We start from the raw sequence: 72089 nt of genomic DNA, 5'->3' as shown, positions 1-72089 counted from the left end.
GATTGGCTTAGTCAAAAATGTCTTCTGCTGGGTTTTAACATTTGAAAAACTATATTCCCCCAAACAACTGTAATCTGATAAGTCATTAGAAAATTTTCTAAATGTAGACTTGCAAACTATAGTCAGGAACAGCAGCTCTACAGTCTTTAATCCATCCATTTCTAAATATTGAAGTGATCTTCTATTCCTTCATACTACAATACATTCATTAAGAATGAAACAGAGTTTTGCACTGTATACCACAGAAGTTTTATAATTACTTTTTATTACTTAAAATGTTTTTAGAATGTTTACTTGCATGGGAAAACTTCAAACAAAGCTAACTAAAGATCTGTATGTGTGTGCTTGATCAAGCTTGGTTTATGAGAAGGTAACTGGAAAACAAGTAAGCTTTAACCAACATTATAAAATTAATTTTAAAAAAATTAAAACATTTAAAAATTAATTTCCTCTTGATATGCATTTTTGGAACATCCTCAGTAAACTAAGTACTAGATATTTTTTCCACTCTCTTGCATTAAAGAAGATGAAACATTAATAATAATATCTATCCTCTTGATATGCTATATTGTTCTGATATGCTATATTGTTATACATCAGTTCTTCTCAGTCTGATTAGTAGAATCTGAACAGAAATCTATTTAAACTTATTTCAATATCGTGTTGGACTTGGCTTTTTAAAAATTTTGTATGGATCCAAATGTGTCCCCTGACTGCTCTGTTTAGCGACTCCACCCACAGCAGGCTAAATACAAGCAGTGTTCCCTCACGCAGCCTCACTGCTGTCTGCTCTGGAATGGACTTGTAGTCATGTCCAGTGGAGTATTTAGTCCAGTATTAAGGTTAAGTCCACGTACAGAAATAGATCTGTAAAGCAAAAAAGTCATTGTGCAAGGAGCTGATGGCCTCACTTCAAGCTTTTTAACAGATTTTATTCCTGGCCAGCCTCACTACGTAGAAAGGCTGCCTGGCACGGGCTGACATTTATAAGGTGCGCTTGTGGAGCACATCTTTTATTTTACTTCCATATGCCAAGAATACAGACTGTGCTCTCCAAGGCCACTCCTAGATATTTACCAAAGCACACTTAAGTGGATGTGACCGAGATACACTGTAAGAGTGCACCGTTAAACTGAACTAGAGCATTGGCAGAGACACATCTTGAACTAATACCACTGCCAGATGTTAAAATCAACTTGGACTCAGCAAATTTTTTCGGAAAGCAAGTATATCTCTGATCCAAATGCATCTTGACTTTCTGTTAATAGGCCTACCTTGCTCTCTGGCAGACTATATGGAGAATTGCATGGACTCCCCCCCTTCCAATGTAGTTTTTCCATAGAATTTCAGGATTTTTTAAAGATCTCTTCCTGAATTGAAGTCCTGAAGTCCTCCATGACATTTAATTTCTGTTCCCCAGCCAGATTTCCTCAATGCCACATTGCAATCCAGAGTTACAGGGATCAAACTCTTCCCTTCTATTCTGTAGGATGTGGCTATGTGCAAAGATCTTGAAATAAATATTAAATAGAATATTAAATCTTTCAGCACTATTTCATTGGAGTAAATACATGTTCATTATCCACATATTGGCTAATAATAAGCAGTATCTTAACAGATCCTGACTGATCTTAATTGGAACATACACATGTATCGCTAGCCATATTTCATTTGATATTCTTTTTCTTCTGTTTTCAGACAGTAATTAAGAACCATTAAATAAAAATTCATTCAATAGAACATTGATATATTTTAAATACAATGATCTGCACATAACATGGATAATTCAGATGGAAAAAAGCTGATATTCATCTGTCTCATCTTGGATTTACTTTGTTGATGATTATGGACACAACTCTACTGGCACAGTAAATATAGAGCACTGGGAAATCAGCCATGGAGAGGTCCAGAGAAGAGAATGATGTGATGAAGAATACTAGAATGCATCTTGTGCATGGATGATGTCTTAAAATGGCATACGAACAATTTGAACAGTCAGAGAGAAGCATGTTGCGGAGAGTACCTAGACATAGCTACCAAATGTGGTTGACAGGGAAGGGTTGTTTGTGAAAATTATTGCTATGATTAGTGGTGTCACTCTTTATCTTAAGTCTTTATTTAGCTTCCATGGGCACATTCATACTGATTGAGGGAAAAAAAAAAAACAACCCTGTGAGATAATCTCTAAGTTGTCCCAGTGTTTTAAGCATCATTTGACACATATACCAATTTGTGGGGAAGATTTTTAGGGTACTGGCATGATTATCTTAAAAGTTTTGATTGCAACTGGCAATTCAGATGACAGCAGCAGTTATCTACAGTCTCAGTATCCACTGCTTTACATCTCATTGCATATATTCCAACAGGATAACAAAAAGCTCAGTTCCCTCATCTGCCTGGTGGATTATTTCTGAAATGGGATAGGTACTGGAATACCAGACCTCTCTGAGCATCATATCCTAACCAGGCAGGAATGCAGGGAGCTTGTAGCTATAGTGTTTGCCTTACAAACACCTTCTTGGGATTCCCACTGACTAAACCACTAGCCGCTGCACCTGCTGCTTAACAATGACAGATTCAGATAACACAATATTAATCATATGTCTATTAAAGAAGAAGGTTAATTTCAGAGGGTTATTGCAAACTAAATCACATTAGTGTATATGCAATGCAGGTATCTGGCTTCTGTCTGCTTTTCTCTAGGAATACATACTAGACACATAATAGACTTCTAGTTTCAGCAACTATTCTTCCTTCAAAACATCCACACATCAACGTGCGTGTCTATCTTTACACGCATACGTACACACATACCACACACTTTTTTTCTTCTCCAATAGCACTAATATGACATCTTTATGTAACAAGAATTATCTATAGCCCTTCAGGTTCCTCTGAAAGGTTAAGAAGTAGGTTAACACCAGAAGTAAGGTTTTTTCCCTTGAAATTCACAAGAACTGGATAGTTGTCCCATGTAGCCAGAAATCTTGCAGTCTGCAGACCTTGACCCAAAGAACATATCATATAATCTTTTCGGTAACCAGTGAAATAAAGATAGCAAAAATTACCTCATGAGAACAACCTTCAGCAACACTACTACATACACATACTTAAAGCAGTCATCTGTACAAAAGAATAACTGTCAGTGACTTACAATAAGACCTTTCTTATGTTAATAAAAGGTAGTATATCAGAAGATTTTCTAATAAAGGCTCTTAGTTCAACTGAGTCAAATATAAGAGCTTTATGTACTTCGACAAACACTGAAACACAAGTATTTGAGCACTGGGATATAAATTTATGACCAGATAAAGGTTATTTTCCACTTTTGATATGAAAATATGATCTACTGTCTGTGCCAGATGCCCATGCAAGTGGTGCAGTCTATTCATTGTGAGCAACAGAGCTAGCTCCTTTCTCTCTCTCTGGATTGCAGATACAGACTCTTTTACTGAAGCATGTAGCTCTTGTACTACAATCTACACAGCTGCTTGCTTGAGCAGCCAGTTCAATTCAGCATGCGATTCTTGGACTGGCTCATTGATCTGATTAGCTCTTGATCAGCTCAAATCGAGATCCTTTCTCCAGTCTATAAACATAAGCGAGCTCTTTACTTTGTGATATCCACAAAGTAAATTTATTTCAAAAACTGTACTTCCTTCTCCAGACACTCCATTTTACTGCTTTTGCTGACTTCTCTGCTCTCTTCAACTGTGGAGACACAGCCCAAGTAGCTGCAGTCTAAATTGATCTTTTAAACAATTTCTCCAAACCCTTTATTTCCATTTTGAGTCTTGCACTATCACAGCTCTGCATTAGCATATATATTTCATATTCATTATAAAATTATTTTAATATTTTTTTTAAAAAAAAATTAATCAAGTCTCTAATATTACCATTGAAGGGATGAGGAAAAGTGGGTCATTAGGAGAATGAGTTATCTGGTACCATTACTTTTAAAGACATTGTCTCTCTAAAGTTTCTGAGGAACTTTTGAGAGCAACAGCTGTGTGACAAGACTGCCAGATTTCTTCATTACTGCAGATAATCCCCAATCCTACCTAATCTCTTTTTCTCTCTATTCACCTGTGACATATATAAAGCTCCAATCAACATCATATCTCAGTCCTAGTCCTAGCACTTCTTCTCTAAATATGTGATTCTCCACCTCTACTCCGCTCTAGGGAGACCCCACCTGGAGTACTGTGTCCAGCTCTGGGTTCCCCAGCACAAGACAGACATGGACTTGTTAGAGCAAGAGGGCAAGAAAATGGTCAGAGGTCTGGAGCACCCCTCCTGTGAAGAAAGGCTGAGAGAGGTGGGGTTGATCAGCCTGCAGAAGAGAAGGCTCCGGGGAGACCTTATTGCAGCCTTTCAATATATAAAGGGGACTTATAAGACAGACAGATTGAGACTTTTTACCAAGGCCTGTAGTGACAGGACAAGGAGCAACTGCTTTAAACTGAAAGAGGGTAGATTTAGATTGGATGCAAGAAAGACGTTTTTTATGATGAGCATGGTGAGATACAGGTGGAACAGGCTGCCCAGAAAAGTTGTGGATGCCCCATCATTGCAAGTGTTCAAGGTCAGGTTGGATGGGGCTTTGAGCAACCTGATCTGGTGAAAGATGTCCCTGTCCATGGCAGGGGGTTGAACTAGATGATCTTTAAAGGTCCCTTCCCACCCAAACCACTCTGTGATTGTATGATACATCCACACTCTAACAACGGCTGTTATAGGAGCACATTCAACCTTGAGGTGCCATGGCAAAGTCTTTGGCAAAAGGCAGTAAAAACAAATACCTTTTTCCCTTTCAGCGGTTGACTGTGTGCTCTGTTAGTTTATTCTAGATACACCTACCCATCCCTTAAAACATTATCAGAACAATTCACAAGAACTGCGACACAGGAGGACACTCATATTATTCAGTTCTAAATTCTGGGGTTTTTTGCTACCATTTAAAAATAATTCTTATTCTTCAGTGTTTTTTGTATAAACCAGATCTTGACTTGCGCTCAATAACTTGCTGTACAGTTTCCTGTAAAAAAATTGCTTATTAACGTTGATCTCTCATCAATTGCTCGAGCTGAGCGCCAAGCCTGTAAACAGAAGCAAAGTGTCTGTTCTGTTAATCTAGACAGCTTTTAACATGGATGTAGCTTCTGGTCATGAAATCATCTTTCAAGTAAAAGATGCTTTTTCCCAGATAAGTGACAAGGCTTTAATTAGAACACTAACTCAGTTTCTCTGCACTTTCCTTGTGCTAGAAAGTATTTTAACAAATTGAACCCAGGCTACCTAGTGACAAGAACACATTTTTTTCAGCCTTCGTTTGTTTGCTTTCAAAATCCATTTTAATCATTTTTCATAAGTAGTCTCTGTTGCTTCATCCAAGCAAGCACCATTTTGATTACCGAAACAGGCCATTTTCTTTTTCTGTCTCTCTGAGAAATCAGAGCTGAAAACACATTCCTACCATCAGTTTTTTCTCTTTGGAAAGTAGTAGCATTTCAAATAAATGAACTGTAAATTTAGCATTATTAAACAAACATACACAAAATAAATGAAAGCAAATTGCAAAAGGAAGACATTTTTCAAGTTTCCTTTTGTACCACAGCTGCAAAACAAGTAAACATTATATGGAAACATCTTATCTGCAGAATATTCACTCTCTTAGAACCATGATGGCTGGTAGATATGGGAAACACTGATTGCCATAACGTTTTTCAAGTAGAAATGCTGACAGAGAACAGTAATTTCTTCCTTACAAAACTATATTATCATTTGTCTATCTGGGAAACTTTCTATTTTAAAGTTAATGTTTCATTAGCTTCTTTCATCAGAAAAAGTATTGAAGCATAAGTGTACAAGTAACCTCTGGGCTTTAAGCAGCATATTTTTTGTGATGTGGTGCTTTCAATAATGTCTTAGACTACTGCTAGTAGAATCATGGCCAAGATTGGGAATAAAAAGCTGAGAGTGGAAAATGACAATTCACTCCATCTCAGGAAACCTATGGGACAAATTGGATTTAGCTCAAACAGGAGGAAGCAGACTAAGTAACCTTTCCCAATATTTTCTGCATACCATCAGAAAACCACGCCCATTCATCTTCAGAGACATTTATATGCAAGGCACATAAATAAATTAAAACAAAAACAAAAAAAAAGAAAGGGCAGACCATTCCTATAGATAAAACCAGCCACTGCACTGGAGCCTGGTACATAGTATGCATAAGGAAATTGTGGAAGATGCAGCCTAGGTGAATCCTAACACTGTTAAGCAATACCTTAGTTCCCCAAACTAACCTCACTGTTATTGGGTAATATTGAACAGTCATCTCTGCTCAACAGGTCAAGTTTATGTTTAAACTGCAAACAAAAAAACCTAAGGTTAATAACAGCAGTTTTGGTGGGCTCCAAAGAGTTGGCGACTATTGCATTATTGAGTGGAAGTAATCGTTCTTCCTAGGAGAGTAACTGCAGGGCACTTGTATCTGAATATGTGTTTTTGCAGAGAAGAGAACCAATAAGTAAAAGTAATGCACATCAAATGGCATATTGTTTGTGGAAAGTCAACTAGAAAGCAACACAAACTACTTGGACCTCAAACGCCAAAATACCTAATTGAACACTGGAGCTGGTGTACAAGGGATCCTGTTACAAGACGATATTATTTTCATAGTGTTTACTTAAAGTGCTTTCTGCTACTGGAATGACTGTGCTTTTAGAATATGACAGTACACTCAATATAGGGAAGGACAAACAATGCTTTGTTAAAATATTTTTGTACTGAATTTATCATTTTGAAGATCCAGCTAAATTTCAGTCTTTAAATAAATCTCTGCCTAAAAAACATATGACATTCTGCATATTTGCCTACCCAGATACTAAATCATCAAAACTTGTAAGCACCATCAACTCTTCACAGTGACTGTGATGCAAGCATGGATGGCTGCAGTTATTAACTTATGGCATAAATTCATCCAGCTGAGGAGTCTTGAAAGAACAATAAAGTCCTGTGTGTTTTGTTGGGAAATTGCAATGGGGCCTGAACAGCTGTTTACTGTTAGCTGGATTTCCAAAACAAGACCATCCGTACCAGCTCACAGACAAATTCCGATCTATTAGTGAGCACAGTAATCTACTAAGAATAACAATTTTCTTGCAACTGAATGGTGATTAAATCACACCAGGTTCACATAATTCAGCTGTCCAATTCTTTCTGCCATGCTCTATGGCAAATTCTATGTACACAGATCCTGTTTCACAAGGTCCTAAAATACATAGCCAACTTTAATCACTCAGATGTGCTACAGCAGTAATATTTTGGCCTTCACAAATTAGGCTGCGTAGACTCTGAAGATGTTGTTTTCCAATGGAAATTTTATGTAGAAGTAGTATCAAAAGCATCATAGAGAATTAAGGAAAAAACCCTGAGAAAATACCACTAATAAACGACAAAACAATGCCTATCAAACCACTGTAATAATGACTACAGCATATTGTTTACACCATATCATGTATACCACGGGTACTAAAACGTTAACAGTATTAAAACTTTAATAGCTCTGCAATTAAAGTCTTAAGAAAGGAAAAATTGGCACAATTTTTAAATGCTTATTATTTTTTTTAACCCAGAAGAGGGGTTTCCTTGCATGTTTTTTACCCGGATGAGGAGTGCTGTATGTGAATTGTGGGGAAGGTACCCCACACTCAACCTCTCCCCCCGCCCCCAGTCCTTACTTCCAGTATAACCAAAGTATTTTCTTTGTGCTTTACAATAAAGATATATAAAATACAAACAAGGAAATTGGTAATTGTCCTGAAGTTTGTGGACCTGGGCTATTCGCGCTAAGCTAACACACACAATTTCAGCACGTAATTGTTCAGTTCAGTTGAACTGAAGACCATCGATAGCTCTTTGTAGGCATACATGCTTGCAGAAAGTTGGTCAGACTATGTAGTACGTAATACCATTTCTCACCTTTCTGTATCAGTGAAAAATGTTCTTCCCTCACCCATATGTGATCAAATAACAGGCACAAATACAGCACAAACTACCTAAAGAAATTTGTTCTATTGGTAGAAAGATGTCCACGGCAAGGCTAACAAGCAAATCTTGCCCAGATTTGCCTGTATTCCAGATAGGTTGGTATCTTCTATTTCCCTGGGACTGATCCCATGTTTTACTACTTTTCAGGAGTATCTCCACCACACCAAGACAACAATACAGAGGACCTGCCTAACCAGGCAGGGCTGCTCAGATTTACACTAATTTATCCCAAGGGGAATACTTAGTTTATTCGGTAAGTTCCCATTAAAGAAAAGACTGCATAGCTATGCTAAAGACCTTAAGTATTCTATATATTTGATGTTACTAGCTGGCATGATATGAAACCGACTACCAAATAAATGGGAAATATCTTGATACAAAGAACACAGTTTTTTTTCTTGATATAGCAATTTAGGTCCTTTGTTAGTTGTCTTAAAAAATATTTCCTGATATTTAAAATAAATTTGCATATTTTTTACTGTTAACCAATTTTATTTCATATACTTCATTATTCCTTCATAATATCACTGTAAAAGTTATTTTGAAGTCAGCATTTCTAAGTATTTCTTATAATAAGGGATTTACCGTTATCCGTTAAGTATTTGACTTGTACTTAAACTCTGCATCCAACTCAAATAATTAATTTCTTCATCTAAAAGAACAAAACCCATATAATATGAGATGGAACGCTGTTAACTCATATTTAAGCAGAGCAGAATATATATAAACAAACATACTTAAATAAACATATTTCATTTATTAGCTTCCAGGTTCTCTTTGTATTAGTTCATTAAATAAAGCAATTAAAAATTGTATCATATAACTCCCACATCTTGAATTTAGCAGCATTAGCTAAGTTGCTTTTCTATTGACTTTAAACCACCACTTCCTTGCAAAACACTATTCATTATAAATCTGACCCACTGCAGATCAAATTGAAGGGGAATGGCCTTATTACTTTCCTAATTTAGTTTCATTGCATGGATTATAACCATACAACAAAAGATAGTGGCACAAATATGTTTGAAAGTGATAAAAGGATAAGATCATAAATGCCACTTTAGAGATATTATCTTTGCAATCAATTTAATCCTTTGATACAGGGAAATATATTTTCTTTGGTTCAAACTCGCATAGAAAAACTGCAATCTCTCATGTATGATATTCAAATTCAAAACAAATGCTGTGTCTTACATGAGCAGGCTGCATGATTCAGCCTCATGCATCCAAGCCATCTTAAACAAGAGCAAACACAAAATTACATTTTATAAATATTCCAGAAATATATTAAGAGAAATACAATAAATGGAACATTCACATAATTCTTAACAGAAATTAAAATACCACCAAGCACCCAGAAGCTCAGAATTAGAACCAGCTCTTCCAAACGCTTATAAACACCACCATAGACCATATTATCATAGTCTAAACTTGCAAAAAGTGTTTTGTACATTCTCAGCGAACATTGCCAGCCTTTAGCATTATTTCAATATGGCTACATTAGCCTAGCGATGCTTTCAACTAACTCATTTGCCTCTCTACTTAGATGTAAGAAGAAATAATAATGGTATTTTAAGTATCTCCCTAATTTTAAAGATAGATTTACAGTATGTCCTTTTAGTACCTGGCCAACAGAAAGTCCATCAAGCCATTATTTTTGAGATGAACAAACAGCAATGGCACAACATAGTGCAGTTGTTCAAAAAAATTGGAAGAAGGTAGGACACTCTAAGGGGAGAGGAAAGAAAAGAAACTAAGAACTTTCATATTTGAAAAGAAAACTTAAGCTAAACGTGTCTGTTCTATTCTTGTTATTAGTGTATTCAATAAAAGAACACCCTGGGAAGTAGGACAGTAGATTATATAGAGTATGTAGAGACATCGTTGGGGAAAAGGCTAGATATGCCATTCTCTTGAAATACTGTCAGTCGAAAAATATTTTACCTCACGGATGAACGAAAATGTTGAAAAGTCCACCAATCCTTCTTGAACAATAGTGTTTAATAAGAATGTTTCTTGTTTTCAGTTATATTTCGCTCAAAGTTAAAAGAGATGACAAAAATTTATATGTATAGCCAAAACCAGAATTCCCTTTTTAAATTCTTAGATTAAGAGAAATGGCTGTATTTGAGATTAGCATGATCTCTAATTATGAGAGCTTCATAATTATTTATAATTTTTTAGAAAGAGTTTTCATAATGTTAAAGTCAGGGCTACATTGTACTGCTTAGAAAGTAACAGATCTACAGTTCCCCTGAGAAAACTGGGAACCGCACAGCTCCTCTCCAGGCATCCAAATAGGTGCCAGAAGTAAGCAAATGATGCATCCAATTCCTCCACAGCATGCCTGGCATTTGATATCATGGCTCATGGAGCCCATCTCTCTAATGTCCTTGGAGCAATATGCTAGTATAAGGGAGGAAAGTGAGAAGTATCTGTACCTTCGATTGTAACTTTTGTTATCATGCAAGAAAGAAAGAAAGAAAGAAAGAAAGAAAGAAAAACTCGTGTTGTCCTTCCAGATCTTTATATCATGGAAAGACCGTGCTTCGGTTTATATTCATTGTTCACCATAAGGTCAGCTACTGCTGCTGTCTGGTATGCAGCAATAACTGGCAAACGCTGACTTTGCAATGACTTCTGCTATAGCTTCGTAGTTGAGCCCATAGTGTGTGCTCAATAAGCTGAACGTTCCCTTCTGTTTTCACTAGATATGCCCCTAATTTTGCTATTTGTGCAGAAAATACTTTTAACATGCAGCCGCACTAAGTCTAATAGAGATTGTCACCTCTAAAAGCATCTCGCCAAGAACAACGGGACCCAGAGTGAGACATGCCAGAGCTTCGACAGGAGAACCCCGGTGAGGAGAGCCCCGACCTCACGGAAAAGAAAATAAACCTTAAAGTAACTTCTGGTGTGAAACTACTATGAACTCATTTCATTTAAGAGGCTAAACCCTGGATATGATAAAGATAACCACAAACCATTTTGCAGATCACCATCAAAGGGGAAAAATACAAAACGAGTCATGAAAGCATCCCTTGAACTAAACTATTTTGTTGGACACACCGAGAAACATGAAATGTAAAAAATAACAAAAGGTAATAGTACTTTCAAGGATCAATTACAAGGCTCAATAAGAGAATGGTGAACTTATTTTCTGTTCTAAGAGTAATTGTGAGACTTAAATTTTAATACAATTCTACCAAAAACATTTTTAAAGGGAAAAATGCCAAAGAGTAATTTTTTTTTTTTAATGAAATAAAATGCTCAAAATATTTTGATTATTCAAAGTATCTCATTTTGGTAAAGATATTTCATACCAGCTTCAGTTTTTATATCTACAAACAATGGAATCATATACATACCACATAAAGTTTAAAAAATTGCAAAAAGGTGGGGTTTTTTTGAAATGGAAAATTCTACTACTCCTTTCTGAAAAGTGAAAATAGAGCATTCTCATTTTTTTAATGAAATTTTCTTCAGATTGTCATGTTTCCACAAAACATTTCAGTTTAAATGAATCAGCATTTTCTAACTGAGAAATACTCCATCAGAAAAATTCTGGCCAGCTCTACTCAAAATGACAAGTGAGAAAATCTTCTAACTATTTAACGGGGATTGACATCAAATCAAATCACTGCAGTGTGCTACATCAAGCAGCCAGCAGTACTGCAGCTGAGCCAGGCTTCCCATCCACTGTCTGTCTTCCACTCATCATCTGTCTTTTCAGTGCCCTTCCTCCCCCCACCCTCTTTGTCACCAAAAAACAAGGCACTGGAAAAGTCTTAAGATGAACAGTACCAAACTGAGGCAGTCAGAAGAGGGGTTGGCAGGGAGAAGCATCTCTGCCTTTGCAAAGAAGATTCAATGCCACTAAAAAGCCTTCCCCAGAATGGGACTTGTCCTACTGAGGTGCTGGCTGTCCTACCAACTGAGCTGTCGAGTGTGGAGGAACTTTCCACACGGACCACTATCAAAAAGCAAATATAAATCAGAGACAACAGTAAATTAGTAATATCTGATAAAAATAAGGAGAAACACTACAGAAACACTTAGAACAGGTACCAAATGGCAGGCTGTGATGTCCCAGAAGAGACTACAATCCTGCAGCTTCTAAAGTAGAGGTAAGTAGAAGAAAGAAGTCTGCTCAATTTCACACTCATGAAATCATAGGACTACATTTAAATCTGTTGTAAAACAATATAAACGCATTGATTTGGTCTGACGTCATACCGAGTGTGAGGATTGCACCGTTACCACGACAGAATGCTTGCAGGTCTGCAGTAGTCTACAAACATCCAAAAGCTGCTTCCCAGTTTTACTCAGCAAACATGCAGCAATGCATTCCTTTACAATTCTTTCTTTAAAATACACCCTGCAAAGAGTATCTTCATCCAGCTTTCGTAACTTTTGGTGGTATTTCTTCTTTCTCTGCCTGCACTACACATTACAGCAGCATTAAAGGCAAAGGGCCTTTAAATGAAACATAGTTAAGTGTTGTTAAGATCTAGACTGTTGTCTCATTCAACCATTGCTCTGGAAAGAACTTTGAAATATCTTAAAGCTAGAAGCTCAAAGTCTGTTTTATATCCAAGTACATTTAAACTAGAAATCACATAAAACACTCATTAGCAGCAGTTTCAAGCCTATGCTAACCCCACCTTATGACAGATCATCCCCTTGTTATTAAAACTAATCATATAACAATTCAGCAGCCCAGCTTCCATGTCTCTCTATGATGTATTTGTTGACTTACTGGTTTTCATGTTTCTTACAAATTCAAGCACTTCAGTGCCCCTAGTGCAAAGTCTTACAGCAGGGAAGCTTTCATCTTTCTTACGCAGTCATTAAGGCAGTAAAGGAAAATTTCTCCCAACCCTTTTTATCTATTTCTCTCCTGTGCATTGTAATAAACTCATCCAAATTTTCTGAATTAATCCTTTGCCTGGGAAAGGGGGAACGAACCAAAAAACCCCCCAAGCCCTAACACCTACCAGTGACCTGAGATAAGCTGCCTTCAGCAGAATCCGAATCCCGGTTCACTAATGGATCTCCGCCTGCCTAATTAAACTGCGGACAGTGAACTCTAGGCTATAACTCTGCTTCTCACAGAGCACCAATTCATCATTTTGCCATGCAGCTCGTGTTGTCGGGCAAGCTTTTGTCATATGTAACATGCCAGTTTTTGTTTTGATAGGTGACTTTTAATTGAACCATAATGCCATCGCTGCCAGAGTATGAGAGCACTGAAGTTATAAATCATAAATCCAGATCTATAGCACTTACGCTCTTGGAAGTGTGTGAATGTTAAAGGAGCCTGATGCTATTAGGTTTTCCAAGAGAAATGAGCTGCTATGAAATGGTACATGCCACGGTATAAAGACACAATAATTATTTATGTAGATTTATAAAAGCAGAATAAATGTAACAGGTGGTGCAGTAAGCCACCTGATGAGCAAGTTATGATGAAAGCTATTGGACTGGTTATAACTTCTTTAAAGTATTTGAGTTTATATCCTTGCAGATCTCATAAATTGAGAAATGCTTCAGTAATTTCAAACAACTGAGTACAATGATAGGTAATTTGCAGTTAGTAAGAGCTTTTTATGGCTACTGCAATTAGTAAGTGAGCGCAAGCAGAAGTCTTGAATAATAGCTCAACTCAGATATAAAAAAACTGTAAAATTAGGGAATATATGTAACATTGCCAGAGAAAGAAGTGATGGCAAAAAAGCCAGATGAACAGTCAAAAGCCTTGAAAATATTCCATTTAACAATACAGAGACTTTCCTAGCCCTCATATTACAGCAAAGCAGTACAGTATTACACTCAAGACCCCACCCTACCATGAGCATGGCTAGGTACAGTAAAACCCCTACAGATGTATGGAAGTTGAGCAAGAGGAGAAATGTTCCTCTCCTTTATTGCACAAAAGATCCCCTTTTTTTCACTGTTAATAAGCAATTTTGCACATGAGCATATTACATATTATAAAATAATGCATAGGCTTGTCAAGTTCATAAGCTTCTCAGTGACTTCTAAAGAAAGTAAAGCTATGTTGGTAGTAAGTTGCTTTTACCAATAAGGGTTTCATCCATTTTTCTCTTCTATCTGTTCCAAGGCACCAGAATTTTGAAAACAGCAGCTCAGACAAAATCGTTGCAAGGTATATACCAATTAATCTTTAAAAACCAGACTCCTGATCGAACTTAGAATGATATCCAAAAATAGGTCTTCCTGATATTCAAGGAGGAGACTCCTCCTTGCCAGCTTTCTTTTTTCTCAAACACTGGGATTTAAATCATGCTTTAATCCTCTAAGTAGCCCCCCAGATCTCAAAGGCACAGGGGCACTTTGCTCCCCTTCCCAGCCAGGTCTAGGTTTTGTATCCCATTTTCATTTTCCCTACTGAATTCCCCCTACTGCTTACATGGGGGCTTAGGCTTAATTTGCTATGCTATAATTCAAATTACATTGACTTCTGCCATGGTTCCTAAAGACAGTGATTTACCTCCTGAACAACGAGTCATCATGAACCCTTCATGTGTAAGCCCCATTTAATCACTGGGCTGGCCTTGATTAGGCCACCAGACCAAAGCAATACCTAACTCACAATATGCAAGGCAATTATAGAACTAATTCCTCTGGCATTTTCCTTTTTTTAAGACACCAGGTATGTCAGCTGTGAGAGGTCAGTCTTTTCCTCATTTTTGCCTGACCATACCTTTATTTTCAGTATTATGGGATTTTTCACTTGAACAATTTTTATTGGTATTGTACAATGATTATAGTTCTAGAGAAGTATTTAACACGTGTTATGAAGCCACGGTATCTTTCTGCATCTTAGGTTAGATCTCTCCGGCCTATCCCTCTCCATACTGCAAAACTGTTTTTTCATACAGCCACAGAATTTAAAATTCAGTTATTCAGTTATTCCAGCTAAACATTATGGAAATGATTTGGAATTAGGAATCACTGTAGAGAACAGTAGTTTCATTGTATTGTTTTTAATTTGAATTGAAAGAGAGGCATAAAAGCAACAGGGCTTTGACTTTAAAGATCAGTTCTACCTTGAACTATTTCAGTGGAAAATTGGTTAAAAATAAATTATCTGAAATTAGCCTCAACTAAAGTAGCTGTCATCTAATTGCTTGTCTTTTGCATGCCTTCTTATTTAAAGAAGGCAGTATCTGAAATTACTTTGCATTTCAGTTTTGCAGGCTTCAGGTCACAAAGTCATCCTGCACATAGCTTATGTTATAATTGATAACTGATGGAGTATTGCTATGTTTTTAATCTTCCTGAAACTGTAGTTTTGAAATTAGAGACTTTTATCACTCCATTTAACCAGCTACGAAGATGTGAAAAAAATGTTTAGTCAGTATTTCCAGAATTCAATCACACAATCACAACATGTTCTTTCCAAGCATTAACAGATAGCTTACTAGCTCTGTCACTTAATGGCTGAAATGTAATTGACAGAATGACACATCTTTTTACGAGGAGTCTGAGTCACATCAAATTAGTCACACAGAGATGTTAGTAACATATAACCTGCAAAGATGTAATGTCTTTCTGATTTTATACTTTCCGTGTTGTTATTCAGTCACTGCTGCACAGATACAGATAGAATGTCTTTTTGATTTTAAACTACTCCTGCTACCACTTGTGCAGGGTTTTATAATTAGTTTTAAGCTAGGGCAAAGAATTCACATAATATCTGAAGTTGAAGATGTGAAAATGTATCTAGCAAAAACTAATTTACACAAATATTACGCTATTTATTATACACCAACTTTATTATACGCAGAATTTTCTTTAGCTTCAACCTACAAAATCAAACCTCAAAGGCAGGATCCTTGCAATATACGGTCCAGCTGGACTATTATATCTCGATTATATGAGAATCTTATTCAAACCTGGTCTCTCAGAGCTATTTGGTAGTCTCTGTTGGACTGATAATTTGACTTACAGTGCAGGTGGCATTGCTCCAGAACAAATCCATAAACCAACAAAAGCAAGCATAAAACCAACACTATGATCCATTTGCCCCACCAGCAGTTCTGAGATACACAGTTAAAACATAGTGTCAGTCTCAATGGTATTGCAGCTTACTGGGGAGTAAGTCTTTTTGGCTCCACTGCATGGCCAGGCTAGATTTTGACATAAAGATACCCACCTAAGGACTGAAAAGGAAAAAGGATTTTTGTTAGCTTGGTTTCAGAATAAAGGGAAGGAGTCTGCTTGAGGTTTCCCATTACTGAACACGAAGAAACCTCAGTTTTAAATACACAGGCAGCCACCATTAAACAGCAGGAAATGATAGAAAATGCTTAGAATCGAAAACGCAAAATTAGATTATTGTTTATTGTGATCATTATGATCTCAACAGTGACTTAAGTATCTTTAATTAACTCACAGTCATGCCAGTCATGCTTAGAGCACTGCTTTGAATACACAGCACTACCGAAAATAATACATTTCAAAAATAGTGTCTATTACATAAGTACTTACCCCAAGAACCGCTTCAGCAGGCATTGCTGTAAGTATGTGCATGGGCCCACACTGACTAGAGCAAGCATCCTGGAAGCTGCTGTCAAGACCAAATTTGTGGTTATCCAGGCTGGGCTGGACCATGCCCTCCAGAGCCACACGTGGGCTTTGTTCCCCGCAAAGCACCCTAATGGACACAGCTTGTCCACGGGCAGTCTGCAGGACATGGGCGCTGCAGCTGTCGGGCAGCAAATGGAGTTGAACCTCTCTGTCCTGCATTTGGAAGAATTGTGGAAATGGTCATTTCAGAACACTTGCAAATGTTTGTACAACATGCAATCCACCACAGTTCTTATTTCTTTCTTGCAAATACAAGTCTTGCCTTTGCTAAAGTGTTTGAGCTCCTATAAACTCGTTTTTAAGAACTCCAGTTTAAAGTCCCAGATACTGTGGTGCAATGTCAGAACGACAGAGAGCACTTTGGATCCTCACTCATGCCTACCACACTAGAGGTCTGGAATCTACCCTTCATAAAATCTCCTACACACCAACCTCTGTCATCTTGGTGATTTTGGGGCGGTTGTTTGGCAAACTCAAACTGCTTTTGTAAGACACTAATCCTGGTTTTTGCAGTAGTCTTTCTCTCTCCCTCACCTATTTGTTCCCATATCTCAATCATGCACTTTGGTCCACAGCATCAGAAAACGTCATTACCTTCAGCCTTGAATGATTGAATTTGAGCACTGATTTCTCATACGTGTCGTCTTTCTCACGTGGCAGCATTCCTCAATGTGCACTTGCTGTCTGGAGAACCAGTGCATCACATGGAAGAGAGAAACTTATCTTGCAGGCTTTTCCAGACTGTGGGCTCTCACTTCTATGTAGCTATTATTTCTCATGGAAACTGAAAGACCTGCACGTCTTTGAGATCTCTAACTCTCTGTTGAATTTGGCGGAGGACAACAGAGCACTTAAAAAATATAAAAGAGTATCTCATTGATTGACAGACTAGCTGACAGAGAAGTTGCTTTAATCTTATTATTTTGGAAATACGGCTCTGGTACCAAATTCTACGCAATAAGGAATATGAAGCTTGATACTGAAATATTAACAACATTCTCTTACTGCTTTTTTACACTAACTAACGTCAAAATTGACCCCAAGTTAATACATTGTCCCTTGAAGTATAAGGATCCAGAAGACTTGGTTATTCTTTCTCAGCCTGCCATTGACCTGTGCTTACTTCAATAAGACCTCTAAACTTTCCCTTACTCCACCCACTAAGTATTCGATTAAAAAAAAAACTTTACTTAAGGTGTTGATTTATTTTCCATTGCAGTATCCTGGGCCCTCCAAGTAGTGTGTTAAGTCTTGATGTCTGTTCTCGGACTCTTAAGCAATGCCTCTGAGATCTCAAGACAGTCATAACTCAACTTTGAGGCTTTAGCAAATCCACCCAAGTTGCAGGCAGAATGTGTTGCTGCCAATTCAAATTATTTTTCTGCTCCTATAATTCAAACTACAAATCGCAACATGACAGTATAAACAAATACTGGTATTTGTTCATGAAATATGGGTGCCTCAAAAGTTAATTTGTATTTGTACACAAATTTGATTTCTATTTGTATGTGGATTTTAGGGTAATGTTCTTGCTACTCTGCTTTTAAATTATTTATTAACTGTTTAGACAAGTAGTCTCATCTTTTCTTTATTCCCAGAGAGGTGAGATCAGGGATGAACAAAATGCATTTGCCAATAACTAGTATTTATTTTGGTCTAAATGAAAGTGCATGTTGTCATTTATCCTTCTATATGGCATTGTGAATTTACATAATGATGTATGATAACAGTTACAAAAAGGACACACTGTCATCTTAAAGAAATGAAGCCAATTGCAGAGACAACTGTAAATGACTTCAGCAGAGTTGAAGACAGCCTCTGCTACTTTAGTATTCTCTGTACCTCAATTTAACAGGTAAATTCCCAACACTAAGTTAAAGTAACATTGAAAAACATATTAGAATTTTTTATTCATAACATTTTGTATTTAAATATAACTTCAATATCTTTTTTAACTATCCATGAAACAGAAATGTATACTCAGAGCATAAGAGAATGATTGTTCTTTCTCTTTTTTTCACTTCATTATTCATAGAAGCAGCACAGTCCAAATATTTTGAATCAGATTTCTTTATCTCTGTGCAACGTTTATTTAATCTCACTGTTTCCTCCCTTATATCGGTGAAGATACCCTGGACTTACATAAGTGACAGAGACCCAAATAATGGCCACTGCTTCCCAAATCACCCCTTTCTAATTACTAATGTTGCTCTCGTCCACTCCTGGCCATCTCTCACTTCACATAACCATTCTTCTTCAACTGAAGTTGATCTATTTCTTTGCTGCAAAACACACTCTTCCAGTACTTTTGCTATATCAACACTTCAGTGAGCTCTTGCTTTATTTTCTCTTTTCTATCCACAACATCAAGTAAGTAATTTTCTCTTATGTTTTGCATGAAGTTTTGTTACATCTCATTTCTTCTTCCCACAATTCAAAAAATTCCTAAATTGAACAAATTTCTTGGGCGACCTTAGCTAATACCACCCTGCTGTGCTGGAACGACCTTCCTTGGCTAGAACTCAACCTTCTTTCCTGCACACGTTTATGGCTGGCCTTTTAACATTGCCGTCTGCCTCATATCGTTTCCTGTGCATTTATTCAGATTTTATTCAGTTCTTATTTTTTAAATGCAGCTAAAAACATAACAGGGTATTTTCAATATGCCAGCCTCTCATTAGACATCACATGGTGATAATCATTCTCCCTGAACAGCAAGTTATTTACCATTATTTGCTGTCCTATGTCTAAAAGCTTGTAAGTGCCTGAGGCTAGAGATCTGTCTTATATTTCAGTCACACATTATTTACACAAGTTATTATTGTTAATTATTTATGTAGTCTTCCCATTTCTTATGTTCATCTTCCTGTCCAACCCACACTCTGTAACTATGTTCATTTCCCTTGTCAGTCCCTTTGACTGCGACAACCTCCCCTTAAACCCTTGCTGTGACTTTCAATATTTTTCCTTATCCCATCTTATTGTCACAACAATAATAACCTTTTTCAGTAACAAGGTTTTGGAGAACGAAATTGCAATAAAGAAGAAAATAAGACTAATAATTTGAGAAAGTACGCTGTGTTGATCCTCAAGAGCTGCTTTGTCTCTTAGTAACTGGTAACAGGAATTAAGATGACAGGGCAAATCACTGGGAGCATAATAATATCAATGATAATGAAAGGTTTGTGTAATTCCTCAGAAAACAAAAGTCATCAAAACAAGATAATCTTTTTTCTTTTCACCAATTCTTTTTTTTTTTTTTGGCATAGCACTATTCATGTCATGCTTGCAAAGTGCTTATTGGGAAACAAACCCCAAATTTTAATTCAGAAACAGAATTTTTCAAACACCTACTCAAGAAAGAGGAGGAGGGAGCTCCAGAAGAAGGAAATCCACTTCAAAATAAAGCCTATCTTTGTGTGTGTTTAAATAAACATTAAGAAAAGAAAGAGAGAGAACATTCTACAGGGAGAAAAAACAAACAAAAAACAAAGTCGGAAAATAATCCTATGTTTTGAATTTTTATCATATTACTTCACAATGAGCCAGAAAAGACTCATATTCTTGCAATTTTTGTTAACGTTTAACTCCCATTTCTGCAATGCAATGCACATCATAAAGCACCAGAACATCTTTAAATAACAAAGAAATTCAGTGTGTATTGTATGTCGTACCACAGGACACAAATATGATATGACATACTACATTAACCTGCCAGGATACCATAATAACTATTACTATGTGTTTTCAACTTTTGATTTAAAGACCACAAAGAGTTACAATTCAAATCCTAACTGGATAAAAAATTACTTTTATATCAGTGCTATCTCCGGGGATATGCTTAGAATTGAAACGCTTGTTTTTTGAACACTTTGACATTATTTCTCATTGAAATGAGCATGAGAAATTGTTCATCAAAAGCAGAGAGGAAAAAAAAAGGATTAGCATTTTAAACCTATCCCAGGAGTTTGACTTAAAATTGAGGTAATTTCATAGCCAGCTAGAATTTAACTCCTTGTAAATGGTAGTTCTCATACTGCTCACACAATATGAAGAAAAAAACACTAAATATACTTATTCTGTAATGACCTGAACTTTAAATGAAAAGGCTTCTACTTTCATAAAACAGTAAGATTTTTTTCTTCCGATATTTTTATTTATTTATGCAAGAAAGTGATTCTGACAGGGCTTTACAATTACACTGCCATGCTACTACAGTTTATTCTGCTCTTGCTGTCCTTCCAGATTCTTTTCTGGTTTCCTCTCCTAGCTTGTTTCTTTTTCTTTCCATCCTTCCTTATTCCCTTATTTTCTCTCCCTTATCTCTTTTCCATATTTTTATAATTACAAGTAAAAGTCCTATAAAACTCAAGAAGCCTTCAGATAGATCATTACTAATGTAATTACAGTATGGAGAGCATAGTGATGTTTGAATGTAAATTAGAGTGAGTTTTTACAGTTCATTAGAAAGACTCAGGGATTGAATTTAGTTTAATCAAAGCTTGAGTGCTCCCAGTATACACAGCACATACCTAGTGAAAAAAAGCATTAATATAGACTGAGAGATTAAAGATGTGTGTCATGCTTTGCATCCATTTAAAGGAGTCCATGTAGGGTGCATCACAGACCCTACTACCTAATGGCCTAATGGAGTTAAACGAAAAATAATTGTATGTAATTCATTAATTTGCAAATTAATATACATTACTTCACTTTTCTGCCTTCTTTCTGCAAGCATTCCTCCCATAGACAAACACATGCTGGGGGAGATGCTTGTCCCCGGTCCTGCTGGCTTTTGCCACAGATGGCGACAAGCCCTCAGTACCTGCCCCTGCATCATTTTCCACTTTATCTGACCTAAGGATGTTTCAAATGCATTCGGCAGTTTAGCCGGCAGAAGAAAAGCTGCTTTGCACTGCTGATTCTGTCCTGGTTTACTTCCCCGTGGCGAGGGCTGGCACTACTTCTGGGCTTCAATGCGCCCTGGAGCTAGTGAGAATGGCTCTCAGACCCAGAGCTCCTGGGAGACCCAGCTCCCTGCACCCCCGTGTGTTGACAGTATATAGGAAATACATTTCTCACCCGCTCATTGGAAAAGCATATATCCTCAAGATAATAAACCAGAACACTGAATGTCATTCCTCTTAGAAAACATCTCTGTGGAAATTTCCTAGGATCTCTCCTCAGCTGCTGGTTTTCCGCTCAGATTTACTTTGTGATACCTAAAAATGTTCAGGGTATTAACCCAACTGATACGACTTTGTTTAGCGTTAAAATTTAAATGCAATTGTCACGCCACGTTAAACTACTTGCTCTAGAGAAGTTAGTTTTCTCACAGTTATTTTTTTCAAATTATCTTCAGATGTTTAATAAAAAAAAAAAAAAAAAAAAAAAAAAGGCCAGGCACAGCCAGAGAAGATCCCGCAGAACGTGCAGCAGCTCAGCGTGCAGGGGCTTACTGGGGCACGCCTGCAGACTGCTGCTGCGGCTGCCTCTGGGTGGGGAATGGGCAGCTGCTGCAAAGATCACTCTTTAAGAAGACTAGACTAGAGCATATAGCTTTGAGGGTGCGCATGTGAGTGCACATCTTGCAAAAAATGTACTGAAGAATTTGCAGTTTAAGACGGAAAGGTACTAGCTACAGGAGAGACGGTCAATGTTAAGAAAGCATAAGGGCCTTGGAGAGTGAGGGCGATACCAACCTAGGTGCCACGCCATAGCGTGCCTCTGAGCCACGAGCTGCCTGTAGCTGCATCAAGAACAGACAGGGCAGCGGTGCCCCAGTGCTTCCCTGCCGCGGCCGGAGCAGGGTCCGGAGCTCCCACGGCCTCCTGGGCGCTCGGCCGTGCCGGGCAGCAGCACCCTCGTTTTAATCAGTTTACCATCTGCACAAAGTGGGCTGGGTTTCGCTGCTTAAAAAGCCCTGGCGTGGATTTGTGTGTTAAGTTTTTACTGCCCTAAAAATAGGAGTTCATAACTGAAAAGCTGGCAGATCCTTTAATTATAGGGGAGCAAACAATGCCACTAGAGAAATGTAAATACAGCCTAATTGTTACTTCTTTATTTCATTGTTAAAGAGCCAGCTGACATAATGGCAGACATGGGATAATGCCTGTGTCTTAAGCAGCAAGATCTGCAATCAAGTTTTTAAAATGTTCCTCATTTGTCTCTCTCATGGGACTTTACATGCAAAGTCTTGCCAAATGAATCAAGGAAAAAATAGGTTAAGTGTGAATGCCGGAAAAAGAAACCACAAAGAATACATTGAAAGTACTATACAGGGCACAGTTTAATTGAATTGTGATTTGTTGGTCTTGTAAGCACTCTCCAGAAAGGAATGTCATGCTAATCAAAAGCTGTCCAACTTCACCTTATTTTTACCAGGCAAACTTTAAATGAGATAGTTCAGGATTTTGATTTCTGAGGGATATTGGATCACATTCACCCACAGGGCATTTAAATATAAAAACCTATTTATATGCAAATTCTTTACTATTTCATGTAAAGTGGATTTTTATCAATTGACCATTCTATTCTATAAGTTATCATGTTGATAAAACATCTTTAGTAATGGTAAAATGAAGGAACAAATATAATCAGCACAGCTCGTTTAGGTAGATCCTAGACTTTCTTGGGGCATTCCTGTGAGTTCTTGAAATGTGGAGCTATAAAGTTAACAAATTGCCTTTCATAGAAGGACCCAGGAATAGAAGTCCTCAGAAAAGGCTCTTTTGATCACTCGCACCTTAATTGGAGAGATAACTAATACTGGGGAAAGTTCAGAATATGTTACTCATAAGCCAAAGGAAATGAGAGCACACTTTTGCTACAGAGTCAAATCCTTCAATCTTGGGGTTTGGTTTGGTTTTTTTTGAGAAAACTCAGGCCAAATCCCTAATGTCCAAATTTTAGCTTGTCCAGCTTTTGTGACCTAACATCCTTTGGACATCTGTAGAAGAAAATGCTTCATTATCAGAGCACCTCTGGCTGTAGCGAGGGAACACGTGCTATTACAAGGTATTCCTGTTGGTAGTGGTTTATACACAAACGTGTGATTTGGGGAAGGGGTTATGTGTGCCTTGCTAATTCTACGTATTGTGCAACACTAAGAGTTTAGGAGGTGTGGAGGGGGAACTCCTCTGCTGGGGGAAGAAGCGGTCTCATCAGGAAGGTCAGCGCTTCTGGCCTTTCTTTCACTCACCCACTGTGAAACACCTTGGCAAAACTAATATATATTTGCATTGCCTCTTTGAGAGTTTCACCGGGGGACTTTGAGCACCATCACAAAGTACCGCCATCCACACTGATATTAACACTTCCAAACGCGAAACTCCTCCCCTCCTGAAATGAACGCCACCATCTCAATTCTCCTTGCAGCCCTCCTGTGTTAAGGATTATTCCACCGAATAGCTGCAATCCACCCTAAATCTTCTCTTCGGGATCAAAAATACACTAATTCTCTTGAAAGACCTTGACTACACTTTTTTTTTTTTTTTTTAAACTACCATCGAGTTTGGAAGGCAACAGAAGAGTTATTCCAGCACTGCCTTCTGGAGTTTTGCAATAATCTAGCCAGCTGAGGTGAAACTAGTATAATATGATTAGTCAAAGGACACAGAGCAGCCTCGGTCATTAAGTGAGAGAGTTCGGTGATCACAGATCTCACCCTCATCCCTGGGAGGTTATAGTCATGATAGCTGATTGCTTTGAACATGCTTGCAGTGGTTATTTGTTTATTTAAACAAGTTAGATGTAATAGAGCAGTTCCCTCTTTTCCTGGAAACAAGTTAGCGTTTCTTTGGATTGTTTATTCCTCCAAGGCTGAATTCGGGGACAGCCTTTTAGAAATAATAAAGTATTACAGATTGTGCTGGGTTTGGAACAACACACAGAAGTGACCATTTCATACGCCATGTATCTTGTAAAGAGTTTAGTGTACATTATTACAGAAAATGGCATCATTTATCTGAGTACTAGTAGCCTTTCCGGTAATAATATTGCATAGACAATCAGGTATGAATTCAAGCATATTTGTCTGACATAAAGGTTCATGGATTTCTTCTAAATTTACATAGTCCTTTTAAGAGGTTTAAGAGAACAGGCAGGGGACTTCACAAATTGAAGCTCATTAGATGAGAGAGATATTAACATTATTAGTATTTGTTCTGGAATTCAACTGATCGAATGAATGAAAAAGGGTATCTTTGCTAATTCTTAATACTGAGTGATCAATGTGACATTTGAATTTACAGTATTTTTAGTATTTAAACTTTGCCTTAGTAGGTTCATAACTGACTGCAACACTCAATGCCTCTTATTGCCTCCAGATCGTTCTTACAATTTGCCTCTCACTTTCACCTATTAAGTTGTTCTCTAACACATAAAAAAAAAAAATTTTTCCAACAGGCAGGCATTATCACTGATTGGACTGGCAGGAACTGTACTTTTTACATTTCAGTGAAGATTACTATTCTTTGATATCTTTTCCCTGTCTTTCAGTTGCCCATATCAATAACAACCATATTCTGCTGTATTATTATAGCTAAGTCAAACAATGTAATTTGTAGAAACATATTCAATGCAGTTCATTAAAATGATGAACTCATGTCACTATTTATAATTTCTGTATATCTGTATTGTATTCATGTATTCATTCATTTCTTCTAAAGATACCCACTCTTTGGAAACAGATTTGCCAAATGATTTATTTGATGAATGCAATCTTTTTGTTTCTTCTAGTTTTCTACTAACGGTACACAGCTTTTATGAATTAGTTCACAATTCACAATCATTCCGCTACTCTGAATAGAGAAATTTCATCCTATCAATTTCTCCTGATCTTTTTGGTTATTTTTCTACAATCCTAATTCTTCATTTGATCACTAAAGCAGCAGTGCTTTGTGTCCCCTGATAAGCTAACATTTATAGCTTCTAGTATAAATGCATATTCTAATGTGAACTGTCTTAGTGATATTTGTTTGAATGCAGAAGTTCTTTCCGGCACTCCAGGGAACAGAAAGGTACCTCTTTAACAGACAAAATACAACCCTAATTAACCTTATGAAGTACATTTACCCTCAAATATTGTAATCAATAAGAAATATGGGAAGGGCTGAGACTGAATTCAAACAAATTCAAAGTAATTTTTGTGATATCTCCTCATCAGATTGAAGATCTGCTAAAATTCTTAAAAGATCTGGTCACCATATTCATGGGAAGTTCAACTGAATTTCACTCAGTTTCTGATTTAAATTTACATTCTTGCAGCTACTACTTTGTACTATATACAGAAAACTGCAAACTTGTCAATAACTTGTCGTGTGTAAACAGCAGATTTTCAAAATTCTAACGAAATCACTATACATGGTCTAAGGTGTCATCAGCTAACACGTATTAAAATCATCATGGAAATGGAACTGGTGAAATAAGGACTCACTTTCCCAATGTGTGAAACAGGAAAACACTTTGAAATCAGACAGAGATTATGCTCAAAGGCTTTGTTATACCAGAAACAGAAAACCATTTACAGGCAAGACAAAATAGGCACACATACAAGTACTTACAATCTATAGTTTTCTATCAAACAGTATCACAACTGCAAAAAAGGAGATGAAAAACAAAAATCTAGTGCCATCAGCCATGTTTTAAAATTCCTTCTTTCTCGGTGTTAACTAACAAAGGTTGTCATTTGGAATTAGTTTCAGAAAGGTGTAGGGAGACATGACCCACCATTTACCTATTTTAAAATATTTCTATCTTAATTTCTTTCTTTCCACTTTAGATCCATTTTTTTTAAAACTTTTTTACAAAAGCAGAACAAAGAAGATTCTGACATCAACTATATCAGTTTGCCTCTGGAGTGATTTATATAAGCGAACTGTTACTCCGGACATTTCCAGAAAGAACTGGAGCCAAAGGTTCCCCAGTCTTCACTTCAAGTAGACACTTACATTTTAGAATTATCATTAGTGAATTAGCCATATGTATCCTTTTAATAATCAGCCTTATTAAGGATAAAAGCTTTTCTCCTATTCTCAGATGTAATTACAACATACCCCTGATCTCTACTAAGTCTATAAACAGAATACTTGTTTTAATTCTTGACCCTTGGAATCAAAACCAAAACCAGAGATTAAATGAAGTAAAAAATTTAGCAGTAGCCGACTATAATACAAACTAAAATACAGAGAGCGTCCACAATTATTTTGTATTCAGACTTCGCTTTGTATTGTGTTCAAACACTAATCCTTCCATTTACTTTAAAAGATTAATGCAACAAAAGGGTGACTAATTGTAAAACGGGCACAATAAAGGTTCAGGTTAGTGCTCTTTTGTATTAGAGAAAAATAATATGTTTGAGATGGAGAAATTAAATTTTCTGGAAGAGGTCAGCATGGGAATCAAATGAATCCTTCTGATTCATGCAGAGTCATGCATTAACCACTTGAGATTTGAAAGAAAAAGACTTAAAGCTTTTTTTCCTCCTGTACAGATAATTTCCTTTAATAACTAAGATGCTATTTTGTCTTCAGAATATCAACTTTCCAAATTAGTTGAGTTCTGAAGGTCCTCCAGAGCACAACATCTATGATTAAACACTTTCTAAAGTTCATTCTACTAGTAAAAGTGGAAATTCCATTATTTTAGCAAGAGCAGGCATGTCAAATTTATCAAGGCATGATAGGACTGAGGATGGAACAGAGGGGTAAGGAATCTAGGTTTGTAAGTTATATTCACAGGGCACAGAAGTTATTATAAACCTCATTATTATGTGGTACAGTAATCAAATGAAAAGTATAGTTATTGTGTCTCTTGTTAAGCTTCAATTGTGAAGAATTACCTTCAAAACTTTTAAAAGATAGCAATCCAGAAGCAGCAGAATCATACAAGCATGATTCCTTTGGCTTGGTTTACTCATGAGAAAAGCTCCTATTTATGACTTACCCTCCTCAGGAGCTCTGGGGGCTGCGGGAACAAAAGCCATGTGCAGTGTTACAGCCTCTCCATCCAGGTTGCAGCAAAAGCGATGGCAGCCTCAGGAGCTCCTCCACCTGAATGCAGACTCCAGCTGAACCTAGGAAGAAGCACGTGCAGGACCATCACAGAGAACCCTAATATGATTCCTTGAGTCAGGGGTTAATGCCATGGAGAGGATTACCTATTTTTTAGTTCTTTTACGGTGCCAAACCATATCCATAAGGTGGACCAAAAGCTTAATGCCTGGCTGTTCAAATAGCTAAGTGACTAATTTGTTGCTAATTTATTCACTTTCCCCACCACCACCTTTCCAGCTGTACTGATGCACAGCTGAGAATTGTAAAAGTACGTTACCAGGCTGTCCCTGCATCTGAGCATTCTTGCTCTCCACAGCTGTGGCAGATTTGTGGAAAATGATTCCCAGTGTGATGGAAACAGATACCTGCTACTGAGATATGAGCTAGTTACTGCAGAGAAACAGGACTGATGCATGTGTGCTGCACAGGGGAAATGAAAGCAGAGCTCTTGGTAGGATCTTCTTATCATGATCTACCCAAGCTTCTGGACAGTCTCATAGAAGTAGAGGGATGAGACAGGCAAAGATAAGCATAAAACAATGACCAAGCAGATAAAACTTCTTGGAGAGGTCTGACACAGAATTTTTCAAGACTAAGTAATTGTACTGGGGTGTAATCCCGGGATGTCTACTTCAGTACGGAAGAACAGAACATGTACAGTTTGATTAAATTATACATAACTCCTAATCTTTGGTTCTTCAAGCAATTAAAAAAAGTTACTTTTCTATTTTGAAAACGGATATTTTTGTTCTGTTTTTCATATCAAAAAGTTCCTGCAAAGTAGAAATCCCACGCTTTGATCAGCTATAAAGGGTAAGTATGGCCAATGTGAAGCCATAAAACCAGAATAAAATATAAATATTCTACAGCATTAGCAAAGTGTCTGAATTACCCAACTGCCTCATGATTTTGGGCACAATTAAATTCACTAATAGGAAAGCAGTTCAATAACATCATGCTTCAGATCACTAGTTGAATAACATTGTCATACTCGGGCTAATACATTGTGACAGCTCCTGCCTAGAATACATTACTTAAGATCTGAAAGTTTTGAGCATAAAAATGTCTTTTCCAGAGCTTCCAAACAAATAAAATAATAATAATATAAGTGAATGAGTAAAGGTCTAAAAGTTAATATTTCAGAACAAGTGAAAATATTTCTCAGTTAATTTAAACATTTGTCTCTATGTATCTTTGACATTTGGAGCCAGAGGAAGGGGTGTTAAGAAGTAATTGCATTCGCTGCCTTCCAGATATCTTTTATTGGTTCTCAAGTGGATCTGAATTCAAGAAATGGCTCTGACTTGTTTGTGCGCATGGGGAAAATATTTCTTTTGACATTTTGTTCTCTGGTAGCATTTTTATGCTTATGCATGTATAAATAAATTCTTTGAAAAGCAAACTCTTTCAGTACACATATTAGTGAAAAGGGGATGACAAGGCAGCTCTTCTAATTTTCTGTTTATAAGAGGAAACATGCCAGCTAAGGATCTTTGACATATTTGACCTTTTTTTAAAAGATGCTTTTATTTTAACCAATGGGAATTTTGTACCTGGATCATTGCTGTGCAAAGATTAAGCTAATCGCAAAAATCACTAAAAAAAGCACAAGTACTCAGAGACACAATCCCACAAGCATTACAATCAATAAGCAATGGCTTAGGTCTCTTATAACCATTGTACAGATGGAGTTATGAATGGAAACCAGACTTTTTCCAAACTTGGACCCCCTGCTACAATTTTCAAAGGTGTAGTGTATAATACAGCTTTAGTTGCCTGATTTTAAAAACTCAATTGTATACACTGGTCAGAATGTTCTACTCGGTTACAACAGAAACACTAACAACCACACTGCATGGGCGGCAGTTCGGGTGCTTGAATGTCGGTATCTGGTGCCATTTCACATAGCTGCTGCCCCAGGAGGGCTCTGTCAGCTCTGTGTTTTATCTGCCAGCTCCTGGCAGATGCCTGGGATGCCCCGGGGCATTTGAAAAAAGCTTAAAATGTTTAGGTACCTAAATCACTCCAAGGGTTTCTGAAACTTTAAAAAAAAGAAGAAACAACATTCTGAAGGTTGGGATTCCTTTAAGCGAAAGTCTGCTCATTTTGGTTTCCAATCTAACATACCTTTAAAGCTATTTTTATAGGTGTTTATCATGATCTATTAGCTAAGAGGGAAAACTAAATTGCCTAGACCAAACTAAAGGAGGACTGGCTGATTCTCCTCTCACTTAACAGCTATTTGCAGTAGTTCCACAGATGTCAACATGGTCTACGTGCCCTTCAAGGACAGCATTAATTCTGGAAAACAGAAGTCTATAGAACGCATTACTTTGTCTTCTCCAGGAATAAAAAAGTATAATGAGTGCCACTGCTCTATCAGATTGTGAATCTCAGTTTAGTATACACTAAACAAGGTACCTCAAGAAAACCACTTAAAATTATCCAAGTGACAAAGTTGGCACAATTTCCCATGCGAGCATCTTTGTTATCTGACAGTAGAAATGACCAATGGTTGCTTTCTTGTAAAAAAATCCTGTAAGAGCTGTAATGATCAAAATGGGGCAGCGCTCTCCAGGGGTGGGATCCACACAGTGCACTGCACCCTGACGGGACACACGTTTGGTGCTGTGCACCTCGGGGTTCCCAGGACCTAAAAGGACATGGGATTATCTAAACCAGTCTCCCTTTCTTTATAGCACTAGCTCTAATAGCATTTTTAATGATACTTTACAGAGTCTGAGTGCCTTTCTTACTGGGATTGTAATGGGCCAAGCACTTGCTGGTGCAAAACATCATCTGGCCTAAACTTATTTTCAGTGTATTAATTGCAGTACATTCCTCTCTTCGCTAAACAATTCCTATGCAGTTTTTACTTATTTTTCATTTTACAAGATTAATTAGAATAGTAATTTCTAAATTTCTCAGATATCCATAACTGCAGATGTTCTTAGCTATTTACCCGGTTTTTTGTTGATTTTATGTACCAAAATAACATTTCAGATGTGTAATAGAAAACCTCAATTTCTCTGTAAATCAATCCCAGAAATATGCTACAGAAAATGAAAATACAGAATGAAAATGAATTGATAGTTTGTTAAGTTTCAAAAGAAGGAACAGCTAGAGTAAGTACAGAGATGGCAGCAGGAAAAAAATTACTGAGTCTAATAATCAGTAATTGAATTCTGTTAACAGAAATGACTCATAAATAAAACAAATGTGACCATATCCCAACATCTTCTGCTAACAAATTTGGTTTGTACTGTATTTAGTATTGTAGATAAAAATTGTTCCCTCTGTTAAGCCTCCCTACTTTTTCCAGCTTGTTTAACCTGTAGAGCCTTAGCTTGGCTTAGGATCTGCCTGTCTTGCTGTCTGTCTCTGCTGGTCTTGCTGTCTGTCTGAGGAACCAACGAGAGGAATGCCTGCAATGCCTGGGCTAGGCTGGGTGACAGCCCTGGTTTGAACATACACGATGGAGACAGACTCTGCCAGAAGAAGGGCTACTGCGATTTTGGCATAGGGTATAGCTCACAAGGAAGCAGAAGACATTTCAGCAGACGGCTGGTTTAAGCCTTTCTTCCATGCAAGCAAAAGTGACATTTCTTCTACCACAAAAGACACAACACCGTTACATCCCCATCCCTGAAAGTGGAAAACTGAAATCTTGCAGCAGCAGCATGGACAGACTCAGCTATCTCCCGTGGGTGCAGCAGTGGGTTGGCCCTGAGGAGACAAATATGCAGCAGACATTGAAGTCCCCTCCTGACTAACCCACTCCACTTTGCCTGGAAAAGGCATCTGCAGAGCAAATCCTGCACTTGTCACCCAGAGAGCTTCTTTGTGTGTGGTGCCTCCTCTCTTGCATGAGCATCGCTGGCTGTGCTGGCAGCCAGGACTTCCACTGTGGGGCAGCGGGAGGGCGGCTGCTCTTTCTGCAGACAGTGGCAAAGGTCCCTGAGCTCTCCAAGCAGCCGATCTGCAGCCACTCACCCTCTCCAGCACCGCCCCCCCAGGGCACTGGCCCTCACCGTGCCTTCTGGGCACAGCTCCAAGTCCTCCCAGCAACAAATAAAATGTGATTAGATGTAAGAAGAAAATATCGAAAGCTATCAAACAGAATGATGTCACTGGAAATTCTTGAGGCACAGGTCAGTGGGCGATGCTAAGAGTGCACTGGAAAAATACGTCTTCAATTCCTGTCCTCTACCCATGTTCGTTCTGGATTAGTGGGACCCAACACGTCTGTTCGTGTGCGTTCACCCAAGTCCTGGATTCAGGTTCCTGAATTGCACTGCCTAGTTGGGAGCGTGGGACAACAAAAAGCCTGAGTCCTGCCAAGAGCGGTGGTAGACATTCAAAACTAAATGCCAGCAATAAAGTAGCACAGGATGGATGGGTTCACACTGAGCCTGTGCTAGGTCAGACAGGAGATGAGCCAAACAGCACCCTAGCATACACTGCTGGTGTTGTCATTAATATTTGCTACAAAAAACACTGATGACTTCCAACTTGACCCCATGCGCACGAGTGTAGATGCCGTATTCCATACAGCAACTTGCAGAGTTGTTATTCTAGTCATGATTACAAAACCTCTGTTGGTCGTCTTCCATCCTAGCGCAAATACATAACACCTAGCATTATATGTCTGAATATTGTTATATTATACTGTAAAACAGCAGATGTGGATGGAATACCCTGGCACCTTCTATGCTGAAGTCAGTTTCATTATGTTTGCAAAAGGCAAATACAGATACATCAGTGTACTTTATTATAATGTCATATTCCTGACACTATAGTAAAAGTTGATTTGGTGTTTCCATTACAAATCTCATTTTCAGAGGCTTATGACTCATCCATCTAAGTTTTTTCAGGATGAGATTTACCATACAGACCTCAGTCTACTTATAATTCCTCCCCTAAAAAATTGGTCAGTATTGGTTATCTGCACATTTTAAATCCCAAGAGCTCAAATGAATTGTTTTCTTCATGCTATTTCATTTTTTAACGTTACCAAGTATTTGTGTCCTTTAAGAATATAAAAGCAGTTAAGAAATTTAAGTCAAAATGCCCTTGCTTCCAAATATATCTCACACTTCTTAGATTTTTTTTTTTTTTTTTTTTTTTTTTGCATGTGTTTTAACCAGAAGGTTGAGTCCCTACTTGGGAAAAACTGTAAAAATTCATTAAGAATGAAACAGGCACCTACTACAATTTTGTCAGTGGTTTTCAAAGCACTAACTGAAAATCTATGTTTAATATATAAATATATCAAGCATTAGACCTAAGGTTTAAGAAACGCCACCACATTTCACCCCTCTACTCCTGTTGCGGGGTTGTTGTCACACACGCAGACGCAGGCAATTGACATTCAGCCCTTCTCTTTTGCATCATCAAGAGGTTCTGACCTTTTATGCTACTGCAAGCTTCACAACTCTGAAGGTCTGGATGAGTATCTTAGCAATTTTTAAGCCTATACAACCAAATTCACTGAACATTTATACAGTTTTTGTATTCACTATAAAACATCATTTATCTAACTCTGGTCTTGGATTGCATTTTCCGAGTTATATATGTTTTTAAGCTCAAAGTTTAACAAATCATTGCACTAATAGTTTCACAGGGTTGTCATGAAAAACTTCGAACTGATTATTCTTTTTTAAATGCCTTCAGGTTTTTATCTGAGCTATACAGAAAGCCTGTTAGGAATGTTAAAAAATCATTTCAGCTACTACATATATTAGGAATATAGGCCTATTTCCAAAATATGACTTAGACATAAAACACTGGCTATTGCAACATATATATTACAAGCACCCAGCACCCAGAGTGGAAATCAGAATCCCAGTCACTGGAGAACGGGTCATACCAGGATCGCAACCTGTCAAGCACACTGATAGGCACCTGCATAAAGTGAGAATACTCTGCAAGGAAAACGTGAAAGGCAATCAAGTAGGGGAACTTTGAAAACTTAAATTCCATCTTGTTTTAGACTTGAAAAGCTATTGGAAGTATCTGCTCTTGCTATTCGCAAGGTTGTACACTTAACAGAGGAAAGGCCCCTAAATATGGTAATACGCTAAAAATGGTAATTCACTACACACAGCACTCATCAGAATAAAGACAGCAGTGGTTCATTTTTTGAAAGTAGCATTTTTCATCTTCCAGAGCAATGTCCTAATAACAGTCTATAGTACCCAAGGAAGGGGAAGAGTTGAAGCTATTCCAATTTTCTAGGAATTATTTAATAATTCATAACTTTATTTGGCTGAGAGATTTCAACACTGAGAACTGAAGTGCTTCACCATGATTCTGTTCCTGAACTTTGGTACCACCATTACGTCTTTGGAGAAAATCAATCATCCTTGACCAGCCTGCCTTCTATAATAAAATAACTAGGTCTGTGGATGAGGGGACAGCAGTAGAAGTCATCTACCTTCATTTCAGCAAAGCTTTCAAGAAAACATCCCAAAACATCTTTGCAGGGACACTATGGTCTAGAGGGGTGGACTACTAGATGGTTAACATTTTCTTGTCAGACACAGGGTAGCAGGTAAAGGTGTTCTATAGCAATCATTATATTATTTTGCAACTGAGTCAAAACAATTATTTTTGTCTCCAGCTGGAGCGCAGTTGTGGAGCACTGAAAAGATCAATAATCCGTGTTCATTTTAGGATACTCAGAAAGCGTAAATGCATAAACTATACTTATTCACATAGTGTATGATCCTTTTTAACTAGGTAGAAAAGTAAAGTGGTGTAGGAGGGAAGAAACGACGGTGAAAATAGTATCCCTCCAACATTTCATCTATTTTCTGTGCAGCTGGAGAACAAACTGCTCTCCATGAAATAACATATATCTCTTCAGAAAACAAGGTGTTTAAGCATGCTACCCATGCCTTCTTATCACAAGGGCATTACCAGTTTCACTTACTTGATTTAACATCAGACAGCAGGTAAATGAGGTAAGATAAAAATAGAAAAAGCTCTTCAATTTTAGTACAGCCACTCTGTCACAGATTGCCCTATAATCCAATAGTGAAGGTTATAACATCTTTAACTAATTAACACAAAATATAAACAACACAATGCAGAGCCATTTGCTCTCTTGATAAGATGTTGCAGGCAGGAATCTGTCTAGTAATTAATCAGCAAAATACTTGAAGTACAAAGGAAGAAACAAAAAAGAAACTACAACTTCAAGAGGACTGACTGATTCAAGTTAGCAATACCTACATCAACATGCCTTAAGGAACGGTGAGCAAGTTAAGGTTTATAATCTTAGTTTGCTTTGCCATAACTATCTATCCGATGCTAACAGAGGCATATAGAAATGCAACACAGCAGAATGACTCTTCCCACTGCCACAGCTTCCCAGTTTTTCTGCTGTATATGGCTGTTATAGACAGAACATAAAACCTTACCCCAATCAGGGGGGATGTGCTCATGCGACACCAGGTCGAGGTGGGCTGCCTGTGACTGCACCACTGTACCACGCTGCTGAGTTACCACAGAGGATTTCGCCATTTCTAAAATGAGCAGGAAGTGTCATGTCTTCTGCACCATGTTCTCACAGTTAAAAAAACCACCATCACCACCACCACCACCCCCCACCACCACCACCCCCCACCGCCCCAGTACTATATTTGCTTAAGTCCTGCAAGCATCCAGCTAGCTCCAACACTTAGGCTGCTTATAAAAGTGTCAAATCAAAGAATTGAAAAGGAAATTATGAAACTTCTCCAAAGCACTTTTTAGTATGTCATTCCTTTTCAGATGATGCAATTGACCACAGTAACAAAATCACATTTCCAAATTATCTGCTATGTTACAGATTTTTATTGAATAACCCCTTGTCAGATTTGTACGTAGGGCAGTGACAAAATAGTGCATGTTTAGCAGCAGCAGTGTGCCTTAAAACATTGATAAAAGTGTGGAAGGCTAGCTTCAGAGTGTGCAATGAAACATTTTACATTCTTTCTTTCACTTATTAATCTTTGGGATTTATCAAAGGCTTAAAAATCTTAACCTAGAAAAATAATAGGGAAGCAGTGGCTGGTGCTTTTCCTAGTCAGAGATTAATGAAAGTCTGTACTTGGACTTCTTGTTTTAACTCTGCTCTTTCTTGAGAAACTGAGAAAAGCTTAGCCTTACTGATTAGCCATACATCAAATAAAACCCCCAAATTAATTGTGATCCTACCTATCCTCAACATTAGAAAATAAAAACAGGCAAGTAGTTCAATAGCATGAGGCTGCGATAAATATGGAATTAGAACCTGAAACAAATCTTTCTGATTGTTACGAAGGTATTTCTACTGACCATGGACCAGGTCTTAATAATTTAGATATACTTAAAGATTATTAGGATTTTAGTTATCAAGAGAGAAACCCGGTTCCAGCTGGGTTTCTTATCAAAATGCACTTGTGACAAATGCTTTTGTTTCCTTTGTATTTGAAATGAAAATTGTATAGAGTTACCGAGTGTCATTTAACTGAGAGGGATTTTATGTGTTTCGTCATAAGAGCATTCAGATTTACTGTTTCGCTCCTTCTCAGTTTTCACGTGAAAAAAACCAGAAGATTTCTACATTCTCCAGCATGTAAAGAGAAACACATTTCAGTGAGCTTGATGTCTTCATAAATACAGTATTGTTCCTATCTCCTCTATGTTATGTAAAGTATTTTTCTGAAGCAAAAAGAGCTTTGTTTTTTTAATAAAATGGAAGAACAAAACTTTCCTATCTCACTTAACCTGTTAGCAGTTGACAGTAATATGTTAGCTACTGAAATAAGAATGGGAAAATTCACATTTGATGAGGACTCCACAGCCATCTTAGTCCTATGTCCTTAAACACACTTTTATTGGGAGCAAGTGAAGGTTACAACCCTTACTTCCCATGTAATGAATTCGTGCAGAGGTACATTATGCACCCTATGACTTTTGGGAAGTAAACACAGACAGAAAACCACATTTTTTTCTCCAGATGTAGCAGAGAACCGAGCCTTTCTTTCTCCTCAGTGATACGGATGGACTACAACAGCATCCAGCAAAGTACAAAAACTCCAATTAACACCTTTTCACCTGGTATCTTTTTCTTCCCAATGACTGCATCAACAGCTGATGAGTAATTTAGGATGTTTTTGTTATATCTCATTACGAAGCAATTCTTCTTTAATTGGAATCTCAGTTATATCACTACGTTAAAATGAGGTTTCAGAAAAATCAAACAGCAAAATACATAATAAAATCCATAACAAAAAATACAGCTTTTGTCTACACCCATGTTTGTAATGTATACTTAAAAATCTATATGCCATTTCATATGGTGAAACCTAAGAAAAGAGAGGATTCAGATGGAAAATCTTTCCATAGACTCCTGAATTGTAATTTTCAACTTCAGCTACTCAACAGCATTACACCTGAAACAAGCTAGTCAGTGCGCAAGTACTGGGATAAAAGTCCTCTGCTCATCTTTCAATAATTATTATAAAATCATTTATCAAGAACAGAATAACAAGTAATTATTTATCAAAAGGAATAAGAAGAACTTTCTCAAGTCCAGATTCATGATCTTCCAGTGTGAACATAGTCTCACTTAAAAAAAAAAAATAAACTGTTCTCAAAACTGCTACAAAAATGAAAATCACAGTAGACTTGACTGTGGAGAAATCAAATCCAACACAGAGAAATGATCTTGTTCTTCTGAATTTCCATGTAAACAGTCAAAACAAAGTAGCTGATGGATCACAAAAATAATAAACAACTCCCATAATATGGCAGAATACAAAAAAATTACAAAAAAAGAAAAAATATTCGATCTAAAAGACTATACAACTGACAGCATTTAGTGATCAAAACTTTTAAGTCCACATTTACAATAGTACATCTAAAATCACATTATTTCTCTGAACTTACAAACCAAAACAACCTGTGTGAAATACCAACACGCTTAGATCCAATTAGAGTCAAATAATACGATTTATCTTTTCAGTAATGAATAAATTAAACACATTCAAAGAACTAAACATCATCACTTCCACAGCTTCCTCCTTATGGAGGAAAGCCATAATGCACCGCTGTCTCTGATTTTCTTAGAGTACATTGAACGGTGAAAATGCTACTCCCCACAGAAATAACGGCCACAACCAAAAGTCCCACTTTCAAAATGCATTCTGCAATAGCAGAATTTAGAAATGCAAGGGATCCAAAATTGCCTTGAGATCATCCCTTCTCATATCTTCTCATTAAGACTGCTGTTATTACATTCAGGCTTTGTGCAATGACATTACACTGCTATTACATGATTAGCTCACTTCAACTGTCAAAGACAGTAAGGTGGGTGTTTTCTTCCAGTTCACCATATTGAGAAACCTAATTGTTTTTCAGGTTATTTCCAAGTCTGTGCTCATTCACCTCTAAACTTCTCATGTCGACTCATGTCATGTTCTCATTTATTCTAAATTATTTTAAGTCAATTAAAAGACTCTTTTCCAGTCTTCTCAGATCACTGCTTGAGATCAGACTAAATCTCACCTTGTCTGAGCCCCAGACAAATTATCTTGCCCTTAATGCAGGGTTTTTTAGATTAAAATAAAATGTCATATAGCAATCCATCAATGTGGGATAGAAATTATTACACTCAATCTCAAAATCCTTTCCCCGGCCTCGGTATTTCTTGGGTTTAGTAGAGTATTCCAATGTTTGATGTCGTACTGATGATAATCATATTGGGTTTCCTTCAGACAAACTTCTAGGAGTTACTCTACATTTAGATTACTTCCTTCTCCAATGACACGGAAGGAAAAGACAGTAAATAGACTTTTTTTGATACTGAAGACATACATGATCTACTAGTCCTCTCTCAGCACTACCATTTATGTTTATGCTGTGAGCCATTTTTTTTCAGCATTGATCTGCAGATCTGGATATCACTTGTGAGTTACAGCGGTATTGCAGACTCCACTTACTCAGTTAAAATCTTGGTAAGTTTCCTCCTTACACTTTACCGTATCATATATCCCATCTCTTGGATGCCAAAAATCAGCCCCTGACAAATTTGTCTCAAAGAGAAAATTTTCTGTTTTCAAAAACAGGTGATAGATTCAGGCCCCTAGACTTCAAACATTCTCTGAACTGCATGGCAAAAAGGAAGGTGAAAAAGTATGAGGGCTCCCAGTGAAGGCTTTTCTTGGTGAAAGAACAAGGAAGAGCAGAACAACCTATTCATCTTTCTTAACCAGCTGCTTCTACATTGTGCACTCCCATCCTACTTTATCTGGATATTATGAGCTAACAATCTCCTTTCAACCTGATGAAACAATACATTTTCTGAGAAGGCAAACTGCACCACTGAACTGAACTGATTAAGTTCTTCCATTAAAGAATATCAAAATACATGAAGCAACATTAAAAACATTACTTTTACTGACTGTTTATACCCATTAAGAAGGCTGTACCAACAGCACACAATCCTATTAATGTTGAGTTTTCCACACGAGGTACCTTCTAAACTTATTCTGGTTTAGGAGGTGTAGTAAGATTATAGCCTATGGCTTCAGATTTGTGCACTCCCTGGAGCTACGTAAAATAAACAATATTAGATGGAATCCAATTTCTGTTTAAGGCGGCCACGTGTGGTCATTGCTAAATACCGACATTTTTGGTCATTTACACACAGGCTAAATTAACCTGATAATGTCACTAATTTGACATTACAATTTATGTTTTATAAATATGGTTTTGTGCTTATTGTGTTCTCACAGTAATTCTGAAACCAGCTTCTGCACTGTATAACACTTGATTCATTCCATTAAGGAATGTTGATATCAATTATTCTATTTTAGCTGTTTTATCATTCACAATTCTTTCCACAGTGATTAAAGATTATATGAAAATATAAATAATGATCAATCATTCATTCTAGAAAAAAACAATCTTGTTTCTTAGGCACTCTAAGCTTAAGTTTAGTAACTATGTTTCACTGCTGATTAAAACAAGAACTACTTTGCAGTAATTGGCATTCTGTGAAATGAAAGTATAGCTGAAGGAAAGACTTATTTTTTCTACTTACTTTTTGTACTTTCACAAGCCATCCCCTTTGCTTAAAGGTTGAAAATAATTAATTTCAGGTCTTTAATAATGATTAATATATTAAAGTAAGTGATAACATGAGATGAATCCCACTTAAGCAATAATATATTACACATTAATGGATTTGCCATCCTCATTCATCTAAATGAGGACCATGTTTTTGAGAGTTACCAACCCAAGATGCTTCAGAAAAGACATATCAAACTTCTCAGTAAGGAAATATTAAGTAACTTGCCCTTCTTCTTGTTGCACCCAAACTGTTTAAGATTATGCTTTAAGATATATGTATAGGTGACAACAAGGGCAAATTCTTCTGGCTCGTGGATCAAGGTGTCCAGACACAGGGCAGTCTAGACTGACAGCTGTACTCTCTTGTTGTCCTGACTCTGTTTCCAGGCAATTTCAGCTCATCTTCCCAGATCATCTGACAGCACTAATAGTTTATCCATATTAAGTATTTTTCATTTAAAACCCCTAAATAAGAGGTACTTTCCATTCATTGGCTGCCTTTATTTTGCTATGCTTTTCCCAGACTAAGAAACAAAGAATTCCTTAGTTTTACCTGAAATCCAAATAATGCATTGAATTAGAGACTTAGGGTCTGCTTTTCCTCTCTCTCATGCCACAGAAAGATCATTACCAATTTAATTCCTGTGATGTAGCCAAGGGTGACAAGAAAGAGATCATAACAAGGGCGTATTAGTTGTCAGTGCAGCTTTCTCTTAGGGGATCTACACCTTAACTTGTTCGAAGCAAAACAATTATAAATTCACTTCACTACCTTTAACTGTCTGTAAAATTCAGAAAGAGAGAGCAGTGAAACAGACCAAACACTGAAATTGAGGCTGTGACTTACTGAAGCATTCGATGATAGTGCAAGACTACTGCAAACAAAAACAATACAGAAATTAAATGAAACAGTGAAGCTGAAACTAGGATTGTTTGGTGACAAAACGGTACATAATTTTGCATTCTCAATTTCAAGACAATCCTAGGAAACCAGTAAGAAGAAGCAAACTTTACTAATTTTCCTCTGAAACACTGTAATTGAACCTCTGCCATCCTATTCTTCATCTTACTGCCCCAGAAAGGTTACCACATTTCCACAAGGCTTGTGGGCCTGTATTGACAGATTTGGATTTCTGCTCTTTTCTATTACCCAAAGTCACTTTCTTTGTACTATTTCTTCCTCCTCCTTTGCCTTCTCTTCAAAAACAATCAGGTTTAGCCAGCAAAGAATGATTCCTTGCATTGCTGCTGTAAATCTGTCACTAAAGCAAGCTAAAAATCAACGCCTGAAGTACCTTGATGCTCCTGTGAATTTGCCAGATCTTTGGCGGTCTTGTAACAGTACCTCCTATGCCTCTTTTTCAGCATCAGGCTATCAGCCTGAGTCCAGAAATAGAGCTGTGTATCCTCCATGTTACTCCTTAGTCCTCCTACCCACACGCAAACTCTTTGGTTTGTCCATTTTCAAGAAGGCAAGACTGAACTCAGATAACAACCGCAGCAACATCAGCTCTAGCACATCAACTGTCTTAGCTCCATCACTTTTCACCCAGCCTCTCACTCACTTGCATCTCCTGCGGGACCGGGAGAAAACCGAAGGCAGGCGAAAAGATTCATGGAACGAGATAATGACACTTTAACACAGAAAGCAAAAGCTGCGTACACAAGCAAAGCAAAGCAGAGAAATTCATTTGCTGCTTCCCACTGGCCGGCAGATGTTTAGCCACCTCCTGGAAAGCACAGCCTCAGCACAGGTAATGTTCGCCTGGGAAGACAAACACCATAACCACAAACATCCCCTCTTCCTCCTCTTCTCCTTGATATTTTATTGCTGAGCACGCCATCATATGGTACGGAACATCCCTTCAGTCCATTTGGATCAGCTGTCCCAGCTACGTCCCCTCCCAGCCTTTTGTTCACTCCCAGTCTGCTCTCTGAGGGTGGGGACGGGAGAGAGAACACCTCGACACTGTGCAAGCAGTGTTCAATAGCCAAAGCACTGCTGTGTTACCACACTATTTTAGCTGCAGATACAAAATACAGCACCATATGGGCGGCTATGAAAAAAGTTAACTCCATCCCAGTCAGATCTAGTAGGAAAAGTTAATGATTTTAAGTCTGTTAGTTTGCTATGGGAATTAGAAGGTAAAGACTAAAAACTCAATCTTCCATAAAACCTTAGTGTTCTCCAGTGACAGATTAATGCAAAAATCTTTGATTCTCTGATCTTCCTTATTCTTTCAAAATAAACCCCACTACTTTCACACTTCAGACCTCTTCCACATCGGGCTTTCTCTGTTACAGGAAGCAGGAAGAAAGCAGCCAATGGGACTTTTAGTCTATAAAGAAGCCACGGGCATCCTTGTAGATACCAGCAGCAGCTTCCTCAGCAAATCCCCAAGATATCAGAAAAACAAATCACCTTTCCAACCACTTGGAAAAAAGTAAACAGGAGAGCAAGTGTGACAGCATGTTTTCTTACCTTAAATATCCTGCCATAGATGTTTGGTATGATAATGCCAATAATTCCTTCCAAGAAAACTTCAAACTTTGGGAAGTAGATTGGTTTAACTATTTAACAAGAAGTTCCGTCTTAAATTTAAGCAGGGAAATTTCCAGGACAAAGTGAGGAAGACTACCTCTCTAGTCATAAAAGCTGTTTACTATCCTGCTATATTCAGTGGCACAATTCTTTTTTCTGCTGCTGTGCTCTTCTACTGTATTCTGCTTCTACCTGGAAAAGCTGACATATGACAAAGAATCAAGATGCTGGAAAACCACTTTGCAGTCTGAATTCTATAGCAGCTTTATAAGCCTCTGTCACCATCATAATCTTAATATCCATTAGCTTTTCTCTTTTCTTTTTTCCCCTCTCTTTTTCTCCGGCGACTCGGCTAAGGAAAGGGATGGATCTCTATCAATAGGAGTGAAAGTTTGTTCAAAAAGAACTTTTTGTAGCTTTTAACAACACGTTTAAGAGTTAGAAATAGGGCTGATTGGAAAAAAAAAAAAAAAAGAGCAAAACAACTACACAGCTAACCTCACTTTGACACAATCCAACTCCACTGACTATGATGAAATTTTCATATATATCCTCGGACTCTGCTAAGAGAATAGGGATCACCTCTGTTCTTAAACAGGACCACATTCAATTTCACCTACATTAAGTGAGGTACAAAAATCTTTGAAACAGCAAAGTAATGAACCCATTATAGGTTTTCTATTTGTTAGTTTGAATATACAGTATTTGTACATTTCTCCATTTATCCTGAGCTTATCTGCAAGCATATACTTTTTTTGCTAAACCAACAATATCTGCCTGTTTTTTCATGCCTTTGTCTCTATTTCTGCAATCAAATGAATAGCCCATAATTCAGGATAGAACTGGTGATGAAGAAAGCTTCCAGGAAAACCTCCAAGAAAAGCACAGGACTACAGCTGGGCTAGTATGGAGTCCTTAAAACATAGCTTCCAAGTCTGTCCTTAGCCATTCTGAGCACAGGTCACACTCGGCCGTCGAGTTCAAGATTGTTCGTTATTTGATCGCTCAGTGTTACACTGCCATCACGTCACTTTCTGTAGTACTGTTCTCATAACATGACAAAAGCTCTGCATTGCATTCTTTTGTGTCTGTTTGACTTGGTTGACTTGGTATCCGGCATCAGCGTTTGCATCTGTTATTCCTGCTGCTGCTCTTTGGTAGCGTGTTTTGGCTGTATCACATTGCCAACTGCCTTTGGAACAAAAAGAACATCCTAATGGGAAGAGCTTCAGTAGGGCTACCAAGCCCATCTTGCATCTAAAATGAGATGCATTTTGGAGAGACGTGCAAAGCTGAGGAAAGCAGCTTTTCTTCTGCCCTGTTTCTGGCAGTCTCGGTCCTCAGTCATCTTTCTGCCAGTCTCCTGCTTATGCTCCCCCTCAGGGCAGTTCTCAGTCTCCCTGGCAGCTGTGTTTTTCTGCCATGAGTGAAACCTCATACCCAAATATTAATGGTCAGTCAATTAGCTGCCACTGGGAGCTGGCTCTTTGGTCCCTCAGTTGCCGTCATGGATTGAAGCACACTTCTCAATGTACACACTGGATTGAAATAAACCCCATTGCAAGCATACAAATCTGTAATTCCCCAGAAAATTTCTGTAGTCTTAACTAAAAGCTGATATATTGTTACATGTCTCAATGAAAGTTGCATATTTTTATTACCAGTTCACTTTATATTTGAAGAATAAAATAACCCTTAGATATCTTCCATTTGCGTCAATTAACTGCTAATAAATGATCAACTGCTGTAATATTTTTTTCTCTGATACTTCAATTTCTAAAAGCACTAGATTGGTATTATCTTAAAAATGCAGGACTGAGCCATGTATCTCCTTACCATTTGCTGAGTGAAGATTCATCATTTGCACTCTTGTCAGTATCTTTATCTTCCTTTCTTCCGGCACTCACTTGGCCTTACGTGAAGATACTTTTCTTATTTATATATTAAATGCTTTCTTATGCTTTCAACACTATGAAAACACTCAAGTCATGTAAAACATCTGACCTTTAGAGCTGAGACAATAAGAAAATGCTACAGTATATTATGAAAATATAGTTGTTACAAAGTATTCAGTAAACTGGAAGTGCCAGAGTAAGGAAGGAATTTCTTTTATTTGAAATATGATTTAGATTTATTTATGCAGTTTCTCTTACTTTAAATCAGATTATTTTCCAATTAATTGTGCAAAGACTTCGGGGGGGGGGGGGGGGGGGAGGAGGAACCAGCTTGACTTTCATGACTTCCTGAGTTAGAAAAGTATTCATGTGTCTCTGTTGCCACGTATGAATTCAATATGGACAAGTCTTAAGAGGGAGAGGGATAATGAATTCTTTTTGCTAGAAAAAAAGTCTTACATTCTCCTACAGAAAAGTTAGAGTTCAGTTTCTTCCCTCTGTCCACAACTTCATGTCAGGAAGCCTGTAGTGATTTAAAAGCTGCCAGGTTGGAACTAATCAATCTCATGTATTTCCTTCTACAGGAAAAAAAACCCCAAAACAGTAAAAAGCCCATAGGATAAGTATAGCCAGTTTACCATTAGGATCTGATGGTTTTTCAGACTTTTCCAGGATACTAGAAATGTTTCTTTCCTCAAGAAAAGCAGCCATAGAATTCAAAAACGAAAAAAAAAAAAACCAAACCCAAAACCAACAAACACAAACCAAACCAAAACCAAACCCTAAATGAAGGAAAACTTGAAAACTGGAACAATCTTCTAAATCTCATCATCAGTCCTCTTTGATCTTCCTTTACAATTAAAAATCCCCCTACCACTCAGAAACATTCTCAACCAGCTGTTGAGGACTGCAAAGTTTGACTAGTATAAAAAACTTTAGCATAAGTATTATTAGGCTTGATTGTGCCTTGAATAAGTTTCACTAATTTTGTAACAACAGAAACTCATTTGATATTAATCTTTGCAAACAAACAACACAAATAAGAAGGCACTCTTCATTTTGACCAAAAAAGTCTCTTGATATTGGCTTACCTAAACTTGGTTTAACGTCTTCGATGTTAAAAGATTCCAGACACATACAAATATAACCAGTGCATAAATTTAATCCAATAAAGCAAACCATTGTCTGAGTTGTTTCATATAACTTGTGACACACTTCAGTTGTTATATATGCTAAAATTGATTGAAATCCTGACTGTACTTGCCTTCAGAGAGATAGAGAAGTCCTAACTCTTTCAATGCAGAAAACAAATGTTGGGTGTTTTTTTTCCTAGTAAGTACAGGTTTCATATTAGCAGTGAATTTCTAATCAACGTAATATGATATAATCTCATTTCTTACTCTGAAGCAGAAAAATATGCAATCTCTAGCAACTTCTTCTGAGGGCAAGTACAATTCATAATGAAAATTAATTTCATATTTCTATTTCCTATCTCCTACAAATAACAAATACTTGTAACACAAGGACAGATGTTTTTAATATATTCTGTTATCAGATTAGAAACACAAGCAAAATGGATGGAACAAAATCCATCAGGATAAAGGACACAATGCATAATGCTACACTCGTATTAGCATAACAAAAATGTGTAAATTATATTGGTGCAGAGAAAATTGGGAATACTCCTCAAACAGAATCCAGATGGAAGATATTTGAGAATGTTATGAAACCTAATCTTCACATTCCGTTACTAAAACAAGAAATTACTTAGTAGTAAACAGTTGCTCTGAATCAAAACTCATTGGAGAATATTGTAAGAAGGAAAGTAAGGAAAGTACGGTATATCTTTAGAAAACGTCTACCTTAAAAACAAATGTTATAACTTAGTTCTATTTTCTAAGTATGAAATTAGAGCTCTGAGATTCCTTCAATAGTACCATTTGCCATTAGAAACAAGCAAATGAAAAAAATTACCATGTTTTAAAACAACATAATGGATAGGATGGAATAAATATATTTTATTACACAAACAATCTTGGACTTCCTAATAATATAACTGATGAAAATTGTAAAAGTTTGGCAACTCTTTTGGAAAGCAAATCTAGCAAACCTTCATAAAATAGCCACGAAGTTACACTCATTACATTTATGTAAGACTACAACTTCCTACCCTATATTAAAGGTCTATTTCCTAGTGAAGTATCATCTTACTATTGCAGTTTGATGAGATTTTTTTTTTAATCAGATTCCGTTAGTATGTGGAAGATGCATGTGTTTCCAAGGTACAGCTGAAGTTAATCCAGGTAAACCTGGAGACAATCCAAGGTAAACCTGAAATTAATATGGAAATTGGGTCAGATTCGGGTCTTGAAAATATTTTTTTTAATTTTCAAAGGCTTCTTAAGGGAAGCAGTCAGCTCATCTAATTTCTGCTAACTAAAAACTTAAGCACCTTCTTTTCATTACTAGGCTCTCTTCTTAGTCAGAGGAGAGAGACATGAGCACCTCACAGCAACAATTTCTCTCACCCTAAAATAAACATGTAAGAAGTTAGAGCACTGTCTAGGGAAGAATCTGTCTCTTGAGGTGTTATGTAGATAAAGTATGTCATCAATTACTTAGACTAGATTTATAATTTCAAGACAACTAAATTTAGTAAAGACTAAATTCACACTGACTCATAATGAGTACATTATCTAATCAATAAGTTTAAAATATAAGAATCTCTTATGTTTTAGTTAAGTTTCTCTTTTTATTCTGAATGGAAAGAGATCAGACAGAGAAGGAAAATGTTTATCCCAGGGCTGTATTTATGAAACAAACGCATCCTCCATCAGCCTTTGTTTTGCTAAGTACATGAAGCTTTTATTAATCAACCTACTGTCCCATCTCAGACGTTTGTTCTGGCCTGAATTACATACTGATGACAAGAATTGTCAGTTGTATCCTGGGCCTCTGATGTGACTATTTGCACATCTTTACCAGAAAAACCCTTCTCCTCACACAAGCAAGAGAGGTATGCGATTTTCTTACAGCAGGAGATTAGACTCTTCTACTTGTTTTGTGAATATCTAGATCTTTCTCCTTTGCTACTAACAACTAAAAGATCTGAACATTCAGTAAAACTTATGTGGACTGGTGATGCATGCAATTATGGATTTTAAGCTTTGTTTCCTAAGTAAATGAGAAATATATAATCACAATCTGAGGTTTTTGTGCATGTGTCTGTCTGTCTCTGCCATTCGCTAACTCTCAAAAAACCTTTTAAAAGTAGTGTCCAAGCTCAATTAAACAAAACATCAGTGAGACTGAGGTTTCAGAGATAATCAGTTCCTACATATTTTGTGAAAACAAGCGGACAAATAGAGGTTCTACATTAATTCCTTCCAAAGGTTGTTAGCATGAATTCAGCTTTTTGTGGACATCAGAAAATCTGAGATAATCTTAAAGTTCTTTGGAGATCACACACTAACTTAATCCCTCATTAGAAATTTACATCTCTCTGGTTTCATCTGTATAATCTTATCTCCAGTTAGTAGGGATGGGCTTTCACAGCTGTCCCTAAAGTCTGAAAATTACTTACTTGTTAGTAATGAGGACAACATTGAATGTTTCAACAGAAATACTGAGACCAGATCTTATTTGCCAATTTTACTTTCACTTTATATTCAAAGCTGAAATGTAATTTGGGGTAGTTTCCAGTTTACATCTGCAATGTTCCGGTTGTAATGGCAAAGTTTAAAAATAACGTTGATGCCTTAAAAAATGCAGAAGCACTAGTGAGACTAGCTCCAGGAGAGCACTTGCCTTTACAAATACAGTACCTTTCATTGTCTTCCATTCATATGTTAAAAATCCTGTTTCCAAATACACACAGACAATTCAAATACTTTCATCACAAAAGAATCAAAATCTGGACAAAGCTTAATTCTTCTGTATTTGAAATAGAAGCATATTCAATAAAGACAAAACTACCATGCTGCATGGGGTAGATGAGATACAAAGAACCAAAGGAACCAAGAGAAATACATTGGGAGAGACAAACCGATACATAATTTGAGATCTGTGCCTCATTTTTTGTTTTCAAAGAAAGTATTTTATAGGAAATAAAATAAATTGTATAGAAAATGGTTTTTAACCCCTAAAAACTGTATTTCACTGACATTTGAATTATAATTGCATAGAAGTAAAGATTCAAGCAAATGGTTAATGATTTAATTTTAAAACTCTTCACTATGAAATTAACAAATATAATTTCATTGCAATTTCTTGCATGATTAATAGGCTAGATTTTCATTCTTAATTCCATCATGCAGTCTGTTAAATATGGCCTTTTTGTTGAATTATTTTAATTTCCTGAGAGATCAAGCTGCTATTGCATGCAGATTGTGTTATCTAACACCTCATATTATTATTTCTAATTTTCATATCTATTTGATTAACGGTTTACTTTGATCAATCTTATGCACTAGGAAGACACAAGCTGATCGTCTTTATGCCCTCAAGTAGAGCTGCTTGGACTGAGGGAGCATGATGATGGGATTCAGAATACAGAAGCGCGCTGATGTAAAGTTAAGTGTATTATAAAATCTTAACTACTACCAAAAGCTATCCTGCTTTTAATTTTAATAGTGAAATAAAAGCCACAGACAATCAACCATAGGCACATATATTTGCAAGGTGTATTGCAAAGTGAGAAATTATTTTGGGGATTTAATGATTAGCTTTTTTTCCATGGATATTTATGTTTAAAGGTGTTATGGTTATGAAGTCATATTCATTGCCTTGCAGTTTTTTCTTCAAGATTCACTCTTACACATGCAAAAATTACTAGGTGGTGAAGCCATCACTCTACATAAGTCTTGCTCCAGGGAAAGGAATTTTTTGCAGCCCAACAAGATGTGGAAATCAGCCGTGAAAATAAGCACATCCCTAAGATCTTGAATGTTTTCAGAAGCCACTAACGGTAGACACATTGACGGGACTGCTGTTACTGGTGTCATGTTCATAAGTGTGAACCCAAGCCAAGGCAGGGAGCACATCATGCTGGGCACTCCAGTTCTGCAGTTCAGTCTAAATTCATGAGACAGAGCAGTACTGACATGGGTGCTGTTCAGAGGGGTGAGGCTGAGAATGCACACAGATCCTGTCTGCAACCACTTCTAATAAACAACAGTGGCTTAGAACTAGCAGCATTCAAATGGATTCTCTCTGGAGATTCCTTAGCAAGAGGAAGAACTTGTAAACATGTGTAATAGCACTGTGTTATGCCTGTTACCATACAAGCATCTACATGCATGCCTCGGATACTTCAGACAATTCTAAGTTTATTTACAATACAGCATTACGCACGACTGTACTTAACCACCTCAATTTGCTATCACAGAATTTACAAAGTGTTTCCCCTAGAACCACATACACTGCACTCCATCTTCTCAAAGAATTCTCAGTGTTTGGGAATGAGAGATGCAGAGTGACAGCTGATCAGGAAATTTTATTTCAATTTTCAAGACAGATAGCTATAAGAGCTATACCTTTCACTCCAGGAGAAGTTTCTGCCATAGAAGCCACTGGTGCCTCGTAGAAGAGTTGGAAATTGGTACAGAGGAACAAAATGCACATACCTAGAAAGGAGACAGGAAAGCTGCACTTTCAATGGAGCCACACTGTTCACTTTTTCCTCCTGTTTTTACCGATTGTTCAGCTAATGCCCAACAATTATCTATGAAAGCAAGATTGCTTAAAAAATCTTTACAGATGTTAATTTTTATTCATCTAAATATATTATATGAGTGAATATTTGCCTTTTCTAGGTTAATTTTAAAGTACATACATTTTTATTCATATTTTAAATGCAGTTATATGCATATGGCCTTTCCCATCTTACTGTAGTATATTTTAATTAAAATTAGTTTACTGTTTAACAGAAACTGTCAGCTCCATGAAAAATTTAGAAATCCGTTTGCTTACCGAAAAGATTTTAAATATTTATCTTTTTTCTACAATATCCTTCAATATCTCATCATTAAATGATTACTCAGGTGATTTAAGACTGAAAAAGCATTTTCTAGCAAAATGTCAAATAATATGAACAGAGACTGGTAACAAACACTGCTAATCCAGCCTTAACACACTGCAATATAGTGGATACAGTCTAAACAATTATCTTTTAATTTCACTTTTCATTTACTCAAGCCTTTTTCCCATAAACTTATAGTTTCTAACTTTTATTATTGCCAGACACATACCAGCAGCTGCTCCAGATCATCTAAGTAAATTTTTAAATTTCTTACAAACGTTGTCATAACAAGCTCAACGTTAAACAGTATGAGCTTGAACCTCATTCCATTAGCAATTTTCTAAATGCATACTGTGTACACACTCCTGAGAAACAGCTGAAAATTACACTTCATAGGCAGAGAGATAAACGGTAGGTGCGCTGAACTGTAAACTGCTAGAGTGGTTAACTATGACAAGCATGGCTAGTAACTGAATTTCTACTCTCTCTGCAAAATCTGATTTCGAATTACAAGATACTTGATACTGTATGTTTATACTGTGCATTTACTGAATTATAAAAGCCTCACAAAACAAGACACCCTTAAGGCAGAAACTGGCAGTGTGGCATCATGACAGTCCCTCATTATTACTTTAGTATTTGATGCCAGCGTGCTCAAGATACACAAGCAGTGTGGGACCAATACACGTTTTGCGAGCTGAATAAGGCTTCCACTTTTTATACAAAAAGCAAAACAAAGGTAAAGACAGTCAGTATTCTGCCAGACATTTGATAACCACACTCTACTCTGAGCTGTGGGCTCTCAACATAGATAAAAATAAATGTGCCAGAGAGATGCAGAACTGAGCTTTGACGTCTGTGGTCCCTTCAGCCAGGCTGAAACTAGACAGTCGGGTTTCACAAAGTATTCACAGAAAATAACTCATTCCAATAATTCAATTTAATTGACTGAATGAATCAACAGTTTTGTTATTTCTGTAAAAAGCTGGTCATGTTTTGAAGATCTGAACAAAATGACGGTTAGTCAAATCAGTTTCATTCTAAATTCCTCTGCAGAATAGCTTCCCTCAACTATGGATTAGTAAAACTGGAGTAACTTACAGACATATTCACATTCTAGCTGCACCACATTTTTCTGGTCATCATTTTCTGAGAGCCTGGTCCAGGACAAGTATGCGTCAGCATAGCTTATGATGGAGAGAGAAAGGCATGCAATAGAAGAAAAAAATTCTACACATTTACAGTGAAAACTAAAAATGCGTGCTTCATTGCACAGATAACATTTATATACACGCACATTTTTACTTCTATGTTTTACTTGATGCAATTATGAATTACGGTCTTTTGCAAAGAGAATTAGAAGGTTATGAATGCATTGAATGATACGTCCTTTGGAATAGGATTTGTAAAATTATTGTTCACAATATGCAACAGGAATTCTTTTTTTTTCTGTTGAAAAACAGGAAAAAGTTAAATAAAGGTATCCAGGGGTTCAGAAACATTTACTGTGTCAGACAATTCAATAGAAAAGGGCTCTACTGTATTATTACTTTTTTCTCCATTGGGGAGACCACATATGCATCATATTTTTTCCTTGCTAGTATTTTTCATACAAAAGGCAGTAATATAGATTTTGAAATTTTGTAGGTATTAGGATAAGGCATCTAATTCTAAATGTAACTCCCAACATTTCTTGAAGCTCAGATATGCACTGCATCAGGGGAATTATACATTTATTAGTTTCAGTTAACTCTCTTTTCTGCACTTTCTTTTCTGCTTCGTTCTCTTCTGTAACTTTATCAAGCAGGGCTGATTTTTCTTTCTATTTTTTTGATTTTAATAAAAAAGCTATTTTGGACTACAACTCTTCATGACAATTAACAGCTTAAAGCATGTGCCAGGAAAAGTTTACAAAGTTCGATAGTAAAGTCTTGACAATGCAAAATCTTGGGTGCTTTTGACATTGGATATGTGTGTTGTGGATAAGTGATGTCAGAATAAAACAACCAGATAGCAATCGGCAGTCTTACAAGTGAAGCTCTGTAAAACTCCTCAAAAGCTTGCCATCATGGGCCTGATTACAGACTCCAGTGTGCAGTTTTACATTAGAAAGAACATGGGATACTGTCTTAAAATGTACCGCAATGGTCTGAGTCACATCAAAGTTAAAAAGTAAGTAGCAGAAGCAATGCACCACTGTAGGATACAGTAGTATATCTCCTGCACAGTACTTTCTACGTATGCCCTAACCTAAAATAAAGTCCTATGCCCATCAGCTGCTGCAAGCAGTGGTTACATTTCTAGAAAAAAAATGGTGTGACATAATAGGATATACCTGTGTATAACATCACTCTTTCTTCCCTGTGAATGGAAAACTGCCTCACAGGCCAAGCTGCAGTCAGATTTTCCAGGACAGGCAATGGTCAAATTTGGGGAATGTACAAGACTCCTTGCTGACAACTGAGAAGCTATCGCGACCAGTTTAAATCACTGTTCTTAATTATCCCTCAACTAATGACCTAGTTCCATGGAACATGAGTATTTTACAGAGGTCTTACCCTGTTAAAGCAACTGAATAACACAGACAGCATACCTGACAGAGACAGAAAGCCAAATAAGAGCTTGAATCTTCAGTCATCACTCACATAAACACTCATTGTAAACGCAGGATCTCAAAGGGATCGAGCCTGGATTAATAAGAGAAACGGGATCATTGGAAACAATGTTTCCTCAGGACTTGTGCCTCCAAAGATGTCTCACATGCTTGTGAAGTAACGTATCTGTGCCTAAGACAGAGTTTCTTCTCTTTTTTAAAATTTCTGTCCAAATAAGCAAACCAAAGGCCTGAAGTTTCTAGCTCCTCAGAATTCCAAGATAGCATCTGTGCGTGTGAACAAGAAGCATCCAGAAGATCCCAGACACTGAAACCTTTCACGAACCATGCTGCAACAAAGAGCAGCATGTTTGCACCCAAGAGTATATTGCCCCTGGAGTTTCAGAAATCTGACCAGACACAGCCAGGGACACAAAGACTGGGTCCATTCTAAGTGGACTGATCAATCGCAGTGCTGTGCGGCAAAGGACCGACTTAAGAGCAGGTTACAGAGAGAAAAAGCTCCATTAGACCTTTGAGGTCAAAATGACCTTCCTGCCTTTATTTGCCTCTTTCTCAGTGTTTTCCTTTCCTGAGATCGTTGGAAACTTGCAGCGTCTGATTTACTCTGTTGCTTAACAGATGGGCTCTGCTGGCAACTTTCATGGTCTGAGTGCCATTCTTGGCTGTTGAGCCAAAAAAAGGCAATTCTCACCTTGTGTAGTGTTTTTAATTTGTCTTCCAGGTTTCTCTATTGCTGTTATTATATAAATAAAATTTATCCCCAAAGTTGTATTAAAAATATTTTGATAATTTAAAATTAAAAATAGCTGTTAAACATAAATATATAAGAAAAAAAAAAGACTGTTATTTTGATCCTTTGTATTTGATCATTTGAAAGTTGGAAGAAGGAGAAAAAAATCTTGGTCCTTACCCCCAACAGAGAGAAATTAATTCAAATCTCCCATGTTTTGAGTCGATGATTGAAACATTTGTGATTATACTTAAAATGAACAGGTTTGGGGTTTTTGTTTTGTTTTGTTTTTTTGTTTTTTTTCTTTCTTCCTGTGGCTGTATTTTAGTAAGGATGAGCCAAGCTTAGTTAGCCACCGCTACAGAGTGTGCAGTGTGTGCACAGCCCTCGTTTTCTGCTTTCAGATGGGTGAAGATAGTTAACGACCGGCTGTGGGGCACATGTCTCAGGTTTACACAGAGGCCAGAAATTAGGCATGTGCCTGCGCCTGCTTTTCCTAACTGATTTGCTCCACATCTCTTGTGGGATTTTTGGATTATTGTTCCGAGGCACTTAACCACCTTCACCATCTGTACTGGCGCAGTGGGTGCCTAATGTAGACAGTGCAACTTTAAGGCATTGCAACAGTCGAGTTGGGGGAATTAATTAAGATGCTTCAGATTTTGCCCTGGGTCTGCAAACTGGCTGTCAGATTCAACTGACTGTTTAATACAGTTGCCCTTCATTAAGGTAATACAATACATTTTGCAATCAAATAACATATCCAGTACACTACAACATGGAAGAAAGGACTTAAGTTCTTTTTCAGACTAGTTGAAGACTAGACTCTAGTCTTAGATTTGTAAACAAATGAAAGAAAATCTCATTCATCATTGGAAGCATTCTTCTTATATTCTGATAGGGTTATCACATCCTCTTAGAGACAAGCTATTACCACGTCCGTGTTTTAGTAGAATTTATACAATTGGTAAAAATATATATTTAGTCTTAAATCTACATATTACAGTATTCTCCAGCATTTTGCTTATCTAGTTCCTTTATTTAGCTAATTTCCTGCTGAGCTTCTCTCATCTCCCCAGTTCAAGTTGCAGGGAGATCAAGAGAAAAATCAAATCCATCCACTTTACATGTCTTGAGGCCAAACATCTGCCTGAATGGGATGCAAAATATGTTGAAAGATTGTGCCTTGTTGCTCATGACTTGTTTTTTTCCCCTCTTCAGATGCCTGTGATGCATTTCATTTAAAGTTACTAAAATGAATTTTAAAGGATGCATCTTACAGACTGTAAGCACGCTGCTTCATTTTGACTAAATTCTGTTAGGACCCAGTAAGTGCAAAAAGCCATTGAAAGTATAAGACTGTTTCTCTAGATGAACGGTTACATCAATGTACAAACCCTCTAATTTTAAAAAATAAAAGGTAACAATAAATAGACTATCCTGTGTTCATGGAAGGTTATTATAAAGAAGTCAAGTCTTTTTTTGACTCAGCCTTCAGTTACAAATAACCTGCTATGGCACACACAAGAAGATTAACAGATGGATGGGTTACAACTAGATCTTAATAACAACAGACATCATCTGTGTCACAGCCTTCAGGAAAAAAAAGTGCTTGTTGCCATTGTCTTTGGATCTTCTGTTACAATTAAATGTTTCTTTAGCATATGTAAAAAAACCAAACCATGAGTATTACTCGACGTTTGGGGTGTTTTGCTTGTTTTTCACCCAAAAATAAAATGGTAAGGCTTCCTATTCCTTTAACTCAACCTTAACGTATATTTTGTTTTGGACAATACACACACAAAAACTCTAAGAAGAAACAAGGTGAACTGAATAAAAGATAAAAAAACCCACATCCACTCAGAGCAGTCAAATTAACAGTGGTGAGTAGTGCAGCTTTGAGCTTGCTTCCTTCTTTGACCACGCTGCCTGGCTCTCTGCAAGAAACAAGCGTACCGTCACTGAGAATAACGAAACACTCAATCTCTTCTTCCACTGAAATCAGATCAGCTTAATTTCACAGGGAAGGCAAGAATTATTAAACACTTTAGACAGCTATGCAAATGTCCTTTGTTTTACAGTCAAAAAGGCAAGATATTTTCAGCTAGACCGTACACAAAAATTAACAAGGAGATCAGACTTTAAAAGGAAATTAATATGAAGGACTTCTGTTCATTTCCACTTTCCTGAAATATGTATCATTTTTTAAAACACATCAGGTTTTTTGAAAGGCTATGAACAGACTTCCTGCTAAAATATAGAAAAACATAGCAAGAATTATGATTTTTAGTCAATCTTTAGCAGTAATTCTCCTCTGCATTGAAACAGATCTTATCTAAGAAAGTAACTTTACAAAAATGGATCAAATGAGGTGAGAAAAAGAGTAAGATTAAACAGAAACTTTACAGAATGCGTGAACAGTTGAAGTAATGAAAATTTAGAAAGCATGTAGTCACCACAATACATGAAAATGTGAAGACATTCTCGAATCTTTGTCTAGAGAAAAAAACCTGAAAAATTATTTTTAAGTAGTGAAATGTAACTTAGGCCATTACGTGACACTGAATTCTGACCCAATGTTTCTTTATACCTATTCCTTTTTGACTAGACAGTTCAAGGGTGTTTTTTTCTCTTCCTAGATGAACTAGCTAGGAAAAATACCATAATGTTAGTACACATTTTACAACCTACATTTCTCCTTCCATTTTGGCATGGCTGCTTCACACAACATGCTTGTGAACAGCAGAATGAGATGAGATGACAAAATAGCTTACAACACTATTACAGGCTAGGAGAGGAGAAGGAATGGGTATCTTACATCTATCTGTGGTTTACGCTGCTGCAAATCACTGCGGCATCTCAGCATGATCTCTGACTTCTTTGAACACAAATTCTCTGCCTTGAAAGTGCTGTATCAATTGGAATTAAAAGGGAGTTTTCCTTCATAGTGAACATAAATATAAACAAACATCTGCAAAATAAGCAGATGAAATACATAATGAAGGCTTTTTGGACTTCAGGCAGAAATAGGCCTTATTCTTCAATGCTGCTATTCCTTTCCATAATTCAGTTTCTCAGTTTTCTTCGGTGCTTTTCTAAATAGAATTCTAAACGCATAGACTATTGATTCAATTGATTCTATTGGCTATTTCATGTCAACCTGTATTTAGATGATACGAGGTGGGTATGTCAGAGTTAATTTCATTTTCAGCACACTTACTTTGTGGCTAAGCAGCAGCAAGGGAAAAGAACAGACATCATTATAAAAAAATCATTCTAACTTTGGGCTTCATTTTATTCCCTCGAAGCATGAGATTTATTCTTTTATAATATATATTTTCCACCTTCATGAGTTTTCCTCTCCATCTTCCTTTTGTCCATTGGTACTTAAAGATGTTTATAGCATATTTCTGATGTGATCTCAGTGATACCATGGTTATTTCTGAAAAACATGGAAATCAGCGAATCAAACAATGAAATTACATGTTTATATTTTTATATTTAGGATACGCTTTCACCTAATACCCATTTAAATGCTGTATAACTCAACACAGGAATCCTACAGAATTCCACAAAACAAGATGACTCCTTTTTCTTTTCAATATACCAAGCCTTCTTTATGCAAGCAATGATTTTCCTTCTCATTCCCCCTCTTTTCCTCACCCTCCTCAAACATACGTTAAGCCACGAAACAAACACTCAAGATACACAGAAAGTGAGAATGCCAGGCAGCACTGAGATTGCAGATGGGTCATGGGACTGCATGCAACCTAAGACAAGTGAAATTTCTTTTTTATCATTTTATAAGAAGAAAAAGCCTCTATAAAAAATGGAGAAAATACTGATGTTGAGTTTGCTAGATTGTTAAAAAGATTTATTAAAAGTTTGCAGAAGGAGCACAGACTATCTCCCGTTGCTATTAGACAAATGCAAATTTGAATGAATGAGGCAGACAGCTGTACAAAGAAGAGCTGACGGTGTTCTGGCAAATGCTGTATGACAAATACTGCCTAATCAGATATATTTCAAAAATGGCTATGTACAGAAAAATATAGAAATCCAAAGAAAAAGGAAAAAAAAACCAGTGAACCAAAGTACTATGCTGCACTGTCAGTAGCAAAATGAAGAAAAGCAGCAGATGCTATCAGAAACTGTGAAGAACTGCCTCTGGTCCCAGGTTAAGAGACACAGAAATAGTTCAGGAGCTACTAAAATAGTTTTTACTCTATTCTCCTGTCCTTTATGATGCCAAGCCACTTTTACCAGTAAGATCAAATAGTGTGGCCAGCTTGAAGACGGTTAGCATTTCTCATGTAAGCACCCAAATGGGGAGAGTCCATCACTATTTCACATCATGTGGCATGTCAGTGTTACTCTTTTTGCTAACAGGTATTATCACTTTCAGAGAGAAGCTCCTATGTTCTCATGTTCTTGAAATTGTTGAGGATGAGCTATCTAAATTATCTTGCCTTTGACTAGAATAATATAGACATACTAAATACTTCTAACTGCTTTTTAAAAATAATGTTGCATAGAGACCACACTATGTATAAGACACTCACATCTAACCTGATTTTAATTAACGTCTTTGTTAATTTAAGGTAGAAAATGTTGACATTCTCAATATATTTCATGTTCTGTTTATTTTAATATTCTATTTGGTAAGCATCTAATCCACTCATTTGGAGCAGTTGTGTGAAACAAAACCATTACACTTTGTCCCAAGTGTGTTTTGAACTTCTGTAACTAAGTAAAATGAAAGGGATAATGTAAAATATTTTGAAAGAACCAATAAATCTGGTATGGAAAACAATACACCCACATGGAAAAATTATCCATGTTTTTCATCATATAAAAACCATGTTTCGTATAGTAAAGTTTCTAGAAGCATAAAGTTTAAAATTACAAACAGTTTTTATAGATAAACAGTGGTCAAAGTAATTCCCTAATCGCCATGTGAACCATTTGGCTTGATAACACCACAGTCATAACAATATGATTGGTTCTGTTTGCATATAAGTAGTAGTCTATGCCCAAGTAGCAAAGTCATATGGAAGAAGTCAGACATAAGCTTTACTCCCATAGCTGCATTATTACAGGAATGTCCCTATTGTTATATACAGGAACAATTACACATCTAAACTAAGGGTGGGTGTGTGGGCCGTCCTCCAAAATCTGTATTGAAGTAGAACCAGGAAAAAAAGGCCCTAAGAGAATACACAGCCCCATTTCCATTATAGAAAGGAAACTGAGTACCCAGGATGAGTGGTCGACCTGGATCTTGGGAACTTGTACAGTACAACCCAGCAAGTAATTACAGATACAGCCTGTATGACACGAACGACGCACAATACAGTTTGACCATGAAAAGGAAGTAGGGATCTATGGGGTATTAATCTTCCTTGTTGACAATTGTTAGGGAAAGAGTGTAAATGTAAATCAGACCTGGCCTTCCCAAATGGTTGCACTGAGAAGTGAGAATAGCATCTTCAAGGGAGAAAGGCAGGGGAAAACAGAGTGGGCGATGTACAAGGGGAGGCAGTGTGAGGGCATGCTGGCTCTGGTCACAAGGTCATTTGCTGGTAGCAACAAACATGGCGGTAGGCTTGATGCAGCTGGCTGCTGCCAGGTACTCGGAGAGAACAAAACGCACCACACGCAGTCCCTGTATTTTTAAAATGTGGACTGACTCTGTCAGGAAATAAAAGGTTATAAACAGTTTAAGATATCACTCTCAAAAGTTAATTTTTATAAAACAAAAAATGAGTATAAATTACATTACAAAGCAAAGCTTGAACAAAGGCTATGGAGAATGAAAAAACCCATTGCTTTCTATTTGCTCTGAGTGTCTTCACCTTGTAATAAAGAATATTGGACACAATTCTAATATAACTTCATTTGAAGATAACCGCAGGCACTTTTTAGCTATCTTGTTTGCGACATCAGTCTGGTTACGGGAAATTCATCCATGTTTTACCTCAAAGCACCTGCTAATTTGGACCCAGAAAGAATATAAATTGTGTAATTATTCCCTTTATAAGTTTTACACACTGGGTAGCATCCACAGCGTAATGGAGAACAATGGCAATAGTTTCTATGCTTTAAATGTTGTTTTCTTCACTTCAAAATAGCAATTTAAGTGTAAAGAGTAGAAAGGTGAATAAGGCCAATGACCAGTAACAGAAATTCTGGCCAAACAGATATCTTTTTATTAAGAAACTTTAGAAGTCAAACAAGGAAACTTCTAAATACCTGTGGCTGCTGATGTAACAGTGATTAATTGTGTAACTCACTTTTATTCTGTTTCAGGTATCTGTCATGGGGCCTCAGAGCACTGGAGGGGCCCTTTTTGGTGTGGAGTTCTTAAACCTAAATAAATTAATAAATAAATAAAAACACCAACCTGGGCTCTGGGAAAGCTGTAGTTACTTTAACTTGTCCTGAGTTTTCCTTTGGATGCACAAATCCAGAGCACCCTTGCAGGTCCCTGCCTTAATACAGGCTGGTGTGACTCATTTAAATCCCTTACCATCTATTTTAAGGCATAAAACACTATATGAAATATCATTTAAGAGACTGCCATCAATATAGTACTGTATGTGATTTCAACCACTTGACACATATAAGGTTACTACTTAAACACAAGAAACAGGATTACACCCTATCCTTTTTACCTTTGTAGTGAGAACACCTATGTGGCATATTCTGATAATTTAATGTTCAATAATAAGAATCCCACCCCTGCTGACTGGACCAGCCATCTAACATGCAGCCGTCTGACGCAAGACATGACTACAGATAACTTACAGAAACCAAAAAGAATTAACAACGACTGAACTCTGCCCTCCCAGTGTTAACACACACAAATACTAAATAATTCAGAAATACCTATGTAAACAAGTAATAAGGTAGCCTTCACTTCTGTTCAGCCAAAGTCAAGAAAAAAATCATCGTGAATTTTGGGGTTTTGTACCTCATTGCAACTGGGGACCTGTTAGCAACCCAAATGTGCTTCCATCACATCACAGGGTCTTTGGTATCAGATGCGCAGGTTTGGGTGAGGGAGCAACAACGCTCTGGTACACCTCTTCCCGTGCTTGTCTCCCTGCACGCCCACCACCTCCACCTAGACAGCAGGGCAGCTGCACACCATGGCCCACCCTGAAGCCAATCTTCCAGTCGTTCACACCAGGACCTCTTTCCTTTTCAATGAATTACTGTCTACGGGAGCGGGAGAACTGGTGGTCAGCCAACGTGAGGCCAGGACACCAACAGCGCAAGGACAGAGACTGAGGAACCAAGAAGGGTTCCAGCCTCTTCATTACAGACCTACTACTGATGGGCATGCAAGGGGGTGGAGGAGCAGCGCTTCACAGCCTAATCCAGCTCTTTTCTGCAAGTATATTTGGAAAGCATAGCGTGGACATGCTAGTTCACATTACCAGCTGAATCTCAAGTCTCATCAAAGGTACTGATGTGGAAGAGGTGCTTAACTGAACTTTAGGTTTTGATCAGGTAACTTATTGCTTACAGGCATTTTACCAGATCAAAGGATTAAATTCATCAGATTAGGATAATGTTCTTCACAAAAATCACATCTTTGTGCAAAGTTCATTTTCAACATCATGCTTCTTGCTTGACTCAGTTATTGCTTGGAAGCAAAAAAAAAAAAAAAAAATTAAATGCACACTTTCATTTGATACATACAAATGCCTTTGAGTATTTGATATTTAGATTGCACACGCTGGTATAAATAATGTTTTAACCCAGTAATGACTAGGTTAAAAATCTGTTCATGAGAATGCAATATAAAACCTGAAACCCCGTATTTGGTAGCATAAAGCTTCAGACTCTTTCTGGAACTTACGGATTTAATTACAAACAAACATTACACAAGAGCAGATTTTTTATTAACTAGATCACAATTACTTATTTTGGTAGAAATCTATGCGGACAGAGTCACCATTCTCATGATCTGAAATAACTGCACAAAGATTTGACGAATCTGAGGGCTACATGCTTTATTTGATGACTGTAATCCTTGAGTTTGTGGATAAATTGTGCTAGCAAAGAATCATGACTATTTCATTGTATTTTTGTTTACCTAGCAACGTACTGTATTATTTTCTTGATTTTTAATAGAAATTGATCTTTTAAAATATGTTCTGTGCTTCTCTTTTATCTTTTCCTATAAGAACATTGTTAATTATTCCCACTCTTGCATCCTCCCAGTCACTATCCTCTGAAATATTTATAGCTTAGAGGTGATGCAAAAGAGGCAGGGGGAGGGGGTAGTGGCAAATCTTCAGTTAGCATTAAGTTTTACAGCTCTATGAAAAGTATGCTTTTATGTGGGACATGAGAATAAGAGTGGTAAACGTGTGTTCCTATAAAGCTGTTTTGAAATTCTGGGGTAGGTTTCAGACCACCATGTAAAATGTCAGACTATAGACTGTGTAAACTACCATAGCTCCACTGAAGTCAAACTGAGGTTACAGCAGCATGATTTTAATCTTGGTATTTTGTAGCCTGGCATGCAGCTGTAGTCTCATACAAAATCTTCATATATAATTTAACATCTTAAAGTGCTCTTTTTTCCCCATATTTTGACTGACAAACAACAACTTGCTTGCTTCACGTTCTGTTGTATGTTGGACTTTTTCCCCTTTCTGCTGTGCGGATAAAAGCACATTTGTTTTTTTATGCTACGCACACTGCACTGTTACCTCCATTATCTTTATGCAACACTTTTTTTTCTTCTACTTTTTGACTATGAGCAAACACGTCCACCCTCTTAGCAGTTCCCTGGATCAGTATTTTGTTTGCTAATGAACTGAGTGTGATGAGCTATATGAATAGCTTCCTCTGCTATCAGATTGTACTCCGGACCTTAATGACACTTCCTTATCAACAGTTCCAATTACCAACGAATCCCTAATTTGTTCTTCTTTGTCTGCCCACATTTCACAACACTTAGCCAGTTGTCAAAACATCCTAAGAAAAGCCTTTATTGATCATTCCCTTTTTTGATACATAAATCTTCTCATGTCTCCTTTTCACAACAGCTTATTTCTGTATTTTTTTTCATCTCCATACATGAAAACATAATAAATGTGGTCACCTGCTGCACCCCTACTATGATAGTCTGCCTGTTACTGTCCCTGTTAACTTTGGAAGCTAGAACAACGATCGCCTCGTGCAAGCTACAACAAACTGTATACCAAAATCAAAACTTTCAGGAAAATATGATAGATAAGCTACAACTGAGATTTTGCTGCTAATGAAATATTTAATGTCACGTATACAGCGTTATTCACATAAACTGATGCGGGAATTGGGAACTTCCCAATTCCGGTATTCAAAAATAACAACGTTACACTTTCTCTGCTATTCTAACCTGGCACATGGGGTCATAAATATTTCTACAACTTCTTAACTTAGGTGTGGCTTTTCAGAAGATCCATTAGGAGCTCAGCACCCCAAAGCTTACAGGTAGAACACTTGCAAGGAACCAGATTTGTACACTAAACAGGGTTACTTTGTTCATGGTCATTTCAAGAGCCCCTGGCACATTTACCCTACATTATTTTTTTTCCCAAAAAAACTTTCTAGGTAGGTTTTTTCAGCAGTAAAAAAAAAAAAAAAATCCTCCATATTCTGTGGAACGGGTACAAAGGAAAAAATTGGTTGAACTTAATAATGGGTCTCCATGCAGTTCCATTTATTCCAGTAATTTTTTTCATGGTTTGCACCAAGTAAGATTCCAAGGCTTCTAAAAATTCTGAAGCAATAATTGTCTAAGGTGCATTATGCAATTAACGCTGCATCTTTCCTCAAAGGACTTTGCCAATATAAAAGCATGTTTTGTTTTGTTTTGTTTAAAAAGATGATTGCTACAGAAAAGCCTCCTGTACCCTTTTCTTCCATGAAAAACAGATGGTGTGTTAATGCATAAAACATACAAGACTGTGTCTCAAAGTGTAGTTTCAGACTATGCTCAGTATGCAGGCTCTTTAAATTAAAATGTTAGTATACAAGTCTTCAGATCTTTCATCTCTTATCTTTCCTCCATCAACAAAAAGCACACATTAGTAGAAGACAAAACAGAAATTTATAATCTATGCTGTCTAGCATCTCATTTTGTTTTTAGCAGCATCACCCAGACCCAAGTGACAAAAATCTAGATCAAATCATTAGGAGTCACTCCTGTGGTTTTTTTAATTAAATATAAAGCAAAGTTTTAGAGCGTCAGTAACAAAAATTAAAACAAGAACTCAGCAAAGAGAGATCACAGAGAAGCATTAAGCTTCATACTTCCCATTTCAAAAACATCACATTCATCAGCTTTCACTGTGATGTAAATATACATGTTGCAGTATGTATCCCCACGGCTTTGCAAGCATCTCTCCAGGCAGAACTGGTACTTGCAAAACCCCTGGTCTAGACGAGGCAACGCTTAAGGCAGTGATGCCAGAGTAAGGGCACATGGCATGTATCCTAGATGGAGCACAGGAGTATCAGCAGGGCTCAGTTACCTGAAGCTAACACGAACCAGGCTTTGGTGAGCCAAGAGTCAGGTTACCATACCACATCCTTGGAAAACACGGGAAGACAGGATACATGGGAGATATTGCTGTGCATGTCTGGTACAGATCACTTCATCAGGAAGAAGAGGCAGATGAGACCTTCTTCAGGCATCTGGAAGGAGCCTTACATGCTTCCAACCTCAGCTCTTCGGCAGCTCTGTGACAGACAGGGACTCGTGCTGGCAAGAAAATGAAAAGATGATTTGACTCAAGGTCACAGGCAAGCTGAGGGACAAGCAGGGCAAGGACTACGAGAGCTCCCATCAAAAATGTGTTTGCAGACCACTTCCTTGCAAAGTAATACTCTTCTTTCCCTTAGGAAGACCAAGTCACCAAGCACTTCTTTCTTCCCTAGCATGCATAAAGGATTTCTCAAACTCAAATAGAAAGAAGAGGGAGCACCGAATGATCAAATGCATTCCGTGAGCTAGGAACTGGGAAAAAAAATGAGGACTGCTAGGTATGGTGACTATGCAAACAGTTAAGAAATCAATAGCGTGCTCTCTATTAACATATGTTCCCAGAATGAAACAAGTAATGGATAGATGCAAAATTGTGCATAATTCATGGAACACAGGTGTTGGTGTTTGGGGTTTTTTTGTTTTTTTGGTTTTTTTGGTTTTTTTAGTTAATGCAGGTATTTTTCTTTCTCTTTTAGGGACTGCAACAATCATCATTGCAAAAAGTTTAATAGCTTTCAGACAAAGGTTTTTGCCAGTCTCTTCATTGTCATACACCATCACTCAAATCTGACCTTTAAATTGAGCCTACAAGCCCACTCAAGCCATAGTTCCAAATAGATGTGTTATCCTCAGGGGCTGCGTCAATATAAAAACAGAAAACCAAAGTAATCCTTAGAGGAGCTATCTACTCTGGTAAGAAATCTTTTAAATACAAATATCTCCTTCTAGGAAAAGCTAGAAGAATAATCAATTCTTACTAAAAGAAAAAATCCTAAGAGTCCACAGTTCCAGAAAGAAATCCTATCAATTGACACAATTGCACTGTAGACGAAAATTTTAAATAACGGCAAAACATTATCTGTCCATCAGAGCTACAGGATGACAAATGCCCACGCCACAAGTGAGATGCCTCTTAGCTGAAACCCAACTGCTTTAACAAGACATTCAGAACGCTTTACAAGCAGGACACCACCGCAGCAGAATGGCAATGCCATCTACCACTGCAAATAGCCACTTTTCTTTCCATCACCTACCAAAACAAGAGCCTTATGTGTTCAATCCAAGACGCATAAACATGATCTGGGTAGTTCTGAATGCTCTTTCCCCAACCTAGCACATTTCTTCAAATTTCCCCCTGTGCAGCACCTCTACATACAGTTGAAACTATGTCTTTTCTGTGTATCACTCAATGTAAACAGGTATCAACCTCCCAGACATGAGCTGATATTTCTTATACCTCTGTTCCAGTAAGAGCAGTATAAATTTCGGTGCTGAGGGGCACATTGTTTTGTTCTGTCTCTGGCCACACAGATTCCTGGCCCACTAGTAATAACAATACCAAATACGCCCTGTACCAGATGAATTACTCAGCTACATCAGATAAAATGGTGGATTAGCATGAGAATTTGACGGTCAGAACGTGGGGAAGTTTTCTTTCTCTGTTTTCTTCCGCTGTCTACAATGCTTCACTCAAATGTTATTCAGGCTAGCAGTGCTACAGGCCTGCACACGAATTTAGGCACTTCAGTACTAAATAGCACTTCTGAAGCAGTATGCCCATTTGCCATCCAACATCGTAAGTACCTTGGGTTTTCATAGTAAAATTACTTGGCTACCTACGGTTGTGTTCATAACACAAACCTCTTGAGCGACCTGAGCAGCAGCCAGCTAACAAATGGCAATGCAGGCATTCCTCCGCCTGCTTGTGTAAGCCTGCCCCAGCATGCAAACTCTGAAAAAGGCACTGGTTTGAGAGCTACAGAAAACACTATGTGCTTCAGTGGATGCAACTTGCACCTCTCACTTTAAGGTCGTGGTTCCCCCAGGAACACTAAGTCTTTCCCGCTGCTGTTTTGGACAGCATAGAAAACAACAGGTCACTGGATACACGTCAACTATGCACAACCCCAGGACCCCTTTTCTGCTTTCCAGTACGGGTTTTCTGCTTCCATGTGCCATGTGTTTCTGGTTGTTAGCGTCAACTGAACTAAATAAAAATATTCAAGAATGTGTAGCAACAGGCCATTTTAACAGAAACTTTGCTTGTACTTTGTGCTAAAGCCCATGTTCCAACTGTATTAACACAAAATAATTCCATAATTAATAGTTACTATGAACAGGTATAATTTTAACAAGAGCTGTCTATTTAAAGAAATTTCAATGCTGACTTCATATTTATTAAACGAAAAGCTTTTTCTCTTTTTTCCTTTATGTTTTATTCATAAGATCCCCTTTTGCTTTTTCAGTTTAAATAAAGAACTGTGATTATCTGTAAAACTGATTGCTTAAAGTAATTAATCATTTTCCTTATGAAATTTCCTGGATAAATTAAGGATCTTATAATTGAAGGGTTTTCTCTTGTGTAAATGGAACATGCTGAGAGCCTAGGCTGAGAAATAAATGTACTGCCCAGACCCCTAGAGCTGTTTCTTTTTTATTCTTTTACCAGAACTAATAGCTGTCTGACAGTAGTGCAATAAAGTATTGGTTTTAATTAACAGAAATATATTGATATCTTCTTAATAATACTAATTTCCTAAAAAAGAAAATGTTTAGCCAATTTTTTTTTTAATTAATCTAATAACAACATTACTCTTCTACTCAGAGTTTATATTCAGCATGTAGGCCAATTAGAAACACGGAGGATAAACTGATGTTTGCTTACAGGTACCTCAGCAAACCTAAGCTGCAATTGCCCTGGCTTGCTCAGATTTACACCAATCTGTGTAACACAGGCTGGAACCGCATCCAAAACTCCAGGACTACTCCACGTAGTCATGTAACCAAAAGACTCCCCCATTTTCTCCTAGGTCAAGGCCAATACTGTGTGCTATCAGATGACCACGTGGAAGGAAAAAGGAAGGCCATCAGAAAATCCTAAGACATTACGGAGACAGGATGTGTATGTGTGCTTCAGCATGCTAAAAAATGTAAATATTGAGACTGTTAAAATCAATATGAGACCAAAACTTGTCTGCTCCTTGAGCTCATTAAGAAACAGCGTTCTCTCTGAGATTCTTACTGATAAACAGTAGTGAGAACTGTTAGACACTGAAAAATATGGAAATGGATAGGAAGATTTTGAAAACAATAGGAAGGAGTCAGAAGGTGAGCAAGCAAGAAGATGTGGCAGCCAGTTTATGCAACCCCCACTAGAGCAAATGCTTGTAATGGTGATGGAATGGTTGGAGTCAACCCCTATGGGACAGAAAAAGATTACAAATTTCATGAGACTTTAACAGGAGTACAATTGTAATAAGGGATTGTTTGTACTGATGTTTGATGCTCCTGTAAGTAAAAAAAAAAGTCTCGTTTTCTTATATTTGCTTCTTGAAGGGTTGACCGTGGCTCAGAGAACTTTCTCTGAGTGAATGCGCTATTTTGTTCTTATTTACAGCATCATCAAGAAAGCAATAGCGTGGTCATGAAACATTATATGTAACGGGTTCATCAGAAAAACCTGCAATTAACGTAGTATTGCTGATTTAGATTTTGAAGCCAAATACTCAAATTCCCGCCAAGCTACCCTACAGATAACATGAGTAAAAAGAGCTTCAGAAATTCACAATGAATTCTGAGATAATGTTATAAACAGCTCATTGCCAAGAAGGCAAAAATATCTGCATCCTTGGCCTATGTGAGTTTCTACTACTCTGACTTAAGGAACAGTCCAAGTTATCCAGTATCCAAGAGGAAGAAGAAAATACAATTATTCATTCCTGCACAGGCTACCATAATCTATGTCTTTGTCTGCAAGGAGGTCCTTTGTCCAGATAGTTTGTGTAACAACTCAAGATATAATGTCATAATTTGGCTTTGTACAGGAAGTGTTATGACTGAAAATCAGTATCATCAGAACTGAGGTAATTTCCAAGGCTAAGTAATATCAGTCAGAAAAGGCAGACAAATTAGAATAAGAACTAATTAAAACCATTGTCGCAACATCATTTGGATTTTACGAGATTATTAAACAATTTAGAAAATTCATTTTTATTACTGACAGTCTACAGCACTTCCTTGGCCAGGGCTAGATGCTCGAACACCAGAATACTGAGCTACTATAAAGCCCTCTTTCCTATGGTGCTGAGTACAAGTAACGATCATACAGGCGTTACGCAGTCACAATCAAGTGATTCGGCTCCCTTCTCTCACAGAGACTTTAATGAGGCCAGGATTTCTCCGACAGACCACGTACGGTCAAGATTTTTAGGCTATGGACCGCACAAATCACACAGACAACGAAGCTAGGATTAAACGAATTAACACGGTAACTGACTGCAGCGTATCACAGCCATCTTCCTGGTATAACACATTGCTGCACTCGAAAGAGCTAATTAAGTTAGGCAACGCGTAACGTTAATGAATGTGTACAGCTTCTACAGCTTGAGAAATGTTTCCTATGCTAACAAAGGTGGCAAAAATAGCTGTGGCTACTCCATCTTGCTCTCTTCAGAAAAGGAAAAAGAAAGCAAACAAAACACCACAGCAACTGTATCCTAAATTCCAGCTTGCTTCCTCAGCAACTCTAAGTTAGGTTTCTCTTCAGTCACAACTTAATGCTCAAATTTCCCTACTGGCATCGCTACAGAGTTCCTCAAGCTGTCAAGAGCCTGCGAGGACCCCGTCAGCCAGCAGCGCGGGGCCGGGCAGGTTACGTGGGGACCCTCGGCAGGAGGGTGACAGAAGGAAGCTGCTGACACAACCCAAACTTTCCGGTAACCCGGGCCCTCTGCAGACGGCTCGTTCCAACGCATCGCCCGCCAGCCGAGCCCAACGCACCGGGACGGAGCCCGCTCGGCCCCGGCAGGCGGCGGCAGCCGCCGGACGCAGGCAGCGCCGCTCACCGCCTTCGCGCCCGCCGCTCTTACGCGCCCCCGCTCCGCATTCTGATTGGCCCGGCGCCCCTGGAAGGGGACAAGCGGGTACGTGACCAGCTCGCCCGCGGGTAATGGCTGCCGGCCCCACAAGATGGCGCCGGAGGGGTGACGAGCGGGGGAGGCCGATGTCGTTCCTCAGCCAGGGAGGGAAAGGCAGGCTGAGGGAGTGAGGTGCCTGTGCCCGCCTGCACAGAACACACGAGTTCCCAGCACAAGTGTTCTGAAAATAGGACTAGAAACTTACTTTTTCAGTATTACGTTCAAGTAATTTTCCTACCGTGAGACGTGTGGAGGCAGACATTTGAGAAACGTGTTTGAGGATCTGCATCTTTAGTGGTGAAGATTTCTGAAAAGAACTTAAGCAGCTAGTAAAAATTTTAAAAGTGCTAAAGGGCTTTACTTTCATTACATGCAGTTCTCATCTGCCTTTTCTGTTGTCCTTCCTGCCAAGAACCGTCAGCAGCTTTACTTCTTTAGGTGAAATGTTGAAAGGTGTATTAAGAGATCTAATTTCTATTAATTGCAATGAGAATTGCATTCCTATGGGTATTCCGGGTTTGGGTATATTTGTCTTAGTTCCCAAACTGCAAAACAGGGGTAACATACCTTGGTTTTACAGGAATTTTGAGAGTTTTAAATATTGGAGGGTTGCTCAGCTGAAGACACAGAAGTACATGAGTATTACAGGCAGACTACTTAAAAACGCATAAATGTAAAGCAGAAAAGGAACAAACTGTTACTGAAATAGCATGAGGAGAAACATGTACTACTAGAATGATCAAGAAAAAAAATCACATAATGATAAAAGACCAGAAAACTTCCACTGTTAAAGCAAAACCTGCTGGAAGTTTACACACAAAAGGCCAGTCACGATATTTCTAACATGAGCTCAGCATTTTAAGATCTGCTATTTTCTGTTTGCATAATGAAAATAGATTTCCATAATTTAAATAGAGAAATAAGTAGAGGAGGTTACCGTTTTAAGTTTACATTATGCCAAAATACTTTTTGAATCTTAGAGAGCTAAGTCTTTATTCATACTATAAGCATCAAAACAACTTTATCAGGTGCGCGCCATTATACAAGGCTGAATGCCAAAACTTGTAAAATGTCAATGCTGTGTTTTTCCTGGAATCTTATAATTAATTCATCATCAGAATAGCTTTGGGGTCTTACTCTGATCCATTTTCTAAACAGTGTTACCAGGAAATTATGTTCTGTGCTTCTGTTTATTTAAAGAATATCACTGCTGAATTTACAACAAGCAAACTAGTTATAGGAAAGCCTTTGGGGGAATGTAGTAAATTAAAAATGAAAACACAATGAGAGGAATATGGAATTTACAACCAGAAAAATCTCATAAAGGAGTGTACATTTGGAGATTTATATAAATCAGATACAGCTTCTGTAAATACTTAGAGCACAATAAATAAATGATTGCTGAACTCGAAGACTAGTAAGTTATGTTACTATATCCTGCCTGACTGCTCCGTCCTGTTATAATGGGAGGCTCCTACACAGTAAGGAAGAGGATTTTGTTCGTTACTGCAATGAAGTAACGTGAAAAGTCAGAAAGAGATTTACCTTCAGTTACTGACAAAGGGCCTGGCCCAAACACACTGAAAGTGATAATAATCTTTCCAAATATCTCAAGGGCTTTGATTCAGAGAGACATTATAATTTAGTGCAAATTACTCCTAACTCCTTGATAGCCAATTTCAGTGAAGTTGCCTTCACTTACATTTGGGAAAAATATGTTTCCAAAGTGAATTCAACATTATGAGGAAAATGTATATGAATAAAAAGAAGTCAATAGGATTACAGCAGATATAAAATAAGTCCTTGTCTTTCAATAACGTTAGAAAGGTTATTTTAGCAATCTTCTTTAAATGGCAAAATTATGCATTCTGGATATTATCTTTGACTGCCAGTAGTAAAATTTCTGTTTGGAAAGAAGCAAGATTAGAAGAAAAAGAACATAAGTAACTAGGGTAAAAAAAATGCAGTTTTTCTTGTAATGTATTCTTGCGGAAGATTTGATTCTACTCGTCAGCTTACAAGCTGCCCTGCTCCTAGTACCTAAATAAAGACTAGATGCTTGCTTCCAGTTCCACAGTACTCTTGGAAAACTTGAGTTGTAGTTATAGTCAGGACTTCAGCGAAGATAGCATAGTAGACTGGTCAGCTGGAGGACAGTGAGAGCTTCAAAGGCATCGCGGATAAAAAGAACGTAACTGCTATGAGGAGAAAGACACAACAGGGCAGCAGTAGCTCCCCAGTTACGTACGATTTAAACGTTTGGATGTATCTCTCTCTTGTGTTGTACCGGTGTCTCTGAAGTGTGCTTCCTACAATTTTCCTCTCCTCCCTTCCACGCGTCTTATGACTTCAAGTGCACAGTGTGCTTCCCATTCTTTCCTTGCTCCGCTGCACTTAAGAAGCAACAAGAGAAAACCCTGTTGAGACTAAGGCAAATTGAAAGGATGTCAGTAGTCGCTTGAATCTTCTCACAGATCTTCAGCTGCAAAGAAAAGGAATGATCTGCGAAGCTCATTCAGATGACAGCCAGCAAGCAGCAGTCTCTAACTTGACACCCTCGTATATGCATTAAAAACTCTGAAGGAAAAGATTAACAGGAGAATGGGACTGGAAGCAGCATGTTGCAAAAGCAGTAATGGGCAGTATATTGCAACAGAGCTACATACAGAAGCAAGATGAGGCTTGCAACAGTAACATAACATCTCCAAGCTCTTCACCAGAAAGTTGCTGTTCTATAAACCACTTTGTGATTCCCCAGTTGGTCAAAAAAACCAC

The sequence above is a fragment of the Platalea leucorodia genome, assembly GCF_965183815.1.
Source record: "Platalea leucorodia genome assembly, chromosome: 6".
Lineage (NCBI taxonomy): Eukaryota > Metazoa > Chordata > Aves > Pelecaniformes > Threskiornithidae > Platalea > Platalea leucorodia.
The sequence above is the reverse complement of the archived record's forward strand: the minus strand, read 5'-3'. Positions refer to the sequence as shown.